Consider the following 70925-nt stretch of genomic DNA (forward strand, 5'->3'; position numbering starts at 1 on the left):
ACTGGCTCATGGTGGCTCACGCCTGTAATCCTAGCACTCTGGGAGGCCGAGGCCCGGTGGATTGCTTGAGGTCAGGAGTCTGAAACCAGCCTGAGCCAAGAGCAAGACCCTGTCTCTACTCTAAATAGAAAGAAATTAATTGGCTAATTTTTTCTATGTTATTTGGCCAGGCATGGTGGTGCATGCCTGTAGTCCTAGCTACTCGGGAGGCTGAGGCAGAAGGATTGCTTGAGCCCAGGAGATTGAGGTTGCTGTGAGCTAGGCTCATGCCACAGCACTCAGTCTTGCTGTGTTGCCCAGGCTAGGTTGTCTCAAAAAAACCCACAACTACTTCTGGGGTGTTGAGTGCTGGGGATAGCTCCTGCAAAACATAGCCACAATAACATACTGTCAAATCCCTGCATGACCTAAGCCTAGTAAGGTGAGTTTTCAATGATCAGGAATGTTTGGAAGGGGGAACCGTGTTCCTTTGATCATTCAAGGCGGACAGAATGTGCTCAACTAAGGGCCCTTGAGTCAGGACTTTGATCCACCTTGAGTGGGACGAGGCTGTCTGGCTTAAACACTGAATTCGTGGCCCCTGCTGCTCTCCTCGATAAGCACTTTGTGCCCTCCTTTGGGGAGACGGAAGTGGGGAAGAGAGGGTTGCAGAGCTGCTTGCCCTCAGGAGGGCAGGGCAGGTGACTCAAAGTTCTGGTGGCAGAACTCTAGGCAGCTCATGCTCCTAGGTCTGTAGGTTCTGGACTCGTCCAATGGCTCTGCCCTTTTTCTGAGCTGATCGTGTGATCTTAGACTTAAGACAGGAACGTCTTTGCCGTGGGACCCTTACCTTGCAAAACCTTAGACCTACTTTTACCATCAGTACAGGCCAGGCAGTATGTGGCCGGCCGGGCAGGTGCTGCAGGCTGGGGAGCTGGTCTTCCGCTCTCAGGAGGGGCCGAGGGCCAGCCCGCACTGGCAGAGATGACCCCCCCCCAAATACCTCCTGACTGTCCACCACCTGCGAAGTGAGTGGGCAGCCCTTCTCCTGACTGCTTAAAGATAGATGGCATCCTGGAACTGAGAATGGTTGGCCGCATTCCTTACAGAGAATAAATTTGATTTTCTAAAAAAAACCGTTAGCCCTTAGTGGCCTTCCCTTGACACTCATCCCTCATAGGTCTTAGGAAACATCCCACCCATGCCAGCTTATGTCTTGGTCTTAATTCCATGTTTACTTTGCCCTGACCTATAATCACATCAGATGTGATGCAAGCCACACCCATGGAGATCGTACCTGCCCACTGATTCTTCTCTCCTGGCAACAGAACAAAGCTGTTGCCTGAAGGAAGGGGTGTCTAATGTTTACATGGAACTTCTCAGACGTATAAGACCTTAGGGACATTGGTGAAACCTTGAATTGTTCAGATGTCCCTGAGCTATGGGGATGGGGCTCTTTCTGTACTGAGTGTCACAGGAAGTTGCCAAGGAGAATAGAGCAAGGGACATGCTATAGTGACTGGGTTGTTACAGGTTCACTTGTTGGATAGGTTATCAGATGAGAGTAACCTGGGCTTTGTCTCACTTGTGAGCCCACCACAGTAACTCAGGGAAAGAAAGCCAGGTTCCCGTCAACTCTTTTCTCGCCTCCCAAACCTTTGTGCCTAACCTGAAGTGTCCAGGTCAAGTCTGGCCTTGCACCCTCCGAAGTCGGAGGGATGCAGCCAGGGCTGTCTTGTGTCACCCCATGTGCCCAACATCCCTGCCACCTCTCTTGGGAGTCCCCTTACCATATGTTAAAGGCTTCCTGCATTTGCTGGAGAGTTCCCTGCTCTGGGACTCCTGCCCGGCCACTTCCCACCTCACCTTGAACAGGAGGGCGTGTGTGTGTGTGTCGGGGGCTGGCCAGCCCAGGTGTTATGGCTTCTGCTCTCAGACATCTCTGTGCTCCTTGTCAGCAGTGTTGCCACCTTGTTTGAGGGCAAGGAAAGGACGATGCCAGAGTCACCGGGTAACAGGAGGCGTTTCTAGAGTGTCGCATGCAGGCACTGGGGAGAGGCTGCATGCAGCCGTCTGCTGCTGACCTGTCTCCAGATGACACCTCTGGGACAGTCTTGGCCTTGGAGCCACCTCGTCTGAAGTGAGTCTGGGGCGTGTGTCCCAGGACACAGCGTAGTGGGGAGAGGCAGAGTCCTGGTGGGGCCCTGGTGTACAGCAGGCTGTCTCCTGCCACATAACAGCAGGAAACCCAGCACAGCAAGTACTGAGTTATGTGCCTGGATATGAGCTTCCGGGATCTGGTTTGAGTTCTTGGTTTTTCAAATATTTGGGGGTACAGGAAGACTAAAGAGGGCTGGAGCTAGGTGTTTCCCATCCTCAGGTCTGTTAGATTTGGTAGCTGGTGATCCTTAAGGGGAGAACTCTGGGCATTGCAGAAGTTTGTCTTGCCTGCTGGAGGAATGAGACTTTGTTCCCATCGTCGTGAGACTAGGTGGGGTTCCTAGAAGTAAAATCATCAGGGTTCCTAGTGGTAAGGCTTGGGTAAAACTGGGGGACAGAGGTTCTTATTTGTCAGTTTTATTTTGTCATTTGACCACAGCATTTGGACTCTCTCAATCCCTGGAATAACTATTTTCCCCACATTTTTGGATATATGTATGGGAGACAATTTTTTAAGACAAATGTTTTCCTGCTTTGGTTACCTTTCTTTCCCCTTCAAAAGGAATTAGCTTTCTCCTTCAAAAGGAATTAGAACTGCTTTGTAAAGATGCTTCTTGATATTTTTCTTTCGTTCCTTTCCCCCAACCATTCCAATATCTCACCACTCCTTCAGAAAGGATAACCCTTCTCTCCACACCCCCTCCCCCATCCCTGTCCTAGGCTCCCTTCCCTTCCATCATTATCTTCATTAGCTTATGATATTTGCTGCCGAGATGTTATAACAAGGACTCATGTATATAAGCCATTTCTTGATCCATTTAAAAGGAATTGTGCATTGTGTAGAAGAGATCCTGAAAAACGGGGAAAAAAGCCCTAGCCATGGATATTGTGAAACTGCTATGTCATTTTGTAATCTGTCCGTTTGTGTGTGATCCGTGCAAAAGGGTTTCTGGGGAAGGGGTTTAGGGTAGGGAGGCAGGGATGGTGGAGGGGTGAGTAGGGGAGTGGGCCGGGCCCAGTACACAGACTTGCAGCTACTCCAACCCAATGCCTCCTTAGAGATGCCACCTCCCCCACCACCCACCCCTAACTTGTGCTTTGCCTCCCCACCCTGGAGTAGTCCCTCTGGGTCACCAGCACTGTCTTGGCAGAGCCCACTCCCTACCCTAACCTGCCCACCCTCCCTACCCCCCAGCATTAGGTTGATACTGTGGGGAAGTGCTGGGGGTGGGAGGCAGCCGAGGAATGGGGGCAGTTCCTGAGGGCATCGAAACCAAGTAGTATTATGAAGTGTAACTGTATTTGCACTTTTTCCCCCTGATTGTATTATCACAAATGCAATATACCCATATAACAAAAAGGCCACCCTTTTTTGGTGGCTAAACATAGCAAATCCTACTTCAGCCATCTAAGTATACAACCGGTGGTATTCAATTCAATGTTGTGCACCCATCACTGCTAACTTGTTCATTCCATGAATACCATTAACTGATTTCCCTCCCTGAGCCCCTGGTCACTTCTAGTCTCTACATGTGCCTACTCTGGACATGTTATAAATGGATCACATTTCTCCATTCTGTCTAGCTTATTTCACTTTGCATAATGTTCTCAGGGTTTATTGATGTCTCATGAGCAAGAACCTCAGTCCTTGTGAGCTTTCTAGTGGTTATTCAGGCATCCAATCTTCAAATCTCCATCCCTTGTCATAGTGATACTCAGGTGGCAATGCCACACTTTGAAACAGTACCATGATGAACACTGGCATGTGAATGTTTGCTTGACTTCCTGTCTTCAATTCTTGTGGGTGAATCTAACAGTGGAATTTCTGGGTTACATGGGAAATGTATGTCTAGGTTTGAGTCATTGCCAAACCAGGAACTGCTTATGGAGGTGGTTCAATCTAGATGACTTTCTCCTGGGGTCTCTTTGGGAGCATAAACCTGCATTCAGATTTATGCTTGATGTGGTGGTTATGTGACTGAAATTAAGCTGTGAGGGAAGGTCATACCTGCTTCAGTCCCTGGATAATGAAGCCCACATACCCCCAACTCCCTCACCCGGATTCTGCACATCCATCCTGACCTCAAGGGCAACTCTGGATCATCAGGTAGTGCTTGAGAGTCAATGATCAGCTTAGATACTCAAAGGATCAGTCACACTTGGGACAGTTTGCAAATAGATAGGAACGCTTACATAAAGATCTGCCCATTGTGGGGGATGGTCATGATGGAGACTCAGACTTTTGGGGGTGAGGGGGGGAAATGGGCATTTATTGAAACCTTAAAATCTGTACCCCCATAATATGCCAAAATATAAAGAAATTAATTAAAAAAAAAAAAAAGATCTGCCCAATGGCAAAGACTGGAGAACTGGGTGAATCTCTTCAATGATGCTTGTTAGACTTCTTGCTGTGCACTAAAACAGTTGAGAAACCAAGAAGGTGCCCAGTTTCTCCAGAATTCAGAGGCTTCTGGACTCCTTGAGTTCACTGATGCCTGTCCCGGTGATTGCTGGAACCTCCCGGGCCTTGGGGGTAGAAGACCCAAGTGAGCATGGACCTTCTGTTAGTAGAAGGCTCCAAAGGGCTTGCATCTCCCGCTCAGGTGTCCTTTCCAGTGACTAGCTGCTTAGAGGGTTTATCTTCCTCAACTGCAGAGGTCAGAGGGGCATGGACCTAAAGCAATCCTTTTAGAGGGAGCTCTGCCCTTGACCACTTGTCAGGGGAGACTGACAGTCTGGATCCCAGCAAGGTGGGGAGTCACCTTCAGCTTGATCCCTCTGTCTTGCCTGGTGAGAAACACGCCCGGACAGAGTTGTGAATCTCTGCAGTGTTGCTGACCAAGATAAACTGACAGTGACCTTGGGCAGCTACTGGTAAAGAGGTGGGATGTCCCAGACGACAGATCTGGTGGGAAACAAGCTTGCCTCCCTTAAGGTCCTTCTTGGGGTAAGAAGCTGTGTGCTCATCTGAGGACAAAGTCGCCTATGAGGATTGGCTGTGTAGAGTTGGACAGGTTCATGTGGCCTAGTGCCTCCCTCTTTGCATTGCTGGGTGTATGCCATCACCCCCCCACCCCCACCTCCACCCCGGAGGTGGCTTGGGTTGCAGGTCTGTTCTACATGTATTGTCCCCAGACCCCACACTCCCCAGTCCCCACTCTGTCAGCTCTGTCCCTAGGAGTCCACAGTGGGCGGGTGCACGTCAGCAGGGATGCTCAATTCAGGGGCCCAGTTGTGGGAGCACTGAGCAGGGTCCCCCACCCCAATGGTGTGAGGAAGTGTCCAGGGAAGGCCATCTGGAGGAGAGTCCTGAATTAAAGAACGCATTTCAGGACAGATTGGGAGTTGCTCACGGGTCAGATTAGGCCGGTAAAGCACAGGCAGGGAGGTGTGTTCGAGAATGTTCCTGTGTTTCCCACCCCAGCCCCAGCCTGAGCCTGTCTCTCTGCCAGCCCCGTGCCCCTCCTCTGCACACCAGGGCACATTCCTAGTCCAGCTTGCTGGGATAATCCACGATCTATTTATATAAACACATTTTAACTTCAGATCAGGAAATTGATGTTTTTCCTAACCAATGACATGTTTTGGAGAGCTTTCTTATAGTTAAATGCATGTTCCAAAGCTTTTAGAGGTTGTAGACAATTGTTGACAGAAGAACCCAACTGGTTCTTTGTTCTTCTTAGTCCAATGGTTCTTTTCTTGCCTTCTATCTTCTGTGACTTATGTCTGCTTCCACTTTGATTTGAGATGGCGCCATTCCTTCCCCTACACGTCTTAAATCCCAGGGGAAGCTGAGATTATGGACCTGGGGACAGTGACTGACCCGAGTCTACCCCTCTGGCAGGCTGACATTGCTGTGGCCAAATGGGTTGTAGAAGGCTGACAGAATTCTGTGTTGTTAGGTGTCTTGCTGTGGCTCCCAAGCCCTCCAGAGGTCCCAGGCCCTCCCCACCCCTGTGACCCACCCATGGAAGAGAGAACATGGTCCTGCAGGAGAAGGTTATTAGGCCAGAATCAGACTGTTCCAACTGGACAGCGCCCATGCTGTGGTGGGTTTTTGTTTTTGTTTTTTTCTTTTTATTGTTTTTATTTATTTATTTATTTTTATACAATATACATGGAAAGAGAAGCTGTGGTGGCTTTTAAATAATCTGAATAGACCCCTGCCCATTTAAAAACCATATAAAGTTCAGAGCTCTTTAATCTCATATTTTTTTCTCTGACAACCACACCACTTTAAAGTGTTGAATCTAAATGTTCAAATATAAATAAGGCAGTGAAGAACTTCCTGGTTTGAACCTCTGAGATCAGCTCAGCTTAGCTGTGCTGTGGGAGCCTAGAGCCACCCAGGCCTGAAGTTTTCCAAAAGTCACTGTCATGGGGGAGGAAGTAGAGGGATTGTTTCTAGATTTAAAAAGATTAAAGTTGGCCGGGCGCGGTGGCTCACGCCTATAATCCTAGCACTCTGGGAGGCCAAGGCGGGAGGATCGCTCGAGGTCAGGAGTTCCAGACCAGCCTGAGGAAGAGTGAGATCCCGTCTCTACTATAAATAGAAATTAATTGGCCAATTAAAAATATATATAGAAAAAATTAGCAGGGCATGGCTAAAATGTCAGCTACCCCAAATCAAATCGGGGCGATTGAAATGCCAGACCGGGTGCATGAAATATCAACTGATTTCATTACTGCAAGCTTCTTGAGGAAGACTTCGGAGTGGACACCGGATGGTATTTAACAACAAATTTATTTTAGCATATTATGGGGGTACAAGTGTTAAGGTTACATATATTGCCCATGCGCCCCTCCCCCCTTGAGTAAGAGCTTCAAGCGTGTCCATCCCCCACACATTGCACATTTTACTCGTTCTGGTTGCATATACCCATCCCCTCCTCCCCCGCCAACCAATTGTGGCTATGTGGCTGTTGAAACTATAGCCCGCTCAATGACTCTAACATTCAAGAGATTAAAAGAATTCAGCCCCAGAGGTTTTATACACAAAAATAGGAACAACATAACTGAATTTGACTGCATTTATAAACAGTTCACTTCCAAATATACTAAGCAGCTGAACAGGCTTCAGTGCTGCCTGTGGTCCCCAGGATTCCCGGAGTCCAGCTCCAGGGAGCGCCGGGCCCTTTTATGCTTGTGGGACCTGTCATGGCTCCTACTTGTATGACTACGCCCTTCAGAACGCCTGTTCCAGCCAGAATGTGTGTCTGAGCTTGGCCCTCTGTCCCTATCCCTGTTCTTTTCTTCTCTTGCCTCCCTCCTGCTTGAGGACTTGTGGTCACGTTTGGGTTTCTCCTCTGGCTCCCTCTCCAGGTCCTGGGCTCCAACACGCCAGGTGGTCCTGGCCTCAGGGGAGGCCAAGTAGTGCTTCCGGCCCTCCTTGGACTCCAGCAAGAACTCCAAGATAATTCAGAAGCCACTGTGCTGCTTAGGGTCATCCTTCTCCTTTATTGCCTTGCTTCCGGGTGATAAAGAGGATGGCTGCTCAGCCTCTACTGCCCGGTCGGTCTTCTCCTTTTATTTTTTTTGTGGGTTTGTCATCTTCAGAGCCCTCAGACAAACTCAGTGAGGGGGTCCGAGCCCCACAGCCCTTCTCTCTTTATTTTTTTGCAGAGATATTATTATGAACTTTTATTATGAGCTTTTCAAAATTCACACTTTTAATCCGCCTTTACTACATTTTCCCTCCAAGAATTCCCCCAAAGTTATAAAAAATAGAAATTTATATATATACATTGAGAATTATGCAGTTTTTACACAACAATGGGCAGGTCAATGTTTCAAGTTGTCTAACTCTTTCCCAGTGGGTCCCATCCAGAACTGGCAGCAGTATAACCTCTGAAAGTTCAGCAGCAGAAAAGGCAACCCTTTTCCCAATCCCGTGGCACTAGGGCCTGCAGCAGGTGCTGGTGAGGGGTAATGACGAGGAGCGAGGACCTGCAGAAAACATTGATTGGGATGACCGCTCCCAGAAGCCATGAGAACGGCAGGCCAGGTTCAGCCATGGCTTGAACCTGGGACTGTATTTAAACTCGCCAGGCCAAGAACTGCCAAGGGCTGAATGACAAACTCCGAAGGGTTGGCACAGATTCAGTCTAATTTGGGGAATCCAGTTTTTTCATTATTGTCCCCTCTTTAGTTCCGGGCAAAGGTACAGAGTGTCCCAGAGAACAGTGATGCTAGGGGGACACAGAGCCTGCTGGCAAGCCCCCAAGTTTCTCCAGTTTTCAAATTCACCAAGAGAATGGACACTTATGAGATGACTATAATTAAATATGGACCTTAGGGTTCTAACCCATGAAACAGCATGTTTATCCAGTGGTAACTTCCAGGTATTTACAGGCATCTTCCTTCCTTCCAAGATCAAAGGATATCAGCCCCCCCAGCATCTTCCTTCAAAACTTCTTTTCTGGTGTGTTGAGTACATCCATTATGAAGCCATCTTTCCCCAGGATGCAGAGGTTGAGCAGATTCAGATCTGCTTCCTGGAGAACACCTCAGCCTAGACTGCGGGCTTCTCGCAGCCCACTCCCACCGCAAGGTGGGAACGTGGCCTTCCGTCCACACCGGCCTTGCGGCAAACCAGCGAACCTTTTCAGCTTTCAGAAGACAAGGCCAAACCCAGCCCTCAGAATCCCACCGCGCCAAATCCCTCTCCTACAGCTTAAAAATCTACGTCTCCTTTATCAGTCACAGCATAACACAGCCAACGCCCAGGCTCTTGTCAGAGAGCCCTCTTTTCCCGGGAGGGGCAGGACTTGGAAGTTCCCAAAGCACAGGCTCCACAGAGGGACGACAAATGACTGACCACAGAGGGGACAGAGAGCACTGCCCCACATCAAATGCCGACCAGAGGATCAGCGCCACTCTGACATGTCACTGTCCTCCACATTGATGAGAATGTGATGAGCTCCCAACTCCTGCCAGCCCTGGGTCAAAGCTGTGACGTGTGGCCTCCTATGGCCAGCGTGTTAAGGGGGCGCAGAGTCACTTCCATCAGCTCAGCAGGGCACGTGGAGCCCAAGCTAGGAGAGTAGTAAGAATGTGATCTTGACATGATAAATTAGTGCGACAAATTGTGAGTCAACAAAAGGGATCCCGACATCCTGAAACACACCCCGGCAGGCAGGCAGTGTTCTTAGTGTTACAGCAAGCACGGCGGCAAAGAACCCTTCTTTCCTGCTACGTTCCCTGGTCTTCTGGGTTTCAAAGCAATCAAGTCCTATGATGATAAATGAAGTCCCGGGTGCTGCTACGCCCACGGTACATGCTCGCTGATTAGGAAGCCTCATTATTACCATCTTTTCCTCAACCCAGGACTACAAAGTATGTGAACTACCTCCAACCCATCTACAGCGCAGTGGGACTGTTTCTTCAGAGCAGATCGGCAACGTTCACAGGCATTTCATCAATCTGAGTGGAGTAGTACTGTTCTATATCTCGGAGGATGCGGATGTCGTCCTTCTTTACAAAATTGATGGCCACACCCTTTCGACCATATCGACCTGACCTCCCAAGTCTGTGTATGTACAACTCTCTGCTATTGGGCAGGTCGTAATTAATGATGAGGGACACCTGCGGGACATCCAAGCCCCTGGCCCAGACGTCTGTGGAGATGAGCACTCGGCTGGCGCCGGCCCGGAACTCCTTCGCGATGCTCTCGCGCTCCTTCTGCGGCATGTCTCCGTGCATCGAGCACACGGTGAAGTTGGCTTCTCTCATCTTCTCTGCCAGCCAGTCAACCTTCCTCCTGGTGTTACAGAAGATGACCGCCTGCGTGATGGTCAGTGTGTCGTAGAGATCACACAGGGTGTCAAACTTCCACTCTTCTCTTTCCACTGCCACAAAAAACTGTCTGACGCCTTCCAGAGTCAACTCATCACGTTTTAGCAGGATGCGGATTGGGTCCGTCATGAACTTGGTGGTCATTTCCAGGATTTCCTGGGGCAGCGTGGCACTGATAAGGACCACCTGTGTGGCCGGAGGCAGGTACCTGTACACGTCATAAATCTGGTCTTTGAAACCTTTATTCAACATTTCGTCAGCCTCATCCAAAACCAACATCTTGATAGCTCGTGTCCTTAAACTTCCTCTATGAATCATATCGAAGACGCGCCCTGGTGTGCCTGCGACGACGTGCTGTCCGTAATCCAGCCTCCTGATGTCCTCACCCACATTGGAGCCCCCGATGCAGGCGTGGCACTGGACGTTCATGTAGTCGCCGAGAGCAAGCAGGCCCTTCTGGATCTGCACGGCCAGCTCTCGCGTGGGGGCCAAGATCAGAGCCTGGGTCTCACGAATCTGAGTATCCAAGCACTGAAGGACTGAAATAGTGAAGGTGGCTGTTTTACCTGTGCCAGACTGAGACTGTGCGATGACGTCTCTCCCTTTAATTATCTGCTTGGTAGCTCGCTGTTGGATCGCTGAAGGGTTTTCAAACCCGTAGGCGTAGATGCCGCGCAGCAGGTCCTCCCGCAGGCCCATGGTGTCGAACGTGGGGGTCACGTCCACCTCCTCGCTGGTCTCGAATTCCACTGTGCTCATGTCTGCCTCTTTGAGCAGCCACTTCCGCGCCGAGCCCGAGGTCGCCATCGTGACGAAACACAGATGATGTCGCCTTCAGTCAATTCTTAAGGAAGCCCTCCCAGGAAGATCCAGGCGCTGTCCTTGTACTCGGAGTGCCAGGACACCTTCTCTGGCACCCCAAGCTGGACCTCTCGCTCATTCAGCTCGCTGATCAGCTTCACCTTAAAGGGTTCACCTTAGCAGGTTCCCGGTAGTCCCAACTGCTCAGCTTCCAGAGGAGGCTGCCTTCTCTCCAGTCTTATATACGGTTCTTGGAACACAGGTAACCAATCACCTATGAGCATGCAAGATTATCCGATTAATGATGGGATTAGTAGGATCAGCCAATAAGCTTCTCATGTATCCAATCTGCAGTGGATTTTGCGTCAGGGCCCCCAGGCGGGGGCTTTTCCCTATCATTAGGATCAGCCATAAACTTCACAGGTATCCAATCAGTGGATTGTGGATTTTGCCTCAGGGCTCCCAGGTGTGGGGGCTGTTCCCCAACTTAAGAACATCCCTCAACTGGCTCATGGTGACTCATGCCTGTAATCCTAGCACTCTGGGAGGCCGAGGCCCGGTGGATTGCTTGAGGTCAGGAGTCTGAAACCAGCCTGAGCCAAGAGCAAGACCCTGTCTCTACTCTAAATAGAAAGAAATTAATTGGCTAATGTTTTCTATGTTATTTGGCCAGGCATGGTGGTGCATGCCTGTAGTCCTAGCTACTCGGGAGGCTGAGGCAGAAGGATTGCTTGAGCCCAGGAGATTGAGGTTGCTGTGAGCTAGGCTCATGCCACAGCACTCAGTCTTGCTGTGTTGCCCAGGCTAGGTTGTCTCAAAAAAACCCACAACTACTTCTGGGGTTTTGAGTGCTGGGGATAGCTCCTGCAAAACATAGCCACAATAACATACTGTCAAATCCCTGCATGACCTAAGCCTACTAAGGGGACTTTTCAATGATCAGGCATGTTTGAAAGGGGGAACCGTGTTCCTTTGATCTTTCAAGGCGGACAGAATGTGCTCAACTAAGGGCCCTTGAGTCAGGACTTTGATCCACCTTGAGTGGGACGAGGCTGTCTGGCTTAAACACTGAATTCGTGGCCCCTGCTGCTCTCCTCGATAAGCACTTTGTGCCCTCCTTTGGGGAGATGGAAGTGGGGAAGAGAGGGTTGCAGAGCTGCTTGCCCTCAGGAGGGCAGGGCAGGTGACTCAAAGTTCTGGTGGCAGAACTCTAGGCAGCTCATGCTCCTAGGTCTGTAGGTTCTGGACTCGTCCAATGGCTCTGCCCTTTTTCTGAGCTGATCGTGTGATCTTAGACTTAAGACAGGAACGTCTTTGCCGTGGGACTCTTACCTTGCAAAACCTTAGACCTACTTTTATCATCAGTACAGGCCAGGCAGTATGTGGCTGGCCGGGCAGGTGCTGCAGGCTGGGGAGCTGGTCTTCCGCTCTCAGGAGGGGGCGAGGGCCAGCCCGCACTAGCAGAGACGCCCCGCCCCCCAATAGTTCCTGACTGTCCACCACCTGCGAAGTCAGTGGGCAGCCCTTCTCCTGACTGCTTAAAGATAGATGGCATCCTGGCACTGAGAAGGGTTGGCCCCATTTCCTACAGAGAATAAATTTGATTTTCTAAAAAAACTGTTAGCCCTTAGTGGCCTTCCCTTGACACTCATCCCTCGTAGATCTTAGAAAACATCCCACCCATGCCAGCTTATGTCTTGGTCTTAATTCCATGTTTACTTTGCCCTGCCCTATAATCACAGCAGATGTGATGCAAGCCACACCCATGGAGATCGTACTTGCCCCCTGATTCTTCTCTCCTGGCAACAGAACAAAGCTGTTTCATGAAGGAAGTGGTGTCTAATGTTTACATGGAACTTCTCAGACGTATAAGACCTTAGGGACATTGGTGAAACCTTGAATTGTTAAGATGTCCCTGAGCTATGGGGATGGGGCTCTTTCTGTACTGAGTGTCACAGGAAGTTGCCAAGGAGAATAGAGCAAGGGACATGCTATAGTGACTGGGTTGTTACAGGTTCACTTGTTCGATAGGTTGTCAGATGAGAGTCACCTGGGCTTTGTCTCACTTGTGAGCCCACCACAGTAACTCAGGGAAAGAAAGCCAGGTTCTCCTCAACTCTTTTCTCTCCTCCCAAACCTTGGTGCCTAACCTGAAGTGTCCGGGTCAAGTCTGGCCTTGCACCCTCCGAAGTCGGAGGGATGCAGCCAGGGCTGTCTTGTGTCACCCCATGTGCCCAACATGCCTGCCACCTCCATGGGAGTCCCCTTACCATATGTTAAAGGCTTCCTGCATTTGAGGAGAGTTCCCTGCTCTGGGACTCCTGCCCGGCCACTTCCCACCTCACCTTGAACTGGAGGGCGTGTGTGTGTGTGTGTGTGTGTGTGTGTGTGTGTGTGTCGGGGGCTTGCCTGCCCAGGTGTTATGGCTTCTGCTCTCAGACATCTGTGTGCTCCTTGTCAGCAGTGTTGCCACCTTGTTTGAGGGCAAGGAAAGAACGATGCCAGGGTCACCGGGTAACAGGAGGCGTTTCTAGAGTGTCGCATGCAGGCACTGGGGAGCGGCTGCATGCAGCCGTCTGCTGCTGACCTGTCTCCAGATGACACCTCTGGGACAGTCTTGGCCTTGGAGCCACCTCGTCTGAACTGAGTCTGGGGCGTGTGTCCCCGGACACAGCATAGTGGGGAGAGGCAGAGTCCTGGTGGGGCCCTGGTGTACAGCAGGCTGTCTCCTGCCACATAACAGCAGGAAACCCAGCACAGCAAGTACTGAGTTATGTGCCTGGATGTGAGCTTCCCGGATCTGGTTTGAGTTCTTGGTTTTTCAAATATTTGGGGGTACAGGAAGACTAAAGAGGGCTGGAGCTAGGTGTTTCCCATCCTCAGGTCTGTTAGATTTGGTAGTTGGTGATCCTTACGGGGAGAACTCTGGGCATTGCAGAAGTTTGTCTTGCCTGCTGGAGGAAAGAGACTTCGCTCCCATCGCCGTGAGACTAGGTGGGGTTCCTAGAAGTAAAATCATCAGGGTTCCTAGTGGTAAGGCTTGGGTAAAACTGGGGGACAGAGGTTCTTATTTGTCAGTTTTATTTTGTCATTTGACCACAGCATCTGGACTCCCTCAATCCCTGGAATAAGTATTTTCCCCACATTTTTGGATATATGTATGGAAGACAATTTTTTAAGACAAATGTTTTCCTGCTTTGGTTACCTTTCTTTCCCCTTCAAAAGGAATTAGCTTTCTCCTTCAAAAGGAATTAGAACTGCTTTGTTAAGATGCTTCTTGATATTTTACTTTTGTTCCTTTCTTTCCACCATTCTAATATCTCACCACTCCTTCAGAAAGTATAACCCTTCTCTCCACACCCCCTCCCCATCCCTGTCCTAGGCTCCCTTCCCTTCCATCATTATCTTCATTAGCTTATGATATTTGCTGCCGAGATGTTATAACAAGGACTCATGTATATAAGCCATTTCTTGATCCATTTAAAAGGAATTGTACATTGTGTAGAAGAGAACCTGAAAAACAGGGAAAAAAGCCCTAGCCATGGATATTGTGAAACTGCTATGTCATTTTGTAATCTGTCCGTTTGTGTGTGATCCGTGCAAAAAGGTTTCTGGGGAAGGGGTTAACGGTAGGGAGGCAGGGATGGTGGAGGGGTGAGTAGGGGAGTGGACCGGGCCCAGCACACAGACTGGCAGCTGCTCCAACCCCATCCCTCCTTAGAGATGCCACCTCCCCCACCACCCACCCCTAACTTGTGCTTTGCCTCCCCACCCTGGAGTAGTCCCTCTGGGTCACCAGCACTGTCTTGGCAGAGCCCACTCCCTACCCTAACCTGCCCACCCTCCCTGCCCCCCAGCATTTGGTTGATACTGTAGGGAAGTGCTGGAGGGTGGGAGGCAACCGGAGAATGGGGGCAGTTCCTGAGGGCATCGAAACCAAGTAGTATTATGAAGTGTAACTGTATTTGCACTTTTCCCCCCTGATTGCATTAGCACATACACAATATACCCATATAACAAAAAGGCCACCCTTTTTTGGTGGCTAAACATAGCAAAACCTACTTCAACCATCTAAATATACAACCGGTGGCAATCAATTCAATGTTGTGCACCCATCACTGCTAACTTGTTCATTCCACGAATACCATTAACTGATTTCCCTCTCTGAGCCCCTGGTCACTTCTAGTCTCTAAATTTGCCTACTCTGGACACGTTATAAATGGATCACATTTGTCCTTTCTGTCTAGCTTATTTTACTTTGCATAATGTTCTCAAGGTTTATTGATGTCTCATGAGCAAGAACCTCATTCCTTGTGAACTGTCTAGTGGTTATTCAGGCATCCAATCTTCAAATCTCCATCCCTTGGCATAGTGATAGTCAGGTGGCAATGCCACACTTTGAAACAGTACCATGATGAACACTGGCATGTGAATGTTTGCTTGACTCCCTGGCTTCAATTCTTGTGGGTGAACCTAACAGTGGAATTTCTGGGTTACATGGGAATTGTATGTCTAGGTTTGAGCCATTGCCAAACTAGGAACTGCTTATGGAGGTGGTTCAATCTAGATGACTTTCTCCTGGGGTCTCTTTGGGAGCATAAACCTGCTATCAGATCTAGGCTTGATGTGGTGGTTATGTGACTGAAATTAAGCTGTGGGGGAAGGTCATACCTGCTTCAGTCCCTGGATAATGAAGCCCACATACCCCCAACTCCCTCACCCGGATTCTGCACATCCATCCTGACCTCAAGGGCAACTCTGGACCATCAGGTAGTGCTTGAGAGTCAATGAACAGCTTAGATACCCTAAGGATCAGTCAGACTTGGGACAGTTCGCAAATAGATAGGAATGCTTACATAAAGATCTGCCCATTGGCAAAGACTGGGGAACAGGGTGAATCTCTTCAATGATGCTTGTTAGACTTCCTGCTGTGCACTAAACCAGTTGAGAAACCAAGAAGGTGCCCAGTTTCTCCAGAGTTCAGAGGCTTCTGGACTCCTTGAGTTCACTGATGCCTGTCCCGGTGATTGCTGGAACCTCCCAGGCCTTGGGGGTAGAAGACCCAAGTGAGCATGGCCCTTCTGTTAGTAGAAGGCTCCAAAGGGCTTGCATCTCCCGCTCAGGTGTCCTTTCCAGTGACTAGCTGCTTAGAGGGTTTATCTTCCTCAACTGGAGAGGTCAGAGGGGCATGGACCTAAAGCAGTCCTTATAGATGGAGCTCTGCCCTTGACCACTTGTCAGGGGAGACTGACAGTCTGGATCCCAGCAAGGTGGGGAGTCACCTTCAGCTTGATCCCTCTGTCTTCCCTGGTGAGAAACACGCATGGACAGAGTTGTGAATCGCTGCAGTGTTTCTGACCAAGATAAACTGACAGTGATCTTGGGCAGCTACTGGTAAAGAGGTGGGATGTCCCAGACGACCGAGCTGGTGGGAAACAAGCTGGCCTCCCTTAAGGACCTTCTTGGGTTAGGAAGCTTTGTGGTCAACTGAGGACAAAGTCGCCTATGAGGATTGGCTGTGTAGAGTTGGACAGGTTCATGTGGCCCGGTGCCTCGCTCTTCGCATTGCTGGGTGTATGCCATCAACCCCCCCCCCACCTCCACCCTGGAGGTGGCTTGGGTTGCAGGTCTGTTCTACATGTATTGTCCCCAGACCCCACGCTCCCCAGTCCCACGCTGTCAGCTCTGTCCCTAGGAGTCTGCAGTGGGCGGGTGCACGTCAGCAGGGATGCTCAATTCAGGGGCCGAGTTGTGGGAGCACTGAGCAGGGTCCCCCACCCAAACGGTGTGAGGAAGTGTACAGGGAAGGCTATCTGGAGGAGAGTCCTGAATTAAAGAACGCATTTCAGGACAGATTGGGAGTTGCTCACGGGTCAGATTAAGCTGGTAAAACACAGGCAGGGAGGTTTGTTCAAGAATGTTCCTGTGTTTCCCACCCCAGCCCCAGCCTGAGCCTGTCTCTCTGCCAGCCCCGTGCCCCTCCTCTGCACACCAGGGCACACTCCTAGTCATGCTTGCTGGGATAATCCACGATCTATTTATATAAACACATTTTAACTTCAGATCAGGAAATTGATGTTTTTCCTAACCAATGACATGTTTTGGAGAGCTTTCTTATACTTAAATGCATGTTCCAAAGCTTTTAGAGGTTGTAGACAATTGTTGACAGAAGAACCCAACTGGTGCTTTGTTCTTCTTAGTCAAATGGTTCTTTTCTTGCCTTCAATCTTCTGTGACTTATGTCTGCTTCCACTTTGATTTGAGATGGCGCCATTCCTTCTCCTACACGTCTTAAACCCCAGGGGAAGCTGAGATTATGGACCTGGGGACAGTGACTGACACGAGTCTACCCCTCAGGCAGGCTGACTTTGCTGAGGCCAAATGGGTTGTAAAAGGCTGACAGAATTCTGTGTTGGGAGGTGTCTTGCTGTGGCTCCCAAGCCCTCCAGAGGTCCCAGGCCCTCCCCACCCCTGTGACCCACTCATGGAAGAGAGAACATGGTCCTGCAGGAGAAGGCTATTAGGCCAGAATCAGTCTGTTCCCACTGGACAGCGCCCATGCTGTGGTGGGTTTTTGTTTTTGTTTTTTTCTTTTTAGTGTTTTTTTTTTTTTATACAATACACATGGAAAGAGAAGCTGTGGTGGCTTTTAAATAATCTGAATAGACCCCTGCCCATTTAAAAACCCTTTAAAGTTCAGAGCTCTTTAATCTCCCCATATTTTTTTCTCTGACAACCACACCACTTTAAAGTGTTGAATCGAAATGTTCAAATATAAATAAAGCAGTGAAGAACTTCCTGGTTTGAACCTCGGAGATCAGCTCAGCTTAGCTGTGCTGTGGGGGCCCAGAGCCACGCAGGCCTGAAGTCTTCCAAAAGTCACTGTCATGGGGGAAGAAGTAGAGGGATTGTTACTAGATTTAAAAAGATTAAACTTGGCCGGGCGCGGTGGCTCACGCCTATAATCCTAGCACTCTGGGAGGCCAAGGCGGGAGGATCGCTCGAGGTCAGGAGTTCCAGACCAGCCTGAGGAAGAGTGAGATCCCATCTCTACTATAAATAGAAAGAAATTAATTGGCCAATTAAAAATATATATAGAAAAAATTAGCAGGGCATGGCTAAAATGTCACCTACCCCAAATCAAATCGGGGTGATTGAAATGCCAGACCGGGTGCATGAAATATCAACTGATTTCATTTCTGCAAGCTTCTTGAGGAAGACTTCGTAGTGGACACCGGATGGTATTTAACAACAAATTTATTTTAGCATATTATGGGGTATAAGTGTTAAGGTTACATATATTGAACATGTGCCCCTTCTCCCTTGAGTAAGAGCTTCAAGCGTGTCCATCCCCCACACATTGCACATTTTACTCGTTCTGGTTGCATATACCCATCCCCTCCTCCCCCGCCAACCAATTGTGGCTATGTGGCTGTTGAAACTATATGCCTCTCAATGACTCTAACATTCAAGAGATTAAAAGAATTCAGCCCCAGAGGTTTTATACACAAAAATAGGGACAACATAACTGAATTTGACTGCATTTAAAAACAGTTCACTGCCAAATCTACTGAGCAGCTGAACAGGCTTCAGTGCTGCCTGCGGTCCCCGGTATTCTAGGAGTCTTGCTCCGGGGAGTGCCAGGCCCTTTTATGCTTGTGGGACCTGTCATGGCTCCTCCTTCTATGACTACGCCCTTCAGAACGCCTGTTCCAGCCAGAATGTGTGTCTGAGCTTGGCCCTCTGTCCCTATCTCTGTTCTTTTCTTCTCTTGCCTCCCTCCTGCTTGAGGACTTGTGCTCACGTTTGGGTTTCTCCTCTGGCTCCCTCTCCAGGTCCTGGGCTCCAACACGCCAGGTGGTCCTGGCCTTGGGGGAGGCCGAGTAGCGCTTCCGGCCCTCCTTGGACTCCAGCAAGAACTCTGAGAGAATTCAGAAGCAACTGTGCTGCTTAGGGTCATCCTTGTCCTTTATTGCCTTGCTTCCAGGTGATGAAGAAGACAGCTGCTCAGCCTCTACTGCCCGGTCGGTCTTCTCCTTTTCTTTTCTTTTGTGGTTTGTCATCTTCAGAGCCCTCAGACAAACTCGGTGAGGGGGTACGAGCCCCACAGCCCTTCTCTTTTTCCTTTTTATTTGCAAAGATTTTATTATGAACTTTTATTATGAGCTTTTCAAAAGTCACTCTTTTAATCTGCTTCTACTACTTTTTCCCTCCAAGAATTTCCCCAAAGCTATACAAAATAGAAATTTATAAATATACATTGAGAATTATGCAGTTTTTACACAACAATGGCCATGTTTCAAGTTGTCTAACTCTTTCCCAGTGGCTGCCATCCAGAACTGGCAGCACTGCAACCTCTGAAAGTTCAGCAGCAGAAAAGGCAACCCTTTTCCCAATCTTGTGGCACTAGAGCCTGTAACAGGTGCTGGTGTGGGGCAATGACGAGGAGTGAGGACCTGCAGAAAACATTGATTGGGATGACCGCTCCCAGAAGCGATGAGAACGGCAGGCCGGGTTCAGCCATGGCTTGAACCTGGGACTGTATTTAAACTCGCCAGGCTAAGAACTGCCAAGGGCTGAATCACAAACTCCGAAGGGTTGGCACAGATTCAGTCTAATTTGGGGAATCCAGTTTGTTCATTATTGTCCCCTCTTTAGTTCCGGGCAAAGGGACAGAGTGTCCCAGAGAACAGTGATGCTAGGGGGACACAGAGCCTGCTGGCAAGCCCCCAAGTTTCTCCAGTTTTCAAATTCACCAAGAGAATGGACACTTATCAGATGACTATACTTAAATATGGACCTTAGGGTTCTAATCCAGGGAACAGCGTGTTTATCCAGTGGTAACTTCCAGGTGTTTACAGGCACCTTTCTTCCTTCCAAGATCAAAGGATATCAGCCCCCCCAGCATCTTCCTTCAAAACTTCTTTTCTGGTGTGTTGAGTACATCCATTATGAAGCCATCTTTCCCCAGGACGCAGAGGTTGAGCAGATGCAGATCTGCTTCCTGGAGAACACCTCAGCCTAGACTGCGGGCTTCTCGCAGCCCACTCCCACCGCAAGGTGGGAACGTGGCCTTCCGTCCACACTGGCCTTGCGGCAAACCAGCGAACCTTTTCAGCTTTCAGAAGACAAGGCCAAACCCAGCCCTCAGAATCCCACCGCGCCAAACCCTTCTCCTACAGCTTAAAAATCTACGTCTCCTTTATCAGTCACAGCATAACACAGCCAACGCCCAGGCTCTTGTCAGAGAGCCCTCTTTTCCCGGGAGGGGCAGGACTTGGAAGTTCCCAAAGCACAGGCTCCACAGAGGGACGACAAATGACTGACCACAGAGGGGACAGAGAGCACTGCCCCACATCAAACGCCGACCCGAGGATCAGCGCCACTCTGGCATGTCACTGTCCTCCACATTGATGAGAATGTGATGAGCTCGCAACTTCTGCCAGCCCTGGGTCAAAGCTGTGATGTGAGGCCTCCTCTTGCCAGCATGTTGAGGGGGCGCAGAGTCACTTCCCTTAGCTCAGCGGGGCACTTGGAGCCCAAGCGAGGAGAGAAGTAAGAATGAGGTCCTGACATGATTAATTAGTGAGACAAATTGTGAGTCAACAAAAGGGATCCCGACATCCTGAAACACACCCCGGGCAGGCGGGCAGTGTTCTTGGTATTACAGCAAGCACGGCGGCAAAGAACCCTTCTTTCCTGCCATGTTCACTGGTCTTCTGGGTTTCAAAGCAATCAATTTCTATGATGATAAATGAAGTCCCTGGCTGGTGCTATGCCCGAGGTACATACTCGCTGATTAAGAAGCCTCATTATTACCATCTTTTCCTCAACCCAAACATCCAGTGAAAACGGGTCATCTTAATATAAGGTTTGCTATTAAAATCATGTCCAATCACATCCCCAGCCTTGGCTCAGCCACAAAGAGGTCACTCTCTCTTCTGCCCTGCAGTGGCTTTAACTCCCCAGGGGGGTGGTGTCCGGGCCTGTGGACAAGCCAGGCTTCCTTCTCAGCTCACGAAAGGGACTTCTTCCTGCGGATCTTGGGTTTCTTCACAGGTCGCAGATAGGGGTTATCAATGATGCTCTCTTCCCCGTTGCGGCTTCCCGACAAGGCGGGCTTCTGCTGCAGGACAGAAGTGTTCTCCTTCTCGGCTCCAGAATCGTCGGTACTCATTTGAAGAGTGAGGTTCTGTGTGTCTGTCTGCTCGTCCTGCTCCGAGGAATCCGTCTCTTCCATTTGTTGCATCTCCAGCTCAGACGGAAGAAGAGCTGTCAGGTAGGGGATGCTGAAAGGTCTGGCAGCAATCAATGGAAACGTGCTGACATCATCTTTGAAAAGACTCTGGGTCTCTCCTGTCTTGGCCATGAAACGGGCGAGTGCCCAATCCACGTCGCGCCTCTGGGATGCAGCCTTCTCCCGCAGGCCCTGGTAGTCCCACACAGGCTCGTGGAAAGTCGGAGTGTTGATGTAGGTGTGGGGATCGGGGAACTCAGGAAAATGGCTGGGGACGTGTGGCGGGCGGGGTCGGTTCTGCCCTGCAGTGAGGGCCTTGGGGGTCACTGGCTGATTGGTCACCGGAGGAGCAGTGATGACCATCCTCTGAGACCGTTTTGCATAAGCTGGGAGAGTGTCCGCATTGAAACCCATCTCAACAAGTGTGACCACGACATCCGACAGTGCGGGCCGAGTCCTGCCTGTGTGCTCACAGTGAGACTTGGCACTCCTCCCAATTTCTGAAATGCAGCTCTGCAGCATGTCTGTCAATGTTTCCACGGATGTTTTTTCCGCGCGCTCAAACCCTGCCTCTGTGAGCAAGGAGCTCACAACCACTTGCAGTGTTCTCCTCCGGGCCAGATGGTAGTTATCAGCAGGGTTAGGAGACTGTTTACTTCCTGATCTCGTTCCTGAGCCGCTAGCCCCGGCCGCGGCCGCCGTGTCGGCCATCTTGCTCTGGCGTGGTGTGACAGCCCTTCTCTTAGCAGAACTGGGTGATGTGCCTAGAGAGCTCCGAGTCCTTGGGAGGCCGGTAGTTAGACACATGATCCACTCGGATAGTTCGCCCTTTAATTTTTTTTTTTTTTTTTGGTCTAAAGGGTTTTATTTGAAACAATAGTTGCACCAAGCAAGAGCTTACTTTCCCCAGTCCAAATTAAAACAGCACAATGGGGGGAAAAATGTCATTTGGTAGCACAGTTCCAATATGTGAATATCATCCTCATCGTGGTTGGGGTAACTTTATTCATAAGCAGTTGTTTGTACACAAAATATTAACCCCAAACTTGTAGTGTCACATAAAAGGAAGTGGTCTTAATTTTTCATGTGGGGCAGTATGTTCTATAAATGCCAAAAGGTGGGAGAAGAACAAACACAATCCACTCTTTAAAAAAACTAATTCAAAGTAGAATTTTCTATCCCCCTTTCTCCTGTAAGAAAAAGTAGTGCTGGGATGTGTCACCCAGATTTGGTTTTTATCCTGACCATTGACAAAGTATTCCCCATATGACTTGCATCATTAGGGTTTTGGATAATAGTTTGTTCACTTTGAAGAGACACGTGTCTACTCCTTCCTCCTCTTCTTGCCTTCATGCTCATGTTCCTTTGGGCGGCTGCTATCTGAAGGTCTTTTAGAGCCACCATGATGTTTGGCTTCTTCCAAAAACTTGTCCAAGCCAAAAGGATCTTCCTCAAACTGAACTGGTCCTTCTCTGCCTCTCTGCCTGGGGTCTGAACCGGAAAATTCCTTGTCGGGAACAAATCTGTTGGTCTTTATTCTGGCTTCTAGGTCATCACCATACATGTCCTTGTCCAGATTTTGACTGGGCCTATAAATACTCTGGGCCCTATCTTTACCACCTCTCCAGGCTTGATCATAAACATTGTAAATTTCATCTTCTCCACCTGCAAATCCACTGTCCATACCCTTGGATTGGTTGAAGAGCCTTTGGTCATACTGAACGTCATTGGAAGTCCGAGGATTGGGCACACCAAGAGCAATGACTTCACTGATATCCCGATTTTCATTTCTCTGAAGTTTCGACCTCTTATCAGGAGCGGCCCTAGAAAGATTCCGGTCATGCTGTCTTCCTTTTCGCCTATCATGCCGGATTTCATCCCTCTCACGTGCCTCCCCATCATCTTTTTCCACATGGGTTTTGATCCCAGCTCTCCTCTCCCTGGCTTTCTGGGCCATTTCTCTAAGTTTCTCTTCATGTTTCTCCTTTTCTTTCTGAGCCAGCTTTCTCTCTACTTGGGCACGCATTTCCACAGCTTCACGGGCCTTCCGATCAGCAATGTAGAGAGCTTCAGCCAGTTTGGCAAAATTTTCATTTATGTGCACTGTCTGTAGCCCTCTTCCATCAGCAGCCAGACGTTTATCTAATGGAATTGTATAACCCTTTGCATTTTTCCAGTTAGAAATACAAGGAGGAACCTTCCACTCTTGTTGTTCCTTTACAGTCATCTTTCGGCTAGGAGAATGCATGACAGGTGCAGGAGGAGAGGGTGGTCCCCGGGGGATTTTCTTATTGATCTTGAACCTTGGAGGCTCCATTGGATCTTTCTGCATTTCTACCATGCGAATAACCCTTTGTTTAGCTCCAGAGTTGAAAGCCACTCCTTGCTGAGATGGTGTGTATCGGATATACTGAGCAGGAGCCAGTTTGTCAGCTGCTCGAACTGGCATGGCTGCGGCAACCTTCTGCGATAGGGATTTTTCTAAGGCTACCCTTGTTTTTTCTGTTATCTCTTTAATAACTTCTTCATCGGGTCTTTGCAGGTGTGCATCATCTGCATTCATAACCTCCTTTGGAACCAGGTCAGTGTATTTGCTATAAATAATCTTGTCTTTTGACTGTCCTTGTCGAGCAATTGCATCATACTTAATTTTTCCTTCAGGATCCACCTGAATGGCCAGTGCATTCGACATTTTTTTCTTTCGCCCCATGTCCAGTGGATACTGGGCCACATGGATCTCTGGAAAAGCACCTCCATCTCCCAAATCCTCTAATGACCGAGGTATCCAGCCTTTCCGATAGCCGTATGGGGGAGGTTCTCTTCGGGAGGATACCAGTGAGGTCTGGCGTGACCTCTGAGATCTTGCCTTCTCTTCAGCCTCAAGCTGGTCCTGAGATAGCTGAGTAGGTGCAGGTAAAAAGCTGGTGAGCGCCATCTTCTTCCGCCCCATACTGTGAGATGATGTCGCCTTTAGTCAATTCATAAGGAAGCCCTCCCAGGAAGATCCAGGCGCTGTCCTTGTACTCGGAGTGCCAGGACACCTTCTCCGGCAACCAGAGCTGGACCTCTCACTCATTCAGCTCGCTGATCAGCTTCACCTTAAAGGGTCCACCTTAGCAGGTTCCCGGTCGTCCCAACTGCTCAGCTTCCAGAGGAGGCTGCCTTCTCTCCAGTCTTATATACGGTTCTTGGATCACACGTAGCCAATCACCTATGAGCATGCAAGATTATCGGATTAATGGTGGGATTAGTAGGATCAGCCAATAAGCTTCTCATGAATCCAATCTGCAGTGGATTTTGCCTCAGGGACCCCAGGCGGGGGCTTTTCCCTATCATTAGGATCAGCCATAAACTTCACAGGTATCCAATCAGTGGATTGTGGATTTTGCCTCAGGGCTCCCAGGTGTGGGGGCTGTTCCCCAACTTAAGAACATCCCTCAACTGGCTCATGGTGACTCATGCCTGTAATCCTAGCACTCTGGGAGGCCGAGGCCCGGTGGATTGCTTGAGGTCAGGAGTCTGAAACCAGCCTGAGCCAAGAGCAAGACCCTGTCTCTACTCTAAATAGAAAGAAATTAATTGGCTAATTTTTTCTATGTTATTTGGCCAGGCATGGTGGCAAATGCTTGTAGTCCTAGATACTCAGGAAGCTGAGGCAGAGGGATTGCTTGAGCCCAGGAGATTGAGGTTGCTGTGAGCTAGGCTCATGCCACAGCACTCAGTCTTGATGTGTTGCCCAGGCTAGGTTGTCTCAAAAAAATGCCACAACTACTTCTGGGGTGTTGTGTGCTGGGCATAGCTCCTGCAAAACACAGCCACAATAACATACTGTCAAATCCCTGCATGACCAAAGCCTACTAAGGTGACTTTTCAATGATCAGGAATGTTTGGAAGGGGGAACCATGTTCCTTGGTCATTCAAGGCAGACAGAATGTGCTCAACTAAGGGCCCTTGAGTCAGGACTTTGATCCACCTTGAGTGGGACGAGGCTGTCTGGCTTAAACCCTGAATTCGTGGCCCCTGCTGCTCTCCTGGATAAGCACTTTGTGCCCTCCTTTGGGGAGATGGAATTGGGGAAGAGAGGGTTGCAGAGCTGCTTGGCCTCAGGAGGGCAGGGCAGGTGACTCAAAGTTCTGGTGGCAGAACTCTAGGCAGCTCATGCTCCTAGGTCTGTAGGTTCTGGACTCGTCCAATGGCTCTGCCCTTTTTCTGAGCTGATCGTGTGATCTTAGACTTAAGACAGGAACGTCTTTGCCGTGGGACTCTTACCTTTCAAAACCTTAGACCTACTTTTACCATCAGTACAGGCCAGGCGGTATGTGGCCGGCCGGGCAGGTGCTGCAGGCTGGGGACCTGGTCTTCCGCTCTCAGGAGGGGGCCGAGGGCCAGCCCGCACTGGCAGAGACGCCCCCCCCCATAGCTCCTGAATGTCCACCACCTGCGAAGTGAGTGGGCAGCCCTTCTCCTGACTGCTTAAAGATAGATGGCATCCGGGAACTTAGAAGGTTTGGCCCCATTCCCTACAAAGAATAATTTTGATTTTCTATAAAAACCCTTAGTGGCCTTCCCTTGACACTCATCCCTCGTAGGTCTTAGGAAACATCCCACCCATGCCAGCTTATGTCTTGGCCTTAATTCCATGTTTACTTTGCCCTGACCTATAATCACATCAGATGTGATGCAAGCCACACCCATGGAGATCGTACCTGCCCCCTGATTCTTCTCTCCTGGCAACAGAACAAAGCTGTTTCATGAAGGAAGTGGTGTCTCATGTTTACATGGAACTTCTCAGACGTATAAGACCTTAGGGACATTGGTGAAACCTTGAATTGTTCAGATGTCCCTGAGCTATGGGGATGGGGCTCTTTCTGTACTGAGTGTCACAGCATGTTGCCAAGGAGAATAGAGCAAGGGACATGCTATAGTGACTGGGTTGTTATAGGTTCACTTGTTCGATAGGTTATTGAACCTACGCAGGCCTGAAGTTTTCCAAAAGTCACTGTCATGGGGGAAGAAGTAGAGGGATTGTTACTAGATTTCAGAAGATTAAAGTTGGCCGAGCGCGGTGGCTCACGCCTATAATCCTAGCACTCTGGGAGGCCAAGGTGGGAGGATTGCTGGAGGTCAGGAGTTCCAGACCAGCCTGAGGAAGAGTGAGATCCCGTCTCTACTATACATAGAAAGAAATTAATTGGCCAACTAAAAATATATAGAGAAAAAATTAGCCGGGCATGGTGGCGCATGTCTGTAGTCCCAGCTACTTGGGAGGCTGGGGCAGGAGGATTGCTTGAGCCCAGGAGTTTGAGGTTGCTATGAGCTAGGCTGATGCCATGGCACGCTAGCCCAGGCAACAGAGTGAGACTCTGTCTCAAAAAAAAAAAAAGACTAAAGTTTACATAGCAACTGAATGCAATGTATGAACCCTGATTGGATCATGGATGGAAAAAGGAAAAAATATATAGTCATTTTGGGGAGACATTTGGCTTGGGTCACAAGGTTGATAATGTATTATGGGGTTATTGTTTATTTTCTTAGATATGATAATGGAACCAAAATTTGGTGTGTACACAGACATGTACCTAAAGAAACTAAGCATACGTGGCAAAATGTTAATGAATGGTAAATCTCGTTAAAGGCTGTATTCGTTAGAATTTGTTATACTGCTCTTAACTGTTCTTTCATATTTGAAAATTTTCAAACTAAAAAGTTGGAGCTAAATCCATCCTTAATCATTCCACTGAAAGGTAGCCACAGTTGACATCATTTTTATGTATTTACATATATCACAGATTTATGTTTTAAATAAAATTTTTTTATATGTATACATAGTTTTGTGTCCTCTTTTGAACAATATATATTTTTTATTTAAAAATGATTGTAATGTAAAAAAATAAAATTGAATAACAATTTTGAAATCATTTCTGACTCTATATTGTATTTTCCATCATTAAATATTGATATTAATAAAAACATAACTGTTAGTCCTGCCTAACATCTATCATGTGACTATACCTTGATCTACTTCAACGTTTTAAGATTTTTTTTCTCTGTTCCCTGGGTATAGTGGAGTGGCAACATCATAGCTCATTGCAACCTCTAACTCCTGGGCTCAAATGATCCTCCTGTCTCAGCCTCCCTAGTAGCTGGGACTACAGGCGAGCACCACCACGCCTGGCTTATTTTTTCTGTTTTTTGGTGGAGACAGGGTCTTGCTGTTGCTCAGGCTGGTCTTGAATTCCTGACCTTCAGGGATCCTCCCACCTCTGCCTCCCAGAGTGCTGGGATTACAGGCAGCCCACCACTGGGCTGGCCATCATTTTCTGATTTAGTTGGCTTTCACTCTAATAAATAATTGCTATCAAGAACTTTACCTAAATCTTTGGGCTTTTTTGTTCATATTTAAGAAAACAACAAAACATTGTCATTATATATACGTTCTGGATGTACAACATAGGTAAGTATTGTTTATATTTAACAATGTAAACAAGAGTTTGTACTTAATAAAATAGCTCCCCACATGAGGGGCCAGGAGCCTCTTCCAAGTCTGCAGTGGAATTGCCTTTTTGGCCATTCAGTTGCTTGCTCGGACCCTTGGCCAGTTAGCCACGCTCCTCTTTGCCTATCAGACAGAAGGGCCACTGCTGCTCCCCAGGCCATGGGCACCCAGTCTGGTGTTCACCCAGGGGCCCCAACGTGAGCCACCTTCTCAGGGACCAGGCTTTTCTGTCGCCATTCCTGTAATCTTCTGGGCTGTCAGTGGAGTAAAACAAGTGCCCATTCTGGCCAGCCTCTGCCCTGGACCCAAATGGACCTGCCTGTTGAGCATAAGCTAACCCTAAAAACAGTGCAATTGTAGTGCAATTGAAGCTGTTACTGAAGCCTCCCAGGGAGGTCCCTGGCGCAACACAAGGGAGGAGGCCCGAATCCCATGGCGGGAACTGGCAGTTCCTTCGGTCCTCTGCGCCCCGCCCCCCTCTCCGACTCCAGCCTCTTGAGGCCTCAGCTGTCCTTCTCCTCCGCACACGTGGACTCTACACACCTGGAGGCCTCGGAGCCAAGCAGGGCATCCGACCCGGGCGGGAGCTGTCCGTGTTCCGAGTCGATAGTGGGTCTGTGAAGGCGCTCGCTCTGCAGAAGCCTTTCTGGAACATTCATGCATCGACCCTGCCCGGCCAGGCCCGCTCCAGAGGACGTATCAGGTGCGCAAGCATGAACATGCCAAACCCCGGGAAGTCCTTGACAGGACGGAGCTCTGCCTTCCTCTCCTTTTCACCGCACAGTACACATAGAGAAGGGTCATGTTTGTGCTGCAGTCAAGATCATGTATGTACTACTGTGCACATAGAAAAGATTTTCTTCAGCCTAACAAGGTGATGATTCAAAAATTTAGAAAGCCAATCGCAAAAACAGAATAAATTAACCCATTAAAACCAAAGCAAAAAACCCCACAAAAAACAAAAAAAAAATTTTAAACTCCAACATTTAAGCAATTTTTAAAAGAAAAAAATGATAACTCAAAATATTAGGACTCTATAGACAGTATTATTTTTACACATGAGAAATTGTAATTTTTAATTCTGGCCAGGAATAGTAGAATTCTTATTTTTCATTCTTAATGTTTTGACTTTTGAGTGGAAAAGCCTAATTGCTGGCTAATATTTCTCCTACAGAAAACAAAACATGGATTATACATACAATCACACTGCTGCAATAGCACTAAGTATTTGTTTAAGTATTAATAAAACTCGGGCCTTGGTGCCGCGGCCTTGGGCGGCAGGAGGCTGAGCAGACACCAAGAGCCTGAAGTCAGACCTGGAGCAAGCGCCGCCCTGCTCCTCACTCGGGCATTTTGGCCACGGCTCTGAGATCTGCTTCAAACCTCATCTCAAGGGTAGAAATAATTACTGCGTCATGGTAAAGAGTAAACAAGATGATGCAGGAGACACACTTGGCCAGGAGCCTAGAGCAAGGGAGGGGCTCATAAAAGCTATCAGCTCTAACACGTTATCATTTCCATATGGGAGGAATGCCTTTGAGCATATTTAAAACAAATATTTGTATAATAAGCAACGGTCCAATTGGTGAAATAAAATAATTTTAAGAATGGTTTGCTCTGTCCATCAGTTCCAGTGGATTCCGGCTCCTACTGCCTACTCTAGCATCAATTTGTGTGAAATTGTGGGTTTAAAATGAAATTTGGAGACACTCAAAAGTATAACTGGCCCAAGCCTGCTGTTGGCCCCACACTGGGCGAGGGCTCCTCTCTGCAAGGACAGTGCCCCCAAGCCCTGAAGGGTGGCACAGCCAGTGGGTCAGCAGCTGCCCCTGGTTGTGGTGGCTGCCCTCCAGGAAGCCCTGCGCAGGCCTGCCCAGGCCTCCGCAAGAAACACTTGCTGAGGCTGCCTCCTTCTTGCTCACGTCACACAACCCAGAAGCAGCTCCTCTTGGTTACTATTTTCTCTTCTTCGTGGCACTTAACATCTCAAAGTGTCCACTTATGTGCTTATCATCTGCTTCGCCCACTTGCCTGCAGTGTTGGCCCCTGCTGAGCCCTGCCTTCACGCCCATCACTGGGCCAGAATCTGCCCTGCCCGGCTCCTCCCCTCTCCAGGCAGGCCCTGTGCAGCCAGCAGGCTCAGAGCTCACAAACAGGATCATTGGCAACACAAAGGTCCATTTGGCTTTGAACAAATTGCCACTGACTGCTGGATTTTTCTTTCCTCCTCAAACAAAAGATCACAGAGCCATGGAGGCTGCTACAAAGGCTCTCCTAGGTATATCTTCTCTGGCTGGCCCACTGTGTCAAGGAACAGGTCCCGAATGGAGAAAACCGTGGTCAGTGGCCAGATGGACCCCCCTTGGCCCTTCCTGACTCCTGCTGCTCCTTCCCAGGCTGGCGCCAGAGCCTTCCCCTCTCCTGGGCCCTCGCTCTCAGGGCTGCACAGGACTTCCCTGGGGCCTGGGCATTGTGCCTTCCTGGGCCCCTTCCACCATTAAAAATAGAAAAATTGCATTTTATGATGACATTGGTATAAAGACAAATATAATCTAGGCTGGATTCATTATTACATATTCATTTTCTTCTGATTTTAAAAGAAATGGAAATGGAAAACATATTCCCAGGCCCCAGGCCCTGTGCTGCTGTGCCTGGGGGAGAGTGGGCTCTGCTCACCTCCCCTGCCCGCCCCCAGAGCTGCTGAGAAAAGGAGCAACTTCTGTGTGATGGAATTCGACTCAAATCCAACTTAAGGATTGGGCCCAGCTTTGAACGTCAGCAGGCCTCCTTCCATCTGGGGGCTCCTGAAACCCTCCTTCACCTTGCACCCACCACCTGACGTTTCACGATCAGACCTTCTCTCCTCTAGCACTGGGTTCCTTAGACGTATAGTGCAGAGCCACTGGGGGAGGGGAAGGGCTCAACTGCAAATTCTGTGTCCCACCTAGTTAGGAATCTCCAGGACAGGCTCAGGATTCTGCATCATGAATAAGCTCTCCTGGTGAAACTGAGGCTCCCTGAAATTTGAGAAAAGGCTCCATCAATCTAAATGCACACTCACAGATGTCCTCAGGCATCCTTGTCTCCCTCAAAGGACAGCATTGATCAGAAGGAAGAAGCCAAGCAGGGTCAGAGTGGCCAGAGTGGCTAGCAAGGGACACTTAATTTTCTTATAAATCACATTATATTTCTTATAAGTCACATATTTCTTATAAATCACAATATCACAAACGAGATAAATATATCCCTTCTTGCCACTTCTATTCAACATTGTACTGGAGGTTATAACTGGGGCAATTACATAAGAAAAGAAAAAAAACAAAACACCAAAAGGCATCCTAGAGATAAAGGAAGAAGTAAAACTGTCTCTATTCACAGATGACATAATCTCATATACAGAAAATCCTAAGGAATTCACTAGAAAAAATTAGAACAAATAAATGAGTTTAGCAAAGTTACAGGATATAAAATGAATATAAAATATTAGTTGTATTTCTATAAGCTTGCAAAGAACAATCCAAAAATGAAATTAAGAAAATAATTCCATTTCTAATAGCATTAGAAAGAATAAAATACCTAAGAATAAATTTGACAAAAGAAGAAAAACTCTGAGAACTGCAAATCATTGTTGAAAGAAATTAAAGAAGATCTAAATAAATGGAAAAAAATCCCATGTTCATAGATCAGAAGACTTAACATTGTCAAGATGATAATACCCCCAAATCTACTTACAAATTTAATTACATTTAAATTTAATTTAATGCAATCCTTATCACAATCCCAGCTGACTTCTTTGTAGAAATTGACAGAAATTTCTTATGGAATTTCAAAGCACCGAGAATAACCAAAACCATCTTAAAAGTGAAGACCAAAATTGGAGGACTCACACTTCTTGACTTCAGCATTTACTACAAAGCGATGGTAATCAGGACAATGTGGTGCTTGAACAAGGATAGAGCTATAGACCGATGGAGTAGAATTGAGAGCCTAGAAATAAACCTATACATCTATGATCAACTGATTTTCAACAAGGGTGCCAAGACCGTTGGATGAGAAATGAATAGTGTTTTCAACAAATGGTGCTGGGACAACTGGACAGCCACATGCAAAAGAACGAAGTTGGACACTTACCTCATAGCATAAACAAAAATTTACTCAAAATGGATTAAAGACCTCCCGCAAGTTTCCTGAGAAGAACATTACAATCCTTACTGGATGAGTCAAGTAAGCCAACGCCCAACTCAGGACTGTGTACCTGACCCAGCCAGGCTAGAACTCTCTTATTCCCCTCCTTTGACATGATGCAATACTTGCTGTGGAAGACAATTCTAGAATGAAGTAGCAAATGGAAACTAATTGTGATGGGCACTTTATATAGTGGTGGTAGAAGTGTTTGGGTCAGGTAGAAGGGAGCCTTTGCCAAGTATATATCTGTATTCATAGGTAATATACTACTTCAACCATCAAAAAAAATTTAAAATTAAAAGGAAATGGATCAAAAACCTAAATGTAAGAAAGTGAAACAAGAAAACTCTCAGAAGAAATGATTTTGGCAAAGCAAACTTAGATATGAACTATTCTTAGATATGACCCTTATGACCCTGGATTTGGTAAAAGATTCTAAGATATGACACTAAAAGCACTACTCTTCATCAAATATATAAATTGGATTTCTTCAAAATCAGAAACATTTGTGCTTTGAAGGACACCATCGAGAAAGTGAAACCACAGAATGGGGGAAAATATGTGCAAATTGTATATCTGATAAGGAACTTTGATTCTGACTATATAAACAATTATCACAACACAATCATCAAAGGACAAATAATCTAATTAAAAATGAGCAAAGGATTTGAATAGACATTTCTCCGAGGAAGAGATGCAAATGGCCATCAAGCACAGGAAAGGTGCTGACATTATTAGTCATCCGGGAAATGCGAATCAAAACCATACAGTGAGATACTACGTTACTCCTACTAGGATGGCTATAATTGTTTTAAAAAGTAGAAAATAATGCTTGTTGGCAAGGATGTAGAGAAATTGGATCCCTCACACACAGCTGGTAGAAATGTAAAATGGTGTGTCACTTTGCAAAACCATCTGTCAGCTCCTCAAATAATTAAACATAGAATTACCATCTGACCCAACAGTTCTACTTTTAGGTATATACCCAAGTAACATTAAAATGCATGACCACACAAAAACTGTACACATATGTTTATAGCAGCATTTTTTATAATAATCAGTAGGTGGAAAAACCCCAAATGTCCATCAATTGATGAATGGATAAAGAAAATGTGGTGTATCCACGCAATGAAGGTTTATTCAGCCGCAGATAGGAATCAAGTACTAGTAGATGAGCTTTGAAACACCATGCTAAGTGAAAGAAGTCAAAGAAGTAAAAAAAAAAGAAAAAAGACCACATATTATAGGATTCCATTTATATGAAAGTCCAGAATAGGCAGATCTCTTGGGTAGATAAGTGGTCGCTTAGGGCTTGGGGTGGGAGGTAGAAGAGTAGGGGTCATTCCAGGTTTCAGTTTGAAGTGATGAAACTCTTCTAGCATTGACTGTGGTGATGGTTGCACAACCCCACAAACTAAACACCATTGAATTACACACCTGCATGGGTGAATTGTATGATATGTGGATTATATCTTAATAAAGTTGTTTTAAAAAAATTAGAAGGGGTGGGGAGAGTCCACAGCTACATCCAGTTATTCAAGGGCTCTTCTAGGAAGACCATTCCAGAAGCCCTGACCTTGACATCGTTCCATGAGGGCCAGGATGAATTTCAAGGCTTGGCCACAGAGATGATCATTGTTTTGTTTTTGAGACAGAGTCTCGCTCTCTTGCTACGGCCTCAGCCTAGCTGACAGCAACCTCAAACTCCTGGGCTCAAGCAATCCTCCTGCCTCAGCCTCCCAAGTAGCTGGACTACAGGCATGAGCCACTGTGCCTGGCTTAATTTTTTCTATTTTTAGTTGTTTGGCTAATATCTTTCTATTTATAGTAGAGATGGGGTCTCGCTCTTGCTCAGGCTGGTCTCCAACTCCTGAGCTCAAGCAATCCTCTTGCCTTGGCCTCCCAGAGTGCTAGGATTACAGATGTGAGCCACTGTGCCTGGCTAGGGATGATCATTCTTTAAGCAAAACTTCCTTTGTTTCTCTCATTTAACAGACATTTCTGTATATCAGAATCTGATGATGTCAAACCTCAAGCTCAGAGCAACAGAAGGAAATGAACCACTAGAAGCTGGCATTCTGTCTGAGGACTAAGGATGGGTTATTCCTGACTGGGGTCTAGCCCATCACTGCGATCACTCACCGGTCAGCTCTGGCCAGCTGAAGGCAGCAGCTGTTCATGGTGGACATAAGTTTCATTTGAAATTTCTACTGACTTCAGAAACTTTTGACAATAGAACAAGCCACAAGGAGACCAATATTAAATACCGAACCTCCTCCCCACCCCTTTCCAAGTCCGAGTTTAACATTATGATCTTTCTTTCTAAAAAAATTAATTAAAAATTAAAAAATTCCTCCAGCAACACAGCATCACTGTGACCGTCAGTCACTACAGCAGCACTTGTTACTTCCCAGTGGTTCTCTGCTCTGGCTGCATCTGTGAATCTCCTGAGGAGCTTTAAAAGAATAGCAATGTTACCGAAGGTCTGGCACTTGTCCCTGGGGCTGCATCAGAAGAACAAGGACAAGTGGTTTGAGGAGAAGGAAAAGGGAGTTTATCGGTTTGCTAGCAAATGAAGAGTATGGCAGACCTGTGTCTTCAAGTACCACAGTCCTGTCCATACACAGAAATGCAGAGCTTTTACAGGGAGTTTTCAACTTGGGGCTATTGCTGTTTAACTATAGCTGATGGTCCTTACTGACCCCAGCTTTGGGGAAGACAGTCTTGTGACCTCTGCCTGACCTCTGCCATTGAGTCATCCCCTGTGGTACAAAAAACAAAGGACATTCCCCTGCCCCTCTGATCACTGGCCTTGGGCAGGAATGCAGGTTTTGTAATAATTGCCAAAAAGAGAGTGGGGCAAGTTTGAAAGGAACAACTCATGCCTTTCCCTCTGTTACAGCAACACCTGGGCTCCACCCTAGACAAATTGAAACCAAATCTCTTTCCGAGATAAGACCTGGGCATCTGAGTGGTTTACCAGCCCCGGAGGTGATTCCAATGCAAAATGGGGTGCTGAGAATCACTGTCACTGGGGGTGAGACAATGCAGGCCCCCTACTAAAGCGAAGGTCAAAGGTAGGTAGGACCTTGGAGTCCCAAATGTAAATTCTCAAGCCAAGGATCCAGGCACTAAACAATGCTGTCACTGTTTGCAGCAATTACGGGACAGAATCCTTCATCTCATCTCCTTAGTTTTCAGCCTTAGTTTCCAGATGTGTAAACATCTCCAGAGATGTGAGGATCTTGCCAAGGTTTCCCGATTTTGCCCTTGTCCCCAGAAGATTCAGGGCCTTCTTCTGGCAAAAGCCCTCCCCCTTGCCGGGCGTGGTGGCTCACGCCTGTAATCCTAGCTCTCTGGGAGGCCGAGGCGGGCGGATTGCTCGAGGTCGGGAGTTCAAAACCAGCCTGAGCAAGAGCGAGACCCCGTCTCTACTATAAATAGAAAGAAACTAATTGGCCAACTAATATATATAGAAAAAAATTAGCCGGACATGGTGGCGCATGCCTGTAGTCCCAGCTACTTGGGAGGCTGAGACAGGAGGATCGCTTGAGCCCAGGAGTCTGAGGTTGCTGTGAGCTAGGCTGACGCCACGGCACTCACTCTAGCCTAGGCAACAAAGTGAGACTCTGTCTCAAAAAAAAAAATAAAAAAAAATAATAAAAAAAAAAAAGCCCTCCCCCTTGACTGTCATTGGCCCAGCCCCAGGGGAGGGCAGCTGCTCGGAGCAGTGAGGCCAGGCCGAGGTGGCCTTCCCAGCTGTGCCGCTCCCGGCTCAACTCTGAGGCCGTGTTTGCTCTTCATAAACGGCGGACAGGCCACAGACGCTGCCGAGATTGTTCAGCATTTGCCAACGTAATAAAAATGTCAGCTACCCCAAATCAAATTGGGGCGATTGAAATGCCAGACCGGGTGCATGAAATATCAACTGATTTCATTACTGCACGCTTCTTGAGGAAGACTTCGGAGTGGACACCGGATGGTATTTAAAAGGACATTAGGCTGGGCGAGGTGGCTCACGCATGAATCCTAGCACTCTGGGAGGCCGAGGTGGGCGGATTGCTCAAGGTCAGGAGTTGGAAACCACCTGAGCAAGAGCGAGAACCCGTCTCTACTATAAATAGAAATAAATTAATTGGCCAACTAATATAAATAGAAAAAATTAGCCAAGCATGGTAGCGCATGCCTGTAGTCCCAGCTACTTGGGAGGCTGAGACAGGAGGATCGCTTGAGCCCAGGAGTTTGAGGTTGCTGTGAGCTAGGCTGACACCACAGCACTCACTCTAGCCTGGGCAACAAAGCGAGAAATAAATAAATAAAATAATAAAATAAATAAATACATGCATAAATAAATAAATAAAAGGACATTAAAACCCTGGTGCAGAAACACAAGCTCTCTTTTTTGCACACTCTTCAGCTCTCTTCCTTCATCCCCTTCCCACAGAGGCAAAGCCAGACACGTTTGCTTGGCAGCTGCGTGCGTCACACCAGGAATCCCACAGCGCAGAGCGGCGGGCGCGGACCCTGGGCTTTGCTTCCAGAGCAGCAGTCGGGCACGGCCGGGCCTGCGCACAAACATGCTGGGCGCGTGCCGTAAACAACGCGAGCGGGGCGCCTCAGCAGGCCGGTATGGAGCTAAGATAAAATCACCCAATTTGCTGTGCTGGAATTTGCTCAGAGGGCAACTTTTTCCAGTCCACATAAGGCCCAGAGGTGAAAAACAGGATTGGTAGCCAAGGCCACACAGAGGCAGAACCTGGGTGGAGACATCAGGAAAAAGTCAGGGGGGCTGATTTGCTCTCCTGATCCAGTGTTTTCCTCACAAACATCAATCTACCTCTTCCCTATTTTTAATGTTCCCACTGTGTGTTTTATTTGATATGTAAATATATCACCCTCAGCCCCAGGAGCTGGGTCCCTGCTGGTGACCTCCCGCCACAGAGAACAGAACAGCCCCATGGATCCAGAGGACACAGCGACCCTAGAACTAGGAGTCTCTCTAAGGAGAAGCTGCCCTGCCCCGATTCCCACCAGGGAGGGCCACCAGAACAGCCTGCCCACACGCCGCTCTTCTCAGGGGCTGGTCTCCACGTTGAGAATCCTGTGCAGCGGGTAGCTCATTTAGTGACCTAGGCAAACGCAGTTACTGTAGAGGGGACACAACGAAGTCCTGTCCCTCAAGGTCAAAGTTCCACAGGGCTTCCCTGAGGCCTGGGTGTGCATGTCTGGCCAGGTAGGGGAGGATGGCAGGTGAAGAGGCTGTCTGATTAAAAATGACTTCAAAGCTGGCTGAGCTGAGGGCTGTAGCCAGGAGGCGAGGAGCAGAACCTGGCCCTGAGGGCTTGTTTGTGCATGTCTTGGAGCACACCCCAGAGAGACTTTTGATGAGCATCTTCATCCCGCTTGCTGGACAACACCCCTTTCATCGAGGAGTTAATTTACACCAAGACCTGCTGGCCACAGGCCGACAGGGACAGAGGCAGAGCCAGAGTTGCCCTCTGCTCAGGGACAGCGTGCTCCCTCCACCAGCCTCCTGGGATCCTAAACCCCTCTCCACACCTGTGCTGTTCCCAAGAGCAGCACATTCCCATCAGTCGTTTATTTGTTGGACACAGTGATTCTCAACCTGGGAGGGGACAGGCGGGGAGCACACCCTGAGGACACTGTAGGAAGGTGGGTGGGAGTAGGCCCTGTGTGAATTTTAAAAGCCAAGCCCCAGGGGCCTGGGCCCTGCAGGGAGATAAGACCTTGAAGCAGGAATGGCCTGTTTTCTCCTCAGCACGGGTGCCCATCTTCCTGGAAGTCCCCAAAGTCTGGCAGTCCGCCTGCCTCCAAGAGAATGGGGACTTCCTGGCAGGACTACAGAGGTACAGAAGGGGGACTGTGTGGTCTTCACTTCCCACAATCCACACAGAAGTGGGGCATAGAGGAGCCCCAAGCCAGAGGCACCTGGCTCTGGGACCCCACCCAAAATAGGGTCCCAGGACTGGGGTAAGAGGAAAAAGTGTTAGGCACCCCCTCGGGGGAGTGGAGGGGACCCTGAGGCCATGGGGAGGAAGAGCAGGATGAGGAGACTCTACTGACTTTTTGGTGGCAGTGCCTGGGAGCCAGCAGTCCAGAGACCACGGCTCACTCACTGCCACACTCAGTGAATGAACACTTACTGAGGGACTACCTGGCACCAGGCTCTACCCCAGGCACTGAAGAGTCAGCAGTGAGCAAAACAGACCAAAGCCCTGCTCTTGCGGGAGCACCTTCCAGTGGGAGCACCTTCCAGTGGCACCTTCCAGCTGCCCCTCCCCCTCAGTGGAGGGTCTCCCAGAAGGCTCTAGAACCTCACCCAGTAGGAGGAGGTCCCTCGCCTGAGCTCAGAGACCTCTTGGGGTCCAAGTGTACCTGGGATGCCCCTGAGCCCCAGCTGTGCTCCCAGGGGCAAGGGTCTCCCCGCCAGCAAGCAGAGTGGGGTGGGAGAGAAGGTGCCAGTGCCTTGGTCTTGGCCTAGACAGGGCCAAGACACCCACTGAGCTCAGGTGTCAGTAATTACTTTATCCTAACTGCCCTTTGGCAGGGTGCCACCGACTTTCATTTGGGGGGAAGATGAAGGCTCTCCCTGCGGCGGGCTGACCTTTCCTGCAGTTTTCCTGCCCCCCTCCCCCTCTGCTCTGTGAAAAGCTGTGGTGTTTTTAGGAGAGTCTGCAGGCCCTCCATCATTCTGCAACTCATTCTGCAACTCCTCTTCCTGGGGACTTTCCGGTGAAAAGTCACTGTTCTTGGAACGGCACTTTTTCTGAGTGCAGCTTTGATTTTATAATTTAATTTAATTTTTTTTTTTTTACATAAAAAGGCTTAATTTGCAGGGGAGCAGGAATTTAATCAAATAGACCAAATCTCAAGTCATCATCACATTCTTCGGACTTCTCCTCCGTCTCGGCTTTCGTTTCCTCTGCTGCAGTGGGGGCAGAACCAGCAGCAGGAGCCGCAGCACCTGGGGCAGCAGAGACGGCCACAGCCCCACCAGCGCGCACTCTGGCAAGCTTGCCGATACCCTGGGCTACGACATCTTCAATGTTTTTCCCATTCAGCTCACCGATGACCTTGTTGAGCCGGGCGTCGTCCGCCTCGATGCCGAGCTGTCCAGGATCTTCTTGATGTCCTTGGCGCTGGGGCAGGAGTTGCCCCTGAGGGCAGCCAGCAGGTAGGAAGCCACCTAGCGCATCCTGGAGGCAGAGAGGCCTCACGCACGTGACCTCGGCGGCGGCAGGGAGGGAAAGCTGATTTTATAATTTTATACTTCAAGTTACAAAACTGAGTTCTCCTCTTTAAATTGGCTGCTAGAAAGCTCAGAGCCCCATCTGTGGCTTCCAGCAAACACAGGGACACCCAGTGGGCATTCTGTGAACCAACTTTACTCCTGGATCATTTTTTTTTTCATTTATTTTTGTTGCCCCATTTTCCTGATTCTCCCATTGTAAATTTTATTTTGTTGTATTTTATTGGATTCGTGAGGAAAAAGTAAATACTTCCTGTCCATTATGTTCACTTCAGGCACTCATGATCAGATTCGTGGCCCCTGCCCTGCACAGCTGCAGGCTGGGTTCTTCTGACCCCTGACCGCTTGGGGAAGGCTCCAACACTTTTCTTGTTTTGTCCCTCCTGCCTGCCACGTCAAGACCCCCTACAAGATGCAGGGGGTCACTGTAGACACTGTACTCTTTAGGAAGCACTTTTCTGAAACCTCTGTCCCCAGTAGCAACGGTCCCTCTCTGCTTGGGCCCCACAGAGCCCTGGAAGGGACCTCCTCCATCAGACTTTCTGCGACCACATGGATCATCCCAGGCTGGCCCCAGACGTGTGTCAGATCAAGGCAGGGATGACCCAGCCCACACCTAACTCATGAAGACAAGGCAAAAAAGTCATGGCTCTAAATGTGTACCTTAGGTTACAGTGTGGTCATTATAAGAATTCACAGAGAGGAGGGAGGAGGGGCTGTAGGCTGGACCAGCAGCTGAAGGTCATTGACGAGAACTGAAATGTTATTAGATGCCCAACACTGGGTCAAGTGCTTAACTGGCACAACACCCCCATTGAGTGTCATGTCCATTTTACAGATGTGGGGACTGAGGTCAGGTAAAGCGTTTGAGGGCTATGCCTTGAGATGCGGTTAGATGGGAGGGGTTCAGTATGTAGGTGGAAGAGGCAAACCGATTCAGACCAACATCTATGGACCATCTAGCTGCTGTGGCCCCGGCGCATGAGGATGTCTTTGAAAGAAGCTCAGAGACACAGAGAAAGAAGCCCACTTGGGGATGACCACGAACGAAGCAGGCGTGGGCAGCGCGCAGAGGTGGGACCTCGGGGCGAGGCAGGCGCTGCAGCCGGGGAGGCTGGTGGCCTGTCGGATTTCAGAGCCTGCCCAGGCACTGTCGGTTCAACGCTTGGTCTTCTCCTAGCAGGAATTCAGAGCCACCTCAGGGACAAATCCAAAAATGAACACCTAAAAACGACATATTCTTGGGTTTTGTAGGGTCTTATGTCCCCAGGAGAGGATCAGAATTTCAGTCCCGGGGGGCCTAGGGGACAGCTGGGAAGGCGCTGGGTGTCTCCAGATCTAGTGGCTGTGCCGCGACCCGTTAGGCTTGGGCTGTGGACCCGGAGAGGGTCCTCTGCCCTGGGTGGTGAAGGCCAAGGCGGAGGCACTGCCCGCCTGAGCCAGGGTGCTCTGTGGCTCCCGTCTGGCCATGGCTTTGGCACAGCCCCCTCTGCGTTGACCAGTGAGCTTCTGCGGGTCTCTGGTGCCCACACCTGAGGAACACACTGGTCCGAGCCCCGCCTTGCCACTGAAGCGCCCAGAGGAGCCACCACGCGGTGCTCTACTTTGATTAAGAGTAAGGGGATGGCCATTTCCTCGCTGCTGACAGTGACCAGGTTTTTGGATTTGGAGACCTTGACCGCTTTTGTGATAGACTATCTTTGGTCTGAGAGGATTCCCGGGATCTTGAGAGGATTCCTTACCCAGAAAAAAGGGTGAGGGGTTAGGAGATTACCGATCTGCTGTTTTTGGAGAGGAGACACCACTCCCCATAAACGTAAATGCAGTTGCTGCCGAGGGGGTGGATTCCCTCATGTGGACTGGCATCTCCTTCGCCAGAGCGAGGCCTTGAAGCACGAGCAAATGTTCTCCCGAATGTCGGTTTCTGTGGGAGGCTCAGAGCGTCCCACGGTGCTAAGATGGAAGGAGCGGCCCTGGGATATTGTCGCTGACCGTGGGGTCCCACCTCCAGTGAACATACCTGGTGGGACATGGATGCTCTGCTCTCACTTATGTCTGGGAGACAAACAGGCCTGGTCCGGAGGGCAGGGGAGACTCGGGGGCGGTGGGGTTGGGAGACTCTGGACTCGGAGGGGGCCGAGCCCGCTAGAGGGGGAGAGGGCTGGCCCCTGCCTCAGGACCAGCTCTGTCAGAGGAGGAGATTCTCAGCTCTACGCCGCAGGCTGCCGTGCCTTGGCTCTGGTGTAAGGAGTAAAAAGCGAGCCCTGTGTCCAAGCTAGGGGCGAATAAGATTAACATGGGGTGTGAGCAGCCCGAAGAAGTGTGCTCTGGACCTGTACAGATGGTGTGACAGAAAAGCCTGGAGGCAGCTGGGGTTTGGAGAACATGGAGCCTGTGGCAGGACCTGGGGAGAGGGGCCTGGAAGCCAGGGCTCCCCGCCCAGCTGTTCCACAAGTAAAAGGACTCTGACATTTCACTGTGCACAGCTGGGGAACAGCACTTATACCAGCAGTGACGGCGTCTGTGGCCCAGTCTGCATCTCGTTCATGCTCGTGGGCAGGTACCTTCACCTTTCTGAGGCTGTTTTTTTAAAAAAATCTACAACATAGGGGTGATGACCCCTCTCCAGGATCCTCTTGTGAACAGTGGAGATCAGACAGGTACATTCTGTGACACAGAGCGTGCCATTTCCTAGGGAGCTGTGCCGGTATTAACCATTTTCGTTACTAGGCTACTAATGAGCTATATGAGCATGGTAAGCCACGTAACCTCACTCACCAATCCTGCTAACCAAGGAGTCTTCACATTTTTTATTGTTTAGATTTCTCCAAAGGCTTATGGCTGGGAGGAGGCCAGAAACAGGGCTAAATGGGCAAGCTGCTCTCAAGAGTGGGGAGCCCTCCCTTTCTTCCCTCCACGGGGAGTCCACCCTTGGAGAGGGGTATGTGGCTGTAACATCTGGCTCCAGGATAAATTTGGAAAACCTTCCAGGCCTCCCAGGTATCTGATTAGACAGACAGAGCAGGAAGAGACCTCGCATTCACTGAGCGCCTACTATATGACATTCCCAGTTAATACATTAACTTGCAAGATGGGGTTTGGCTCCTGCCAAGTCTCAGGCCTGCACTGGGCACTGAGACCAAGTAAGAATGGATTGATGGAGTCTATTTAATATTTTTTAATAAGATTCTAATGGAATGCTTGAATAAAAAGCAAAGATACTAGAAACCAAAGTCATGGTTTCAATAAGTGAGTAATGAGCACAGCACATTTTATCAACAATTATGAATCCCACCTTAAATATATCAACTAAGTACTTTCTATTAAATTCCAATAAATGTGCAAAAAATGTGAAAAAATGAAGAATTAATTTCCCCCAATTCTCCAGTAAACATGTAGAAGAATCTAAAGATACACTAAATCAAATCACTGTTCTAGGTGGCTACATTGCATTTGGCAAGTGTTTATAAATGTGCCATTTCAAAATTATTAAAAATTATTTTAATATTGATGAATGACAAGGTATTTGTGAGATCTTGCATATACTCAAGTGATGTTTCCATGAATATTCTTCGGTACTTATTTTGCCATTATACACAACACATGATGCCATAATATGGATGTTTGTCTCCTAAACCTCCTGTTGAAATTTGATCCCCAATGTTGGGGGTGGGGGCCTAGAAGGAGGTGTTTGTGTTGTGGGAACAGATTCCTGGTAAATGGATTAGTGCCCTCCCTGGGGGAGGGGTAAGTGAGTTCTCACTCTATTAGTTCCCATGAGAGCTGGTTGCTAAAAATAGCTGGGCACCTCCATCTCCTCTCTCTTTTGCTTCCTCTCTTGTCATGTGATCTCTGGACACACCAGCTCCCCTTCACCTTCCACCACGAGTAGAAGCAGCCTGAGGCTTTCACCAGTTGCCTGACCATTCAGCCAACAGAATCATGAGCCAAACAAACCTTCTTTCTGTATCAATTACCCAGTCTCAGATACTCCTTTGTAGCAACACAAACAGAGTAAGAAAGATGATAACCATTCTTAGCAACACATCACAAATAATAGTTGTACATCTTTCTTAGTCTTAATTTCTTTCCATACAAAACATGACTTATAGAGTGCCATGATCTTCTCAATAATATTACTAACATTTTATTAAGAAAATAGTCATTATCTTAGCACATGAGGTAATAAAGTACCAGTTTTAGTAGCTCAGTGGCTCTAACAGGTATGAAAATAAATATTTTATCACATTGAGTATTAGCCCCAAATTAAGAAAATAGACACTCATGCCTATAACAAAATTATAACTACACATAATCTAAATTCATTTTGAAGTTTAAAGTTAATTTTTCTTTGAAAATGATTCAAATAAAAAAATCTAAAGAAGTTTTGTTAAATATGCTTAGTGTTCAAGGACTGTTCTATCCTAAATGATCCTTAATAGTATCTCCACACTAAGATTTTAGTTCCATAGTATCCTTAATTATTTACTTTTTAAGGTAAACTGATTTTTATTCCAGGCATTCTCTGCCCAGTTGTTTAATATTGAGGTAGAATACCATGATGTTGCATTTGTAATCAAATTATTTCTCATAAGGTCCCAAATTTTGTGTAAACTTCAGTTAAAGGAGTTTGTAGGAAAAATATAGGGCTAAAGGAATTTTTAATATTTACATCTCTTTAAGATGATATGTCCTAACAAATTCTCATCCTCTTAGTCAAAGCCAAATAAACAACATTAATCAACAGAATTTCAATGAGCTAATTACAAGTTACCTTTCTGTGGAAAGTAAAACACTTTGTTTTTTATTTTCTAAGTGTAAAAAGTATAAAACTGAGTTATCTTTAGTGGACTATTTACATTGTAACTTCCAGTAATATTACATTATGTAACTCCTTGATTTTCTGTACAGCGGAGACTGAGACTCAATTTGAATTCTATATTCCTAATAAAAAACAATTAAAAAATAAATTTAGCTTTAGTAATAAAACAGAGAAGAAACCAGATGCTGCTTGAGACATCCTTACAATATTTAACATTTCTAAAAATTTTTACATTTTATTCATATTTCTAGTAATTGCATTATGACTTCTATTTATCACACAATTCAGTTGATTTGTTCCAAAGAAGAATACAAACCCAATTTTGAAATTAACACCAATATGAGTTGCTTTCAGTGGAGAGCAGAGCATGGTGGGTTTTGTACAAATATCCTCATGTCCATCTGACATTTTACAATATCTATTGAGAAAGACCCCAGTCTCAGATGACTCAAAACATCATCCTTTTCCATGGCTGTATTCATCATTACACAGATATGTGCTATGTCAAAATTACCTTTTGGCCGAAAGGAATATAGGGCCAAAGAAATTTTTAGTTTTTCATATTTACATCTCTTTAAGATTATCCATCTCACTAATTCTCATCCTTTAAGTCAAAGCCAAATAAACAACATTAATCCACAGAATTTCAATCAGCTGATTACAAGTTACCATTCCATGGAAAGTAAAACATTTTGTTTTTTACTTTATAAGTGTAAAAAGTATAAAAATGAGTTATCTTTAGTGGACTAGTTATTCTTTGACATAGCACAATCACCAATAATCTCCTCACTCATAAATCTTAATAATATCACGGTTATTGCCCTGTACTTAAATCCAACAAGTGTTTCTCAGTCTTTTACTTGGAATAAAGCAGAATTGGAACATGACCTCCTTTTGGGAATTTTCTTTTTCCCAGGACACTCTGACATCTCCAGTCTCTGTCTTCAAACTATGCTAGTCACTCTAGACACACAGATAAGTGGGACAGAAGAGGCAGATTAAAACGAGGCCTATGTAAATGCAGTCAATTGATCTCTGTCAAAGGGGAAAAGGTAATTCAATGGACTTTTTTGATAAAAATATCTTTTTAACAAATGGTAAATAAAAAGTTTGGTGACCATATAGGAAAAAGAGATGAATGTAGACACAAACTAAAAAAACTAAAAAAACCTCTCTAAACTACTTTACAACTAAAAAAAACTCACTAAAAATAGTTCATACACACAAATGTAAATCTGAAAAATTTTAGAAAAAAACATAGGAGAAGATCTGTGTGGTCTTGAGTTTTGTATGCATCTTTACATGCAACACCAAAAGCATGATCCATGAAAGACAAAAATTGATACAGTGAACATCATTAAAGTTAAAATTTTCAACAATGTGAAAGATGTTAAGAGAATGAAAAGACAAGACCAAATGGGGAGAAAATCTTTGAAAAAAACATATCTAAAAAAGGACTTGTACCTAAAAGACCTTATAAAACTAAACAACAGGAAAACAAACAACCCAATTAAAAATGGGTAAGTATCTGAACAGATCCCACCAAAAAAGGTATACAGTTAAGCACAGGAAATAAGCATAGAAGAGATGCACAACATCACTTAGCATTAGTGGTCAAAAAAATTAAAACAACTATGAGATAGCCCTAAACACCTATTAGAATGGCTAAAATCTTAAAAGAAAAGAAACAATTCTAATAGCAATCAAAGCAACATAAACTCCCCATTGCTGGTGGGAATGCACGATGGTATAGACATTATGGAAGACAGTCTGGCAGTTTTTCCCCCAAGATAAATACTATCTCACTCCATGATCCAGAAATCAGGCTCCTGCTTATTCAGACAACTTGTTCAGCTTATGGGCACACAAATATGTACTGCAGCTCTATTCACAATGGTCATAGACTGCAGTAGATCAGGATGTCCTTCAATAGGTAAATAGATAACCAAATCAGGATACATCCATGCAACAAAATACTACTCAGCAATAGAAAGAAATGAATTATCAGCCCATGCAAAGATATGGATGAACTCAAATTTATATTACTAAGAGAAGTCAGTCTGAAGCGACTGTACACTGTATCATTCCACCTATATGACACTCTGGAAAAGCCAAAACTACAGAGATGGTAAACAGATCAGTGGTTACCAGTGGTTTTTGGATGAAGGAAGTTAGAATAGGAGAAGCATTCTTTAAGATGCTTTAATGGTGGATACCTACCACTATGCCTTCATCAAAACCATAGAATTTTACAACCCAATGGATATATAATGTATGCAAATTAAAATAAATTATCTAGGAGGTTAGAGGATGTCAGCATGGAATGCAGAATGGGACAAAGAATCTCCCCACTTTGAAAATGCATGAAACAAACTTACTACTGGTTGGGGGGAGATGGAGGGCAAAGGCTCTGACCAGAGGGCAACGGTGGGAGGGAGGCTTAACATAACTAGCTCCCTTTCACTTCTGACCCCTGTGGCAATACCCTTTGGGTTAAAAGCTTCTGCTGAGCTCTGCACTTAGGCTAGAAGAAAGGTGACAATTACATCTTTTTCAAAACTAATACCCGGTGAGATAAAACAAGTATACACACAAGTAACCATGCTGTGTTAAAGATTTTTAGGGACATGCTGACCTTCATCCCCCAAAGCTAACTGACCAAGAGCAAAGAAGTTTTACCACCTCCTCAGACCCTCACTGATGCCCAGATGTCTTGGTTACCTTCTGCAGCCCAACCTTCTCTTCCGCTTCCCTTAAGATAAAGAGGAGCCCAACGTTCAAGTTCTAACTGAAGATGGTTCTTTGAGACATTAGTCCACCATCATCTGGGGTTGCTGGCTCTCTGAGTAAAAGTCACTTTTCTTGCCCCAACACCTTGCCTCTGGGCTTATTTGGCTGTCCTATTGCAAGTGGTCCGAGCAGCTTGAACTCCATTCCAAAAGCAGCTTTGGAAATGAATGGCTTTCAGAAGGTCAAATAAACTATCCATGAATAGTGCAGTCTATGTTATGAAGTTCTTTGCCACTGGGGTAATAGTTAACCTTTCTGAAACCACTATACTTCTAGTATGGATTTTAAAAATGCATTGCATACAGGGTGGATGGGTGAGAGCCTGGTTTCTCACTGTTGGAGTGGGAGGTTACAGACAAGGAGAGAAGCTAGAATGATGATCCATATATGAATGATTAGAGTTGGAGACATCAATGCGAACTCATGTTTACCTTAATACAGAAACAGATGTTCCAGGACTATACTTGTGAGAATATATACGTGCGTTTCATTGTGCTGTTAGCAGAGTGCACAAAGAAGCAAGGATATTCTTGTAGGATGGCTGTTTGCAAAAAGACAAGACATCAAAAGTGTCGACTAGAATATGGAGAAAAGGGAAGGCTTGTACACTGTTCTCGAGAATGTAAAGTTTCTCAAACAACTAAAAATAAAACTACCATATGATCCAGCAACACCACTTCTGGGCATATACCCAAAGGAAATGAAATCAGTATCTTCAGGAAATACCTGCAGTCCCACATCCATCGCAGCATTATTCACAGAAGCCAAGATATGGAAACAACCAAGCATCTGTCAACAGATAAGTGGATAAAGCAAAGGAGAGATATATACATGTGACATAAAATGGAATGTTATTCAGCATTAAAAAATCGGGAAATCCTTGCCATCTGTGACGACATGGACGAATCTGGAGGATATTATGTAGGTGAAATAAGCCAGACACAGAGAGACAAATGCTAGTGATCTCACACACAGGAATGTAAGACAGTAAAACTCAGAGAAGAAGAATGGTAGAACGGTGGTTGCATAAGCTGAGGGCAGGGCGGGAGGTTGAGGGCAGAGGGGAGGTGTTGGCCAAAGAGCACAAACTTTCAGTTATAAAACGAATAAGTTCTGAGTATCTAAGGTACAGCATGGTGACTGTAGTTAATAATACAGTATCATATGCTTCGCATGTGCTCAACAGTAGATCCTAAGTGTTCTCATAACTCACACATGACTATGTGAGCTGATGGATGTGCTAATTAGCTTGTGATAATCATTTCGCAACCTACATGTATATCAAACCACATTGTATGCCTTAAATGCATATGATCTTCATTGTCAGTTACTCAGTAAAGCTGGGGGAAAAGTTTCTCTTGAAGATAAATCTTGTTCAAAAGAGCAGAATGCTCTGGCATGTTTCAAAATGGCGCCTTTCCTCCTCCCCCTGCCGGAAGCATGAGGGGATGTCTCTCTAGTGCTCCCTGTGAGCATCCGGCAGGGCTCCGGGAGTTGGCTGCAGTCAGCGCTCAGACCAGCCGGCGAGCAGCCTCCAGCGTCTCTGCCAGTCACACTTCGGCTCTGCCCTCCTCCGGGCTGCTTCCCAGGAAGGCTGCTGCTCCTGGGTTTCTGCTGCCGTGAATCGTGTTCCTGTCTATTGGACTGCTGGTCTCTTCAGTTTGGGGGCTGAGTTTTGTCCTGTGACCTCCTTTATCTTATGCGTCTAAGATGAATTCCAGATGTAAGTTTTTAATAACATTTTCCAATAAAACAAATCAGAGCTCCTTGGAGAAGTGGATGATACTGAGACTAGGGCAGCAAACATGCAAGACTGGAAAGCACGGAGTGTCAGGAAATATGGAAGTGCTCAACAAAACAAAACAAAACAAAACAGAACAAAAGGGGCTAATGGAAAGATCTCACAATGGCCAAAGCGGGAACAATTTGGGCATCAAAATTAATAAGGTAGGGTTAAATTATAACTGAAAGTTTAAAATAACTATCCAGGTGTCCATGCTGGCTTATATGAAAGATTAAACAAACAAGTGGGGTAAATAGAAATCTCTCACACAGAATTCCAAATAATGGATGCAGAAAATCAGCTAATAAGTGTTACTGAGGTCAAATCAGAAGAAGGAGGACAAGCGGTTTGAATCCGAAGAATGAGGATAAGTGGTTTGGGGAGGAAGGAAAGAGACATTTTATTACTTTGCCAGCAAAGGAGGAGACTCCCGTTTGAAATGCCATTCTCCTAATAATCAGCAGAAATACTGAGCTTTCACAGGATGGGCTCTCAGCTTCAGGCAATTACTGTTCAAGTACACTTGATGATTCTGATCTCCTTTAGCACAAATAACAAGACTTATCCTGCCCCTCCCAACCACTGGCCTGAGGCAGGGAGACAGGTTTTAGTTCTAAAAAAGGAGTGGAGGATGTTTTAAAGAGACAGAAAATATTTTTGCAGTTTTTATTTTTTTTCCAGGCCATTCCTTGTTCTATATTCCCCACTCTCAGTATTTCCCCCTCCATATCTATGGGAGGAGGGGTGACTACTCTGTTATACAAGGAGGTGGCGCCAACTCCCCAAGTCTGAAGCTTGGGCACTGCAGGATGGTTTCTTCCCAAAGAAGACATGCAATGAGGACAGGGAAAAAATTTACCTCCCAGTGGAGAAACCTGAGAAACATAACCTCAGCTGGGTGATCAAAGTTAATGCCAACTGTGCTGAGTCATCTTGGGAGAATGTATCCTTGATATTGTGAATGAAATAAAAACCTCAAACTCTGTAAAATAATTTAAAGTTTATTCTGAGGCTCTGACTTGAGGGGGGAGGGAGGGCATGGGCAATGTACTTAACCTTAACACTTGTACCCACATAATATGCTAAAATAAAAAAAATTAAAAATAAAGTTTATTCTGAACTGAGTGTGTGTGACTGACAGCCTGGAGCCCATGATCTCAAGGGGTCCTGAGAAAATGTGCCCAAGGTAGTCCAGTTACAGTTTGGTTTCATGCATTCATGGAGACAAGGATTATATGTAAAATCATAAACCAATACATGAAAGGGGTACATTGGTTGGTCCTGAAAAGGTGGGATATCTCTAAGGGGGTGGAGGTGGGGATGGGGCTACAGGTTATAGGTGGCTTTAAAGATTTTGATTTGTAATTCCGTAAAGAAATGAAGCTTTGGCGGGACAAGGTGGCTCACGCCTGAAATTCTAGCACTCTGGGAGGCTGAGGCGGGTGGATGGCTCAAGGTAGGGGTTCGAAAGCACCCTGAGCAAGAGCGAGACCCTGTCTCTACTAAAAATAGAAAGAAATTAACTGGCCAACTAAAATATATAGAGGAAATTAGCTGGGCATGGTGGTGCATGCCTGTAGTCCCAGCTACTCGGGAGGCTGAGGCAGTAGAATCACCTGAGCCTAGGAGTCTAAGGTTGCTGTGAGCTAGGCTGACACCACAGCACTGGACATATTCCAGACATATACTGAGATTCAAGTGATCAGTTAAGTAAATTGATGGGCTGCAGGTGTGGTTTAACTCTTGTCTTTTTTTTTTTTTTTTTTTTGGACACAGAGTCTCACTCTGTTGCCCAGGCTAGAGTGCCGTGGTGTCAGCCTAGCTCACAGCAACCTCAAACTCCTGGGGTTCTATGATATACCTTCTATGATATACCTGACCAGTACTCCTCAACATTGTCAGGGTCATCAAAAATAAGAAAAGTCTGAACAACTAAGCAGCCAGGAAAGCCAAAGGAGCTACCAGTAATGTGTAATGTCGTCTCCTGGATGGAACTCTGAAACAAAAATGGTAAAACTAAGTGTGAATCCTCAGGTTAAGTGCTTTCTTTTCGCTTATGCATATTGCTTGTTTTTAGGAAGTTGGTTTGAGCGGGCTGATGGCAGTAAATTTTGGGATGAAACAAAAGAGCAAGCGCATGGGCACAAGGGGCCAACCAATCAATGTAAAGGTCAAGCGCGTAGACAGGTTATGCACCTAGGGTATAAAGGGCTCTGTCCCACAGTGCATGGAATCTTTGTCCCAATGGAGGCCTCTGTATTGGTGCTCTGGGACTTAGACCCTAGCTCGAGCTAGTCAATAAAACTCCTTTTCATGATTCCAGCCTCAGTGACCCTGTCTCTTTGTTGTGTGGTACTACGGTTTTCCGCTCTAACATAAGGAAATCCGAATAAAAGGTGGACTTTAGCTTAGAATAAGGAATTAATATTGTTTCAATAATCATAACAAATGTACTATACTGATGTAGGATGTTAATAAGAGAGGAAACTGGGTCTGAACCATGTGGGAAATCTTTGCACTATCTTCCTAAATTTTGTGTAAACCTGAAACTGTTCTGAAATTAAAACTTTATAAAAAACTTGTTATTTTTAAGCTGCTGTTTGTTTAATTAGTTGTACTATTAATTACTAGTAATTGTCACTGATAGCTGGCCATACTTTTTTTAAATAAAAGCACTTATGAATCTGAAAAGTAAATAATATATGATTCCAAATAGTGCCACTCTTACATATTTTTATGATAAAGTAATAACACATGTACATATAATAATTATTATATTATTATTACTTTTAACAAAAAGTTGTGTTGCTATTTCCTGGGTTTATGCTCTAATGAGCTGGCTGCCTTTCATCAGGAAAGATGCAGACTTTAGAGAACGTACTTCAATTCATGGCTAAACATTTTCAAAAGAGTGGCTTTATAAAAAATGCTCCAGTGGGGAATTGCTTCATTGTGACCGGACCACTTATTCCAAGGAATCCTTGTTCTCTATTGTGTTTCCATGCATATTGTTTAGCAGGAATGCAAATATTTGCTACTGGAAAAAGATATTCAAAGATTGGAAGAATGTGAACACTATTTAAGATGATTTGATGTTTCATTGTGATGTTTTATAAAACAGAAGTGTTTCAAAGGAAATTCAAATTCATAATTTCCTAGATGATGCTTTGCAGAAAGTGATTAATTCAGAGAAACAAAAATTACAGGACATTTTATCAGTGATTTTAGATGTGGTTATATTCTGTGAAAAAAAGATTTTCCTCTTGAAAAGGTATTATTTAAAAGGTATTATTTAAAAGGTATTATTATTGGCAGGAATTATTGGAAGCCCACACATTTCCAAATAGAATGTTTCCAATTTTAGTTGTACTTATAATTACATTGTAGTGTCAGTATAGATAGTCATGTAGCTAATAGTGGAAAGAGATCTATGCTTGTATGTGTAATAAAATTAAAAGGAATTTTTAATGTTCCTTGGAAATCATGTTAGACCTGAAAAACAATTGAGATTAACAGAAGTAAAATACTCTTCTGACCTTTCCATTTGTACAGAAGTAGCCCATCGTGAACAAATGTATCATAAAAGGTAGGTTCATATTAACCATACTATCATAAAATAGAAGAAAGCTTTATTGACTTTATTCAAATGAAAGAAGAAATGAATATGGTCTAGTTTAGAATATTCTTAAAGAATTAAAAGTAGATTATAGGCCAGGCGCGGTGGCTCACGCCTGTAATCCTAGCACTCTGGGAGGCTGAGGCAGGCGGATTGCTCAAGGTCAGGAGTTCAAAACCAGCCCGAGCTACAGCAAGACCTCTTCTCTACTATAAATAGAAAGAAATTAATTGGCCAACTAATATATATAGAAAAAATTAGCCGGGCATGGTGGTGCATGCCTGTAGTCTCAGTTACTGGGGTGGCTGAGGCAGCAGGATTGCTAGAGCCTAGGAGTTTGAGGTTGCTGTGAGCTAGGCTGACGCCACGGCACTCACTCTAGCCTGGGCAACAAAGTAAGACTCTGTCTCAAAAAAAAAAATAGATTACAATGACAAAGTTGCTTCTCACCAGAGATATGATCGTGCACAACTATGGCAGGTATAGAAAAGGGTAGAAGCTGTTATGTCCCCTCCTTTAAAAATTATGCCAAACCTGGGCCTTACCTACATATATATGAACATAAACAGTTTCTGGTTACAATACCAGTAACTGATATAAACACTAGCTACTGGTATTTTATATATTGTAATATATAGTACACATATATCACATGTTACATATATATTACAATATACATAGTTACTGACACAATATTCATATATATCAGTTTATATACTATTAATAATTAAACATGCCATTATATATAATCAGTTATTGGTATTGTACCAGTAACCATACACACACATGCACACACACAATACTAGTAACTGGGTCTTAAGAAATAGTCAAACACAGCAATTCTGTCACCTGAAAACGAAATAGTCTAACAAGCATATTTGAAAAATATAGTATTGTTGATGGGAAAAAAGAGGAAAGGTAGATTAAGAATTCTGTATAACACTACAAATAGAAGACTAATTAAGTCATTTACCCTATCAAACTGGAAATCTAGTGGACGTGAGTGATTTCCTAAAAAAATGTAAATTGCCAAATGGACTCTGAAATAAGGCAAACATAAGTAGGCCAATGAGCATGACCAGCTGCCACTGGAAAAGCCCTCAGGACCACCTGGGTTCGCAGCTAAACGTTAACTGACCTCCAGCTAATTCTGTATTGCAAACGGTCAGGGCTTAGAAAAACAACTAACAAAAGCAACGGGACTGTCCTCAGCTCACTATGTGGTTTGATATGAAAACTTGATAAAGCTAACATAGTTCATTTAATCTAAGGTGCCGATGATTGTCAAAACACACATTACCCACGTACCCTTACAAATATGCTGCCCATGAAGCTGACTTTCTTAACAAAAAAAAAGAGAAAGAAATGATGTTGACGCATTTCCTTCCACTAGAGCCAGGGAAGTACAATTGTATTAACAGTAAGTTCTCGGTTGGCAATAATTAATACATTGAAACTCAAAAGCACGTTGCAGATGTTGACAGCTGGGTTTCCCAGGTTTCCAGCGACCTCAGCGCCACAGGAGCCGCCACCCGGACCCCAGCAGCGGACGGGCCGCGCCGCGCGCCCGCGTGTCTCTGCCCGGCGCCGGCGTTTCTGCCCGGAGCAAACCGGAATCTGCAAGAACCCACGCGGGCCGCGACCGTGCGCCTCAGTGAGGGGAGACTTCTGACAAGAGTGATTACGACGTTCTCTGAGAGAGTAAAGAATAAACCACGTGAGAATGTCCGGGAAAATGAGATCTTCCGTGTTCGCCACTTAAGAAAGACGGCGGGAGAGCGGGTCCCCTCCTCGGCCACCGGGACGGCGACAGGAGGCGCTTCCTCCACGTGGACGCGGCCGCGCACGGCGGGGTCCTGAGGGGACCGGCGGCGCTCGGTGCGCAGGCGGAACGCGCATGCGCTGCGCGGACCGAAGCGGCGGGGTCTGGCGTCTCCTGCCGGCTGTCAGCGCACAGTGCAGGACGAGGGCACGGCGCGGGAGGGGCCCAGCTCGCTGTTTTGAAGGGTGGTGCACCACTGCAAAGGTCCAAGGGACTCAACCTATCACTAGGCAGCTGATTCACCCCCAGGAATGGTGGCACATGGGGGAGTCAGTGTTGGTGTTTCTGCTGGCACACTGGACACACAGCAGTGGCCTCGGCGAGGGAAGACCATGCTGTGAGCCCAGGCGTCACCTCCCTCCCTCCACCACGGGCGGCCACTCTGTGCATGAGCCCATGGCCACTGGCAGGGGCGGCTGGGGAAAGAGGCTGACTGCTCTCCACAGAGCAGGTCATTCTGTCCACTTGGTCATCAAAATCCTCCTCTGCAGAGGTCACCCCTTGGAGAACACACATGGCCCACGATGAAGTCGTCTTTCTGATTTACTTTTTTCCTGGGTAGAGCCAGTTCTAGAGCTTACAATTGGCCTTTCCTGCCATAACTGTCCTCAGCCCAAGGTCAGAGAGCCAAGGTGGGGATGCTGAAAGTTGCTGAGTACATGTCTATTCCAGCCACACGGTGGTTACAGGGGCACACTTGCCCCACTGCGAGACAGACCTGAGCTAAAACTCCATCTGCCACCTGACCTCCAGGAGCCCTCACTCTGCTGGACCACAGTGATGTTTTGGAACTCTGAGAATCAGTGTCAGATCAGAGCCAGTGGCCAGTAATGCCCCAAATGTTTAAAAATTTCCCTTTCCCCAAGTTGCAGTCACTTTGGTAACAGTCGGTAGTTCCCTTTGGGGAAGACCAGGAGAACAGTTAACAATATGAATTTTTGGTAAAGTAGCAGCACTCAGCATACTTCCTCAATGTGACCTGTCCCTGACCCCCATCATTTATTTATTTACTTTTTTTGAGACAGAGTTTCCTTTTGTGCCCAGGCTAGAATGAGTGCCGTGCCTTGGCATCAGCCTAGCTCACAGCAACCTCAAACTCCTGGGCTCAAGCAAATCTACTGCCTCAGCCTCCCAAGTAGCTGGGAGTATAGGCATGCGCCACCATGCCTGGCTAATTTTTTGTATATATATTTTTAGTCGGTCAATTAATTTCTTTCTATTTTTCTAGAGGCAGGGTCTCACTCAGGCTGGTTTCAAACTCCTGACCTCGAGGGATCCGCCCGCCTTGGCCTCCCAGAGTGCTAGGATTACAGGCATGAGCCACCACGCCTGGCCCAACCCCCATCATTAAGAGGTGGTGAGTCTGTAAACTTACTCAAGTCTCCAAATTTATTGAGGGCTGTGAATCTGTGTTTTGTTAATTCAAGTTAGTCTTCTATTGAGTTGACCTAGAATTCTTCCTTTTTTACAGAAAAAAGCAGAATTTGGTGTTGCCTATCTAGTTCTCTCCTATGGGTACCATGAACGACTGCCCAAGGCCACAGGTGCCTGTGCATCAGACCATTCTGATTCCTGTGTAACCACAACCACCTTGTCTCTGGGGGCAAAGGAAGCCCCATGGCACCTGCCACCCCAGGATCTGATTACCCTTGTGGCAGTTCAATGTCCCAGGCCAGTGGCAGCAGTTCCCACTGGAAAGTCTGGCCTGCTGAGAAGAGTGAGCTCAGAGCTCTCTGTGATACTGGGCTCCCCTCACGATGTCATTCCTCACGGTTGTTATGTCTCTGGACCCTCTGTGTGAGTGGGCAGGTCTGACACCATAAATCCACACTAGCATTCCAGCCTCCCTGAGCCTTTGCAAACTTTCCTCTAGAGCAAATCAAGAAAGTCGTGACACCTCAACTTCGTTTATCTTAGGTCACCTCTGGTTCTGTTTCAGCCAAACCAACCAACCTAACAAGCCCTCAGAGCCCTCTCTAAACCTTTGACCTGCAACCCAGAATCCAGAATCTCTGTTTAGTGGGCCCAGGTCCCTAAAGCCCCCCTCATCCAAGTTTATGTCACCTCCACTGTGATGCACGCAACAGCCATTCCCACACACCTTCTTCAGATTTCTTTCTGTGTGTTTCTATGCAGATGTGCATAGAAAGGGGGGAAGACAGAGATTTTAATGAATTGGCTCATGTGGTCCTGGGGCTAACAAGGCTGTCATGTGCAGGGCAGGCTTTAGGCTAGAAACCCAGGCAGGACTTCGTGCTGCAGTGAATGCATGATACATGGGAACAACGTCACACAGTGCTTCCATGGCAACACTTAGATGGATGAGTGATTAAATAACTCACTACTGTAATCTAGCTAAGTTGTCACAAAGCCAGTTAGTTGTCAGAAATCTATTTAGTTGTCACTAACCATCACAACCACGTGAAGGTAGTCACTGATTAGAGGTCTAACCCAAGGAGCGGAGATATGTTTGCAGATCCCAGAGGCTGGGAGGAACGACGCCACAGAGTGAGAGACAGGTGCCCACGGAGGCCCCAGAGGGAATTTGTTGTTCGCTAAACAGTGCACGTAGACTCAACATGAGCCATGCAGTCTCCCACTGTGCACATGGGGACCCCATCCTTGTGCTCAGTTGAAGTGTCATGAGTCCGTTTGGGTGAAAGGGATAATCACATCTAAAGGAAGAAAGAAAAACAAGCCCACTGAATTGATGTCTTACCATGAATTGGACATTGGGCTTAGAATCTTCATTTTATATTTTTCACAACACTGAGAGATAAGCATTGTCATCTGCACTTTTACTGAGGAATTTGACATTCAAGAAAATTAAATCACTTGCCCAAGTAACGAGTGGCAGAACAAGTCTTCATGGCTCTGAGATCTCGTTGGTTGCTGTACACACCTGGCCCCAATATTGGTGTCAAGACCTGCCCTATTCTCAGATGGAGCAAGACCCTGGCAGATCACACTGGACTCCTTCCAGGGGACTCTGGCTTGAGGGGACATCAGATGGGACGACGGGGTCACAGGCATCAGAGACCTCACCCTCAAGGTCAACAGTGCAGGAGGAGGCCATGGCTCTGAATAGCATCTGCACGCACATGCCACGTAGGTGTTGCATGTCTGTGTGCTCTCCCTCTGTCTCTCTCGTCTCTCTTCTAGGGCTGAGCCCACACTGGACACAGCTGCTTCCACGTTTGTCACACACCACGACTGCTTTCCTTTCTGCCGGACCATAAAAACTCCTCTCCGTGTCTCCTTCTGTCCCTGGTCACACTGTGCACTTCCTTTCTCACCTTCCTCAAAGAACTCCAGGGGAGGAAAAGGGTGGCTCTGAGCAGTAAAAGCCAGGGTCCCTGTGGCCAGCAGAGGCACAGGAAGGGCTGCATGGTTTTTCCCCAACACCCAAGGCACAGGGTCTTGGCTGGGTTGCGGTTCCAAGCTGCCTGCTTTCCCACTGCCTGTGTCTGTGAGCTCTGGTCAACCCCAATCTCCTGATGGGCCATGGCCTGCACTAAGCCTTCAGGGATGGCCCCGTGACCTGCAGTAGCTTTGCCTGGTTTGCTGGGTTTACAAAGGAAATGGTCTAAATCCACTCTGCACATTCTGTAGCCACACTTGCTGGGTTGCTGACCCTTCATCGCTTCTGTCACTCTAGACAGAAGAGGGAGCTGGCAGCTGCACAAACCCAGCTCCTCACCTCTGAAGCCAAATAACCCTGGCAGACGTCTTACCCTCCCTGGGCCTCAGTCTCCCTGTCCGTGTCATGGGAATGACAATCTATGCTAGGGTGCTGGATGATTAGGTGGGGCTATGTGAGCACCTCTTGTGATTGTGAAGAGGGATACAGATGTTTATCCACAGGCCTGTGAAGGTCAAGTGAGAGAATAAATGCAAATTAAATTGGAAATTAAAATGGTAAGAAAACAAAACATCATTGACAGTTCTGAGCCTTTCTAAGGGAGATTTCTACAGTCCTGAGTCCTTTCTATGTCTGAGTCCACTTGTACTGATGAGTCATTCTGCCAACAGTCTGACACTCGAGTGATAAGCTGGACATCAGAGTCCCATCAGAACAGACGCAGACCCCAGGAGCAGGGCAGGGGGTCCTGAGGGCCCTGCCCCTGCCGTGAGGCATTAACCCTTTAGGTGCCAGACCAGGGGGAGGTCCGGGGGCTTCAGGGGAAGGCGATGGCTTCTGAAGTGGCTCTCGGGTTTCAAGGCAGTGGCTATTCATGAACAGTGGAACTTCAGTACTGTCACAACCCTGCTGTCTCACAGGTTCTTGAAAAGCCATTTCTATTACCTATGACAGACTTACTATGTCCAACAGCTTGCAAAAATATTCCAGGCTAATGAGAAAAATCTCTCTGTGCCCCAGACAGAAGACGTGAGATGCCGATCCTACGAATGCAGACTTGCAGGACACGTGACCAGTGAGAGAGGTTCATTCCAGGCCAGGGACAGAAACCTGGCCTGATCCCTGCAGTGACCAATACTGCAAGGGGAGAAGGTGTGTGCACCTGAGGTGTGGGGGGCTGGCTTCCACGTCAGGAGAGGAGGGGTCTCCCCCCAGTCCTTCCCTACTCTTGCCCCAGGGCCTGAAATGCCCCTCTGATGTGACCTCCTCTGGCCCTGCAAGGGCCATGCCCTGTCCAGCTGGTGTCTTGGGGGACTAGCTGCAGCCAGTCAGAGCGAGGCCAGGAAGAGCCAGGCTCCGGGTGGGTTTGGGGTGGCGAGGGGCCGGGGACCACACGCTCTGTGATTTCCCAGAAGCAGGAGCTGAGAGGTACTAGAGGGAGCTTGGTGTCCTTGGAGACCAGTAGGGGACCTTAACCAATATTAAACTCAAAAGCTAAAATAGTCTTTATGTGTATGTATGCATATATATATATATATACACACACACATGTATATGTACATAGATATATTTTTCTCTTTGTGTGTATTTGAAGAGGAATACTTCTTGTAATAAAAGAACAATCAATTGTAGCTATTCATAGCTGTGACCCTGTGGTAGAATGAAGTCATAATTCAATGTGAGTTTGAGAATCTTTTAAATATTTTTGTGAGCAATTCCAGTATCTCCTTCTATGAATAACCTCTTCGTATATTCTAGTCCTCTGCTGTTTTATCATCGTTACTACAGATAACTAAAATAACCTAGTGTTGTTTCGGTTAACTTGTTTACCAGAACAACACTATATATGCATCATAAACATTTAATGTGGCTGTGTACTCCACAGTTTGTTTATATTCTTGAGAAATATTTTGACTATTCTTGGCTATTTCATGCCAAGCTATCTAATGCCATTTTCAAAAAGTGGGAAGTAAATTGCAATGACTATTGTTGAAACTAGAAAGGGACAGAAGGTTAAAACTATCAAAATCTTCATTTTACACTCTGCCTTCTTCTAGAAGGAATCTGACATGGAGAGATTCAGTAGCAGGCTCACATTCCACAGGGAGAAAGGCAGCTCCAGGGCCTGTCAAATGGCACCGAAATCACATCCTCTCTGTGGGCAGCAGCCAGGTAGGATTTGGAAGGTGCAGGGACACAGTGCTCCCTCTGCTGGGCAGGATGCATTTCAACGTGTTTCATTTTAAGTTCTATTTGCATTACTGCCCTCCTACTTTGGAAAACTCTGACTCAGCTGGGTGTTGTTTTAGATGAGCTTTACTCAGTGCCCCAGGCAGAAATAATTACTCTGTCTAATGACACACATGGTAACTCCCCGATAGTCTGTCACACTACATAGAGATCATCTCAGCCTCCCCCATTAGTCTGAGGAGGAGCAAACATGGTCTGATTCATTTCTGTATCCACATCTGCTGGGGCTTGAACATAGTGCCCCTCAAAGACTGGAACAAATGTATTAGCTGATGAGTTATTTTCAACTTCATTTGTCAGATCTGGAAAGCCCACACCACACGGAGATATCGGTTTTGTCTTTACATGCCAAGGCTGCTTTGGCCTCAGGGCCTTTGCACATGTCCTGCCCTCTGCCTAGAACACCCTCTGTCTGGGTCTCTGCCCGCTGTTCTTTCAGTGTTCAGTGTGAATGATACCATCTGCAGATACGCTTCTGATCTCTCCATCTATATCACACTTCCTCAGATGAAATGATGACACAAGAAACGAAAACAAGAGGAATCACAAGGGAGCGTATGATTCAATGCCAAATGAGGCCAAGAGTGAACAATAAAAAATTATTTAGGAGTTTGAGGATTGGAGAATTTACTGTGAACTAGGGAGCTAGACCAGGCTTCATATAAGAGACAGAATATAAGAGGAGCCTTCAGGATGAGTTAAGAATGCAGTGGATAGGGCCAAGTGCGGTGGCTCACGCGTGTAATCCTAGCACCCAGGGAGGGCGAGCGGGCGGATTGCTTGAGGTCAGGAGTTCGAAACCTGCCTGAGCAAGATCGAGACCCCCTTCTCTACTATAAATAGAAAGAAATTAATTGGCCAACTAATATATATGGAAAAAATTAACCAGGCACGGTGGCGCATGCCTGTAGTCTCAGCTACGTGGGAGGCTGAGGCAGGAGGATTGCTTGAGCCCAGGAGTTTGAGGCTGCTGTGAGCTAGGCTGACGCCACGGCACTCACTCTAGCCTGCACAACAAAGCGAGGCTCTGTCTCAAAAAATAAAAACAAGAATGCAGGGGATAGAAAGTTAGGTGGGATGATCATTCAGAGCTGTGGGCGGGGCTGCCGCAGTCACAGGAGATGCTTCATGGGGTCGAAATCCAACGTCTGCTCTGCCCACCAAGCTCACTGCCGCTGAGGCGTGTCCACCAGAGGAGGGTGCTTTTGCCGACTGGATCACAGGCTCCCAGGGATGGTGGAGGCTCTGTACCCAGACAGGCGATGAGGACACGTGCAGCGCAAGTGGAGTTGGGAAGAGGATCAACATCAGCCTCTTCAAGGGGGCGGGGAGCAGGCTGGACTGGCTGAAGCCCAGCCTTGGGGGAAGGGAGGGCAGGAAACAAGGCCCGAGCGTCAGGTCTCCAGCCACAGCACCCTCGGACTTCTCGGGAAACTCAAAAATGTGTTCGTAGAAAATCCAGCCCCATCTGAGACTCCTCCAAGAGAAGCTTCAGTTGTGGTTACTGAGGAGCAAAGAGCAGGTTAGAATTAGGGAAGAGACTATTACCAAGAATATGCAAGTGTAGCTCTCTGCAGGAGTTCTCTCCTTTTCTTTCACGGGACTCACCAAAGCTTAGAGTTTTCCTTGTTTGCTCCCGTGTTGTGGTCCGTCTCACCAGCCAGTCCAGGTGCCAGAAGTAAGGGACGCATCGCTCTTGTTGACCAGGATGTCCCAATGCCTAGTTCAGTGCCTGACAGCGAGGTGGCTTTCAGGAACTATTTCTTCCGTGAATGAACTGTCCAGATTTTCAACAATAAGCAGACAGTTAGTGAGTTATGGCAAATGCTGTCAAGGACAGTTTTAGCTGCTTAGGGAAAAGTAGATGATGAGACATTAAGGGAACTGGCACAAGCATTGTAATTCCAGTGCTTAAAAACTGCTCTGCATAAGCAGAGCCTGGAGGGATACGGAGATGAACTCGAACAGCTGTGGTGCAGAGGACATGTGTGCTTGCTTTCAAGTTTCCTCTCAGTTTGGCAACTGTGGCAACCTTGTGTGTGGCTCTTCCTATCCTTGAACTCTGCAACCAGCCCCCTTTCTAGAACTTGCTGCTAAGAATCAGAAAGACAAAGCTGTGTGCAGTAATCTGTTGTTGGTGAGTAACCTCTCTGTGACAGCCCTGTAGTAAATGTTTTGCATGCATCATGTCATTTGATCTCCACAGCAGCTCCGGGAGGGGTCCCATTTATAACCACGTTTTACAGCTGATGAAGGAAATTGCTACCTAGAGAATCACTTGCCCAAGTCACACAGCTAATAAAGGCAAAACCAGAATTCGAACTCAGAACTGTCTGACCCAGCACTTAGCCCCCAACACCCACACCAAGCCCTTCTCTACAGAAATACTCAACATACATTTAAAACATAATTGAGTCCGTATTTATGCATATATACATCGATATATATATATAGATAGATAGATAGATGTATACACATTATACATATACACACATACACATTAATCCTCAGGTGAAAATACTAATAGAGAAAAACATAGAAGCAAATATGCCAATAACCCAGTGGTTATTCTGGGTGATGGAATTAAGGGTAACATTTTCTTCTTTAATCTTTTCTATATTTTCCCAATTTTCTACAGTGAGCATATATTGCTGTGATAACTGGAAAATCAATGTAATTCTCAAATTAAAATTTACCCTTCGGCTGGGTGCAGTGGCTCACGCCTGTAATTCTAGCACTCTGGGAGGCTGAGGTGAGAGGATCGCTCAAGGTCAGGAGTTCGAGACCAGCCTGAGCAAGAGTGAGGCCCCCCTGTCTCTACTAAAAATAGAAAGAAATTGTCTGGACAACTAAAAAATATATATATATACATATATATATATATATACATACCTACATATATATATCAGCCGGTCATGGTGGCGCATGCTTGTAGTCCCAGCTACTTGGTTGACTGAGGCAGGATTGCTTGAGCCAAGGAGTTTAAGGTTGCTGTGAGCTATCCTGATGCCACGGCACTCTTCTCCGGGCGACAGAGCGAGACTCTGTCTCAAAACAATTTATTTTAGTTGTTTTTCTGTTGCTCTTACAGCAAGTCCATTTGCGGGGGGCGGGGGGGGGGAGGAAGGGACCCTTTTGGGGAGAGGGGTGTGGGCAACTTTTACTTCAGTCTCCTGTTTCTGCCCTGTTAGTATCAGGATTAGCCGCCAGGGGGCGCCCGAGGTCCACCTTTTAAGAGCCGGAGCGGGCTGCGGTGCGGGGAAGGTCCCAAGGCTGTGGGAACCTGAGCAGCTCCCGCTGAGCTGTCTGTAAACACACAGGCTTTGCACCTCTGGGTTTTTGCTGCTGTTGCCCCCTCTGCCTGGTGCACCCCACGCCACCTGGCCTCCTGTCTGCTCAGTTGATCCTTAAGGCCCATGTACAAAACCTCCTCTTCTCCTTACACAGCGGATGGCTGAGCACCCGAAAGCTTTGATCAGTCTTGATGAATGAGCAAAAGCTTCCCATGCAGTTTCAGGCTAACTTTTTCTCCAATCGGTTGTTTCTTTTCAAATGACAATAACAGCCATTGTTCATTGAGCACATCTGTGTGTCAAGCCCTGTTGTGTATTAGAGCATTTAATTGATCTTCCCCAAGGAGGCTGAACGTGAAGGCTGAAGCTGACTGCCTAGGTTCAAGTTTCACTTCTCCCGCTTCCTGGCTGGTTGTGTTTAAGTAGGTTACCTAGCCCTTCTTTCCTCAACTGTAAAAAGTGAAAATGATAGTATCCACCTCCTAGTGTTACTGTTGGCTTGAGGACGAAACGAGCCACCACTTGCAAAAGTAGTTAGAACAGAAATAGATAGCATAGGCGCCCTCCATAACCTGTTCAGTTCTGTTACGTTCCTGTGTCCCTTTCGATTTCCTGCTTCCTAGAAGGCAGTCTGCCATTCCGTACTCTGACCTGCATCTGTGGCTACACTCACATGCCAAGCTGCATTTCTCTGTCCCCACCAGACCAGGAGCTCCTGGAAGACCAGTGTGCGAATGATTCAGTTCTTGGGTCCCCAACACCGGGCCTGGCACAGAATAGGTTGTTTATGGAATTGGATTATTTAGCCCAGGAACTGTTGCCTTGGGACTTACAGTTCTGTATTTACAATTCTGTCAAGGGGGATAGGGAAGAAGGAGGAAATTATCACAACAAAATGGAGTTTTGTCCCGACCCGCAGGACCTTCTGTTACTCGCGGGGGCGAGGGGGACCGTGCCTGAAAGAGATGGGCGAGAGAAAGAAACGAGACCAAGCGAATGATTGTCAAGGTCTACTTTACTTGGATTTCTAGTAGGTTTTATATACAGAAAACAAGGAAGTAGAAACAGAAAAATAGAATGGGGGAATAATGAGGCTTTCCTGTGGGTTAATCAGCCCCAATCAGCATCCCAATGGCACCGGAAGCTCTTTGTGATGGATCACTCAACCCCAACCTGGCAGGGGGTTGGGAACAATTGCAGGTGGCATGCCCTGGAGCAAGCATGGCATGGAATGCATTCTTCTTGGAACTATAGCTGGGGGGCTGGGTGCTATTTTCCAGGATGAGGAGGCCCATGCGTAGGGCAAGTCGTTGGAATGTGAAGGGTCTTAGTCTCCAACATCTCCCCCTATCTTTATTAATATGAGGGAGATTTACACAGGTTGGTGGAGAGCCTGTCTTAGGCTACAGGATGGGCTTCCGCGACCAGCACCCCAAATATAAGATCGATCTGGCCATCGAAATGTCGGTGAGGCCTCTGTCTTAGGCTATGTAGGTGGCATCCACCTCCGGCACTTCTGATTATGAAGTGTGCCCCCGGGCATGGACCTACAATATTCCCGTCATGGAGTTACCTCACAGCTGTCGGGGTGTGCACCTGGTACGCGGCATCGCGATAATCCCGTCATGGGCGTCTCCACAGCTTTTGGAACCAACTGCGTTCCATGTCTGCGGCAAGGTCTGAGAAATTTAGACCTTCAGTGGGTGTGTTGGGAGACTCTTCATGGAGGTCTTCTCTGGAGCCTCTTAGTTCTAGCTGTTGGTAAAACACGGAGACTGATTTTTGTGTGGCTGCGTCTACCTGCGACTTGACAAAGTTGGTTAGTTTTTTGAATGCCCAAGGCCCAAAAGTGAGAAGCAACAGGAAACCTACAAACGGCCCCAAGACACTGGGAAGCAATGTGGATAGCCAGGGGGATGTGGAAAACCAATTTTGATACCATGCCTCACTTTGTTCCCTCTGTTTCTTTCTATTTTCAAGGCTTTGTCTAACTCTCTCAATGCTATCTTCTACCAGGCCTGTTTTGTCTGCGTAGAAGCAGCATTCTTCTTTGAGTGCTGCGCACAAACCTCCCTCTTGGAGGAACACTAAATCTAAGCCTCTTCTATTTTGTAACACTATCTCAGAGAGTGAAGCGAGGGACTCCTTAAGATATTTTAGACCTTGCTGTAGCTCTCGGAGGTCATTATCGATGGCTACAGAGAGCTGTAGGTATTGTTGATTGGAGGTGACTAGAGAGGCTATGCCTGTTCCAGCCCCTGTGGCACCAAGGCCTAGAACAACTGCGAGTGTTATGGCCGTGATGGGCTCTCTCTTTTCTCGGGGCATTGTGGTGCCACGCTCCCAAAATTTAAGTAACTCATTAGCAGGATGTACAGTGAGTCTGGGAAAGAGCATGACTAACACACAATATTCTCTATGCTCAAGAAACGTTGCAGTGACTACATACGGGGTAAGGCCAGAAGAACAAGCAAAATAGGAGGTGTTAGATGCCTGAATATACTGAAAAGTGGAGTTGACAGTAATTGCCTGATTGCATATTTTCTCTAAGGGTGCGGGAGGGAGCATTCTTGGGCTAAGAAGGCAAAGACCTAGGCCTGTGACTTGGCTGAGCGTCAGGCCATCATGGGTCTCTAGACCCCATCTGAGTCTGCTGGTGTCATTAGTAAATAATGGCTCACCAAAAGTAGCGACGCCTTCATAGAAGGGAGGCCAGGGGGAGTAGCATACCCAACATTCCTGATATTCTGAATTATTGGCCTCTCGGATGGTCCTGATAGAGGCGTTGACTAAGGAGAGAATTAGTTCTGCTGAGGAAGGGGGCCCCTCGGGCAGGGTAGGTTGGTATAGGGAGGTGCTGAGCAGAGGAGGGGACATAGTTGGGGAGGAGGGTAGGCCCCTGGAGGGACCGTGAGGTCGAGGTGGGTGAAGGTTGTTATTAGGGCCTAATGCGACCGTAGGACCTCTGGGGAGGCTTTTAATTAACTTGATTTTAAATGTGAGACCAATATCTCTCCCAGATATGTAAAGTCTGAGCCCCCATTCAAATCCCCTGGACTGGTCCCAAGAAGCCTTTTTTCCAGCTTCGGTGAATGAAATTAACAGGGGGTTGCACCATTGGTTGCTACACTCTTTCTTAAAGGGAACCGGACCGCTGTTGAGATGGTATGGGGAAGGGGATTTTCTTTTGACTGTTATATAGTCCCAGGAGGAGGAGGGGCTCCAGTAGGTATCGCCCGTAGTCTCACAGCCCCAGGAGGCACAAAAGAAGTCAGGGGCATAGCCACATGCTTCAGCAAGAGAGCTGTCTCGATGAGCCCCAGGGCAAACATATATAGGGGCCATGGTTAGATAGGTTCTTCGAACCCCAGAGCTACAGCCTGGCCGAGAACTGGTGTCTGGTTCTCCCGTGTTAATGGGTTTTACCTGTGGTGCAAAATGTGAGGGCGTGCCCCAATAGTCATGGGCTCCAAGGGCCAACACGCATAGGTCAATTTCTAGTGGATCCCATGGCGTAGTGGCGGAGAGGTGCGAGGAGGAATTGGCAACGTCTCCTGCCTCATTAATTATTTGCCATGTATAGTTGTAGATCTGATGGATGTTGGTTGCGATGGTGCTCTTGATCACGACTAGAATCAGGCATAGGAGAGGCAGCGCCTTTTCTCGGGAGTCATTGTATTTCTGGAAGAGAACAGAATTAAGAATTCTTCTCAGGGGATTCCCTGGGTGGGTTATATAGCTTAATCGCTCTCTCTGGTAGCCATCTGGCGTTTCCTGCCTGGGTATCGTAGATGCAGGCATGTCCTTTTCCCCATATGAGGACAGGGTCAGGCCCCAGCCATTTGCCTGTAAGCGGCTCCTTCCATAAGGCCTGTGCATAAGTATCTGTGGTGGATGGGTGCCAAAGGCGGTCGGCAGCTGTTTTGCTGGCAGTGTCAAAGGTGAGAAAATTTAAAATGAACAGGGCATGATTAAGCAGGGTTTTGGAATTACCTGTTAAAGGGTACAAAATTCCTCCTCCCGATTGTAGTTTGGAGAGCATATTTTTTAACGTCTGATGAGCTCTCTCTACAATACCTTGGCCCTGAGGGTTATATGGAATGCCTGTAATATGCTTGATACCTAACTGAGCACAAAAACTTTTGAAGTTAGAGCTGACATATCCCGGGCCGTTGTCAGTCTTAATAACTTTAGGCTGAGGGAGGGAGGTGAGACAGGCTATAACATGGCTGATAACGTGGCGGGTGGCCTTGCCTGTTTGTAGGGAAGCAAAGATAAATCCACTGCAAGTATCTATAGAGACATGTACATATTTAAGCTTTCCGAAAGAGGGGTAATGAGTGACATCCATCTGCCAGAGCTCCCCAGGGATCAGGCCACGAGGGTTGACTCCTAGGTGTGGCTCAGGGAGAAGGGTAAAACAAGCCCTGCATTGGCGGACGATTTCTCTGGCCTGTTCTCTAGTAATGGAGAATTTAAGCCTGAGGGTATGAGCATTGAGATGGTGTAAATCATGAGCCTGGCGTGCAGCGCAGACAGGATCAACAGTGATATTGTGAACAGCGCCTGCAATGCGAGTCGCCTGATCAACAAGATTATTTCCAGCTACTAGAGGCCCAGGAAGGCCAGTGTGGGCGCGAATATGGCCTATAAAAAAGGGCGCAGAACGGGAGTGAATGAGACCTTGTAGTTGCTGGAACATTTGAGTGGTATTGTTGGAGGGCCGAATATGAGGCACAGTTTCCAAAGCGGCGACAGCATGAGCAACATAAGAACTATCAGTATACAAGTTAAATGGTGACTGATCTACGTATTTGAAGACTGCGACTAAGGCTGCTAACTCAACCAGTTGAGCAGAGGAGAATCTGGTGGGAAAACTGCGGACCTGGCCATTAATGCAATAGGCCGCGGTGCCTGAGGAGGATCCGTCGGTAAAGACTAAGACGGCTCCTGGAATGGGGGAGACTCTTGTTTTTTTGGGAAATATTACAGGTGTCCGATAGAGGAACTGAATTAATTTATCAGGGGGGTAATGATTATCTAGTTTGCCCTGGAAAGACGTACAGTTAACCGCCCAGTCATCACCATTTTGTATTAGCCACCGAATTTGAGAAGCATTGTAAGGGAGTATTATGATATCTGGATCCTTTCCAAAGAGCTTAAGGGAGTTTTCTCGCCCCAAGCGAATAATCTTAGCTACTAAGGGTAGGTGGGAAGGACTTTAGGGGAGGAAGCTGATAGGTGAACCCAAAAAAGAGGCTTGCCCTGCCAAAAGAGTCCCGTGGGCGAAAAGGGGGTGGGGAGGACAAGTCTTTGGAAAGCTGGGCAAACTCTTTTTGAAGTTATAAAACATCTCTTAATTGCGTAACCCTTTGACTTAAGTCTTTTTTGGTACGCAAAAGCAAGGGCATTGTAAAGGGGGCATTAACGAAGGTGCGCAAATTTGGGGCGCGTAAGGAGGAGGCCATTTGGGATTGTGATATCGGGCGGCTTCCTCTCCGAGGGTTGCCTCTTCTGCGGGGTCGAGGGACTCTCGGAGGGGTTGTTTCTTGAACACCGGGTAATTAAATGCATGAGGGGCTGTACCCTCAGGCAAGGGAGGATAGAGGGTCTTGGTGTCTGGCCTACTAATCAGGGGCTCCTCTCTAGATGTTTGGAGCTCAACTGAGGGGTCCTGAGGGGGCATATTAATACAGACTGAGGGGCAAGGGGAAGGACATGTTGGTCTCTTGAAATTATTAGAAGCTGGCCCTTCGTCTGTCTTTAAAGACGTTCTCGAAGCGGACCGCGACACGGGTCGGAGGCAGAATTCTGCTACTGAGAGCAGCTGCTTTTTTATTGGGTGTCCCGACCCGCGGGACCTTCTGTTACTCGCGGGGGCGAGGGGGACCGTGCCTGAAAGAGATGGGCGAGAGAAAGAAACGAGACCAAGCGAATGATTGTCAAGGTCTACTTTACTTGGATTTTTAGTAGGTTTTATATACAGAAAACAAGGAAGTAGAAACAGAAAAATAGAATGGGGGAATAATGAGGCTTTCCTGTGGGCTGATCAGCCCCAATCAGCATCCCAATGGCACAGGAAGCTCTTTGTGATGGATCACTCAACCCCAACTTGGCAGGGGGTTGGGAACAATTGCAGGTGGCATTCCCTGGAGCAAGCATGGCATGGAATGCATTCTTCTTGGAACTATAGCTGGGGGGCTGGGTGCTATTTTCCCGAAGAGGAGGCCCCTGCGTAGGGCAAGTCATAGGAATGTGAAGGGTCTTAGTCTCCAACAATTGGGGTCTGAATCTGCCCCTTCAACAATATCTCTGATTAGTCCCCAGTACGAAAAAACAGATACAGGGACGGCATCTGGTCCCTGATTTAGAAGTAAATCGTTTAAATCTCTACCTACTTTTTGCCATTTCTGTGGGTGAATCTCAGGTCCACCAATAATAAACCAAGGGCAAGCATGATCAATGAACACAAAAAACTTTACTAAGTCTTTTTTCTTAAATCTCTACCTATTTTTGCCATTTGTGTGGGTGAATCTCAGGTCCACTAATAATAAACCAAGGACAAGCACGATTAATGAACACAAAAAACTTTACTAGATCCTTTTTCTTAACTCTAATTCCTCTCTCTCTGAGTGAGGCCTTAAGATCCTTGATAAAAACGGCCTCTTTAGACAATGAATGGCCCATCTCGATGGGGTGACAATGTAAAAATTTACTCACCAGACCATGGACTCTGTGAGCTGCAGAACAAGGGTCTCTGTAGGGTTTCCTTCGGCTGAAGAGCACTCCTCGGTGTCACCCAACAAAGGTCCGTACCTTGGGCCCCACGTTGGGCGCCACTTGTCTCCGCCCGCCGGACCTTCTGTTACTCGCGGGGGCGAGGGGGACCGTGCCTGAAAGAGATGAGCGAGAGAAACAAAGGAGACCAAGCGAATGATTGTCAAGGTCTACTTTACTTGGATTTTTAGTAGGTTTTATATACAGAAAACAAGGAAGCAGAAACAAAAAAATAGAGTGGGGGGATGATGAGGCTTGGGTGTGGGCTAATCAGCCCCAATCAGCATCTCAATGGCACCAAAAGCTGTAATGCATTCTTCTCGGAACTATAGCTGGAGGGCTGGGTGCTATTTTCATCTTAGGCTATTTTCCCTGCATAGGACAAGTCAGGACAAGTCAGGACAAGTCGTTGGAATGTGGAGGGTCTTAGTCTCCAACACCAAGCTGCATTTCTCTGTCCCCACCAGACCAGGAGCTCCTGGAAGACCGGTCTGCGAATGATTCAGTTCTTGGGTCCCCAACACCGGGCCTGGCACAGAATAGGTTGTTTATGGAATTGGATTATTTAGCCCAGGAACTGTTGCCTTGGGACTTACAGTTCTGTATTTACAATTCTGTCAAGGGGGATAGGGAAGAAGGAGGAAATTATCACAACAAAATGGAGTTTTGACATTTTTATTAAAAAATAACATACATACAGAAAAGTTCAATGGATTTTCATTTACTAAACATACCCATGAAACCAACACCCAGATGAAGAATAAGAACACCCCTGGCATCCTGGAAGCCCCACCCTACGGTAACCACTTTGAAACCCATCTCAACACATTGAAACCCATCTCAACAAGTGTGACCACGACATCCGACAGTGCCGGCCGAGTCCTGGCTGTGTGCTCATAGTGAGACTTTGCACTCCTCCCAATTTCTGAAATGTAGCTCTGCAGCATCTCTGTCAATGTTTCCACGGATGCTTTTTCGGCGCTCTCAAACCCTGCCTCTGTGAGCAAGGAGCTCACAACCACTTGCAGTGTTCTCCTCCGGGCCAGATGGTAGTTATCAGCAGGGTTAGGAGACTGTTTACTTCCTGATCTCGTTCCGGAGCCGCTAGCCCCGGCCGCGGCCGCCGCGTCGGCCATCTTGCTGTGGCGTGGCGTGACAGCCCTTCTCTTAGAAGAACTGGGTGATGTGCCTAGAGAGCTCCGAGTCCTTGGGAGGCCGGTAGTTACATACATGATCCACTCGGATAGTTCGCCCTTTAATCTTTTTTTTTTTTTTAAAGTTTTAAATGTTTAATGAAAAAGACTTGCAGCAATGCATTATTTACATGTGGCTAAGAAAAGTCAGCAGCAGCAGCCTCGAGCTTTTCCTGGGGGCACTATGAGAAGGGATTTTACATAAACCCCTTTAATGGAAGCTGACCCTAAGTGTTTCCAAACAGGACCACAAAATATGTGAAACACCTCCAACCCATCTACAGCGCAGTGGGACT

The 70925-nt window shown here is 47.1% G+C and overlaps 3 protein-coding genes and 4 pseudogenes across 4 annotated transcripts in view; all 7 read right to left on the reverse strand.

Moving 5' to 3' along the window:
- Positions 1-7215: 7215 nt before the first annotated feature.
- Positions 7216-9417, reverse strand: LOC109730629 (RNA-binding motif protein, X-linked 2 pseudogene; annotated as a pseudogene).
- A 105-nt stretch (positions 9418-9522) lies between these two features.
- On the reverse strand, positions 9523-10692 carry LOC105856113 (eukaryotic initiation factor 4A-III-like). Its single transcript, XM_076000496.1, has one exon. It carries the CDS (start codon positions 10690-10692, stop codon positions 9523-9525), a length of 1170 nt encoding a protein of 389 aa, XP_075856611.1.
- Positions 10693-18350: 7658 nt separating this feature from the next.
- On the reverse strand, positions 18351-19067 carry LOC142869939 (RNA-binding motif protein, X-linked 2 pseudogene; annotated as a pseudogene).
- Positions 19068-20718: 1651 nt separating this feature from the next.
- LOC142870073 (transcription initiation factor TFIID subunit 8-like) lies at positions 20719-21682 on the reverse strand. Of its 2 annotated transcripts, XM_076001089.1 has the most exons (2): positions 21177-21682; positions 20719-20906 (listed from the first exon to the last, which is right to left on the reverse strand). In XM_076001089.1, exons 1-2 carry the CDS (start codon positions 21680-21682, stop codon positions 20750-20752), a joined length of 663 nt encoding a protein of 220 aa, XP_075857204.1. In that variant the 3' UTR covers positions 20719-20749. The 2 variants fall into 2 exon arrangements, with proteins under 2 accessions (XP_075857204.1, XP_075857203.1); XM_076001088.1 differs by having other exon boundaries at positions 20719-21682.
- Positions 21683-22197: 515 nt separating this feature from the next.
- On the reverse strand, positions 22198-23918 carry LOC105856109 (SNW domain-containing protein 1 pseudogene; annotated as a pseudogene).
- A 14603-nt stretch (positions 23919-38521) lies between these two features.
- LOC142870074 (large ribosomal subunit protein P2 pseudogene) lies at positions 38522-38868 on the reverse strand (annotated as a pseudogene).
- A 32042-nt stretch (positions 38869-70910) lies between these two features.
- The window catches only part of LOC105856114 (eukaryotic initiation factor 4A-III-like), a 1239-nt gene continuing 1224 nt past the window's right edge, over positions 70911-70925 (reverse strand). Inside the window, exon 1 of the mRNA XM_076001090.1 lies at positions 70911-70925. This exon is cut by the window's right edge and continues 1224 nt beyond it. The gene's annotated coding sequence lies outside the window, so the exon portion shown is untranslated.

The sequence above is a fragment of the Microcebus murinus genome, chromosome 3, assembly GCF_040939455.1.
Source record: "Microcebus murinus isolate Inina chromosome 3, M.murinus_Inina_mat1.0, whole genome shotgun sequence".
NCBI lineage: Eukaryota > Metazoa > Chordata > Mammalia > Primates > Cheirogaleidae > Microcebus > Microcebus murinus.

Coding starts and splice junctions, on each gene's coding strand:
- LOC105856113 (XM_076000496.1), bottom strand. CDS start 10,692: ATGAGCACAGTGGAATTCGAGACCAGCGAGGAGGTGGACGTGACCCCC.
- LOC142870073 (XM_076001088.1), bottom strand. CDS start 21,682: ATGGCCGACACGGCGGCCGCGGCCGGGGCTAGCGGCTCAGGAACGAGA.